General features: G+C 38.6%; 3 protein-coding genes across 5 annotated transcripts in view; 1 reads left to right on the top strand and 2 right to left on the bottom strand.

Annotated features, from left to right (window-relative positions):
* The window catches only part of LOC121509827 (aminopeptidase Ey-like), a 26,004-nt gene extending 16,561 nt beyond the window's left edge, over positions 1-9,443 (top strand). For all 3 annotated transcript variants that reach the window (XM_041787503.1, XM_041787513.1, XM_041787523.1), the window contains 13 exons: positions 193-258; positions 391-456; positions 3,795-3,967; positions 4,070-4,146; positions 4,231-4,364; positions 4,455-4,510; positions 4,581-4,728; positions 4,870-4,961; positions 6,606-6,716; positions 7,694-7,861; positions 7,940-8,080; positions 8,457-8,538; positions 9,158-9,443. In XM_041787503.1, coding sequence (XP_041643437.1) covers positions 193-258; positions 391-456; positions 3,795-3,967; positions 4,070-4,146; positions 4,231-4,364; positions 4,455-4,510; positions 4,581-4,728; positions 4,870-4,961; positions 6,606-6,716; positions 7,694-7,861; positions 7,940-8,080; positions 8,457-8,538; positions 9,158-9,316 — 1,473 coding nt within the window. In that variant the 3' untranslated portion in view covers positions 9,317-9,443. The remainder of the gene's footprint in view (positions 1-192; positions 259-390; positions 457-3,794; positions 3,968-4,069; positions 4,147-4,230; positions 4,365-4,454; positions 4,511-4,580; positions 4,729-4,869; positions 4,962-6,605; positions 6,717-7,693; positions 7,862-7,939; positions 8,081-8,456; positions 8,539-9,157) is intronic.
* A 3,765-nt stretch (positions 9,444-13,208) lies between these two features.
* LOC121511875 (mesoderm posterior protein 1-like) lies at positions 13,209-14,072 on the bottom strand. The gene is made up of 2 exons (XM_041790721.1): positions 13,407-14,072; positions 13,209-13,295 (listed from the first exon to the last, which is right to left on the bottom strand). The coding sequence occupies exons 1-2, from the start codon at positions 14,070-14,072 to the stop codon at positions 13,209-13,211; spliced, it is 753 nt and encodes a 250-aa protein (XP_041646655.1).
* A 28,120-nt stretch (positions 14,073-42,192) lies between these two features.
* On the bottom strand, positions 42,193-67,052 carry sv2ba (synaptic vesicle glycoprotein 2Ba). The gene is made up of 12 exons (XM_041791637.1): positions 66,575-67,052; positions 54,756-54,936; positions 50,127-50,278; positions 48,704-48,837; positions 48,097-48,186; positions 47,032-47,145; positions 46,813-46,901; positions 46,407-46,571; positions 46,176-46,309; positions 43,896-44,096; positions 43,652-43,811; positions 42,193-42,376 (listed from the first exon to the last, which is right to left on the bottom strand). The coding sequence occupies exons 1-12, from the start codon at positions 67,050-67,052 to the stop codon at positions 42,193-42,195; spliced, it is 2,082 nt and encodes a 693-aa protein (XP_041647571.1).
* Positions 67,053-72,089: the final 5,037 nt, after the last annotated feature.

Genomic DNA, 72,089 nt, shown 5'->3' with positions numbered 1-72,089 from the left:
CTAAAAAGAGTAAATTAAACTGTTCTCTTGTCCTCGTGTGACCCCAATCAAGGACTCATGAAACTCACTCTGGGAACCACAGAATTAAATTAGGCCACTAATGAATCACTGATCCTCATTAACAGATTGCTCTAATTATATCCCATCTGATATGCCACCCACTAACAGCGCTAATATCCTCCTCTATCACAGGGAGCTGCAGTCCTCAGGATGCTCTCAGAGTTTATCACTGAGGAGGTCTTCTCCAAAGGTCTTAATGTGAGTAATTAAACTGATGAGAAACCTATCTCTGTGTGTGCTGAAAGTTCTCTTCTTCTGTTTGTGTTGTCAACATTTTATGAACTCAAATCTGACTTTTGGACTTTTTATACTTGTTTTCTGTGTCTGCAGACGTACTTGGAGGAGTTCAAATATAGGAACACTGTCTATACAGATCTCTGGAAACACCTGCAAATGGTAAGATAGCATCATAATTAACACTGCAGTATCGCTAATGCCAATTTGTTCCAAATCTTTAATTTGTGCAAAGATAGATCTGGGTTTAGTTTCAGTTACCTGAGGAAATATACCTCAGAGGGAAAATATAGGAGTCAAAACACATAAAGAGTCTGGAATCAGATGAAACACAAAGGTTTTTTTTGTTTTTCTTTTTGCAAAACATCCTGACCTCTTCTTCACAAAAGATCCAGTGTTATAAGTCTACCACCCCTTTTTCATTGGAGACCCTAACCCTTATGTAGTTTATGATTGAAGGGACAATTTTGCACACAGAGCAAACTCTCTCTTCTCTGCCATGGGAGACAAGTTCAGTTGTCCAATGTCACTCCCATAATGCTGAACTCCATACCCACCGCTCCACCAGGTGGAGTAGAAAACAGATTGTAGCCCAGTTCATTGCCAGCTGTTTGCTCTGTGGGATTTCTTGCAGCATGAACCAGGAAGACCATTTTTAACAGCTTTTCGCCCTCATTATGTGAAATTTGTTTATGAAACCAAAACTACAGTTAATGAAGAAGTATACGGTATATGGTATAGAAGTATACCATATGGAGTGTGGCTTTATAGTGAACAGAGTCCTCAATTTAAAACAAGGAATAAGCAGCAGAGCTGAACAGCGCATCGCTATTTGACATTTTTTTGTTACTCCTCCCCTGACGGAATTAAATCTTGTGGGTTTAGGTCATCAGCCATTATAGAGTTGGTAAATTTACTCTTTGGTCCAGTATCAATCAACATTGAGAACAAAGTAAGATTGTAGGCTGTGCATCTAGCTGTTAACACATCCCCAAAGGTGGAAATCACTAATTATATTGACTCAAATTACTGTAATTGAGTAGGTTTTATTTGCTTTTTTTTTAGTACATTTTGGAATCAGTAATTTTATTTTTACTTAAGTAAGATGTAACCAGGGTAACCGTCCTTTACTTGACAACATACTCTTGTACTTTTTCCACCTCTGTTGACTACACAGTAGCACATAGGGAGAGAATGATTCCACATCACATCCAAAAACAGCTTTTGTATTTTACCTTATTAGAGAGGTATCTGAACAACCTAGGTGGAGATCCATATTTTTACATTGTTATTCCCAATAAGGAAAGTTCATATTGTACTGTACTACTCCACTGTGGCTACTAGAGCTGGGAAATAGATTGAAATTTATGTTAAATTGCAATAAGTCCTGCACAATTTTCAAATCCCAGAAGTTGCAATACGTCTTTGACCTGAAATGTGATTTAAATTTTTTTTATACATTTTCTTTGCAGCAGAGATGTTCTGCTCTACAATTCATGCAAACATTGAACCTCCTTTTTCTAGAATAGTTTGCAGAAATTTTTACTTTTTTATTTTAAATGTTTTTCTTATTTAAAATGAGAATTATTAAAAACTGCTCATACCCTTCTATACAGCAGTTCACACTGCAACTGCCATATGAGTCAAAATAATAATAGTTAGACATATTTTTTAAGAATATTCAGCCCTGGTTTTCATGATGATTGCAACAAGGCTGTAAGTTAAACAAATGAGTAGATTTACTGATGTGATCAAAGCAGATTAATAAAGATATGTAATTCATGCTGATTCATGTATCATATCATGTCATCCTAACATATTGCATAGGCCTGTCATACAGGAAAGACCAGTTTATATTTATATTATACTAAAAATAATTGCACGTCAAATTGTGAATTGAATATTTAAAAAAAAAAAACAAACAACAAAAACTAAAAAAAAAAAAAAAAAAAAAAAGCAATTAGATTATTTTCCCGTCATTCAATCCCAATGGCTACTCAGTTCTCACAGTAAACGTTTGATTAAAAAGGTTATACTTTTACTTAAGTATATTTTAACCACAGTAAATGTACCTTTACTGGAGTACAACAGTCTTGTTTTTAGACATTCCACTTCTGCCGTCTGTTTAAACATTGGCATTTAGATGACTGATACAAGTCTGATATTCACTATTTAAGTTGTATTTTTGATTTTCACTTCAATAAACAGCCCTTCAGAGGCCATAATTTGACCTAGGGGGCTGGTCTGAAATAGCATAGTCCAGTGGTTTTCAAAGTGTGAGGTGGGCCTCCCCTGGGGGGCTCCACAGGACTTTAGGAGAGGCGCGGACCCATAAACCAGAAAACGTGATTTGTTTTTTCTAACTTTGTTGTGTGTTGGGCAAAATGGACAGATTAATAGTCACTACAAAGACTACACAGGAGTCGACTATTAAAGTTAGGATTTTCCTGAGGTGGTCCCCATGACGCCCAACATTGATGCTGTTTGATTTGCAAAGATGTATGAGCTAATGACAGCATAAGGCTGTGTAAACCCTAGGGTCATATTGAGTCAAAGCACTAAGCCAGGAATTTCTTGATAAGAAGTAAAGCGGAATTTTGGTCACTGAAGGTAACAGACATTTAGCACCTTAAACACTAAAACAGCCTTTGCAGATGCAGATTTTTGGCACCAACAATGACCAAAAGTGAGTACCAGGTAGGACTGAAGGTGAAGGATGATCTGCTGTCATGCAAACTCATGGTTCCTTCTAGATTAGACTACAGAGCATAAAAATCAGGTGGTATTGGCAATAAGTTAATTACTGAAACCAAATACCTGATTGTCAGGGTAAGATGGAGTTTTATAGAAACATGCAAACCAAAGTATCAACAATATCAAAATGTTAAAAATAAAAATGTTTACAGATATGACAAATGTTTGAAATTATAGTTTTGCATTTTTTTATCCTATCTTTTTATGGGGGTAGGGGTCCACGGAATAAATCATGTTCTCCTAGGGGAGGCTCACCCCCCCCACACTTTGAAAACCGCTGGCATAGTCTGTTTCATTCCCAAGGGTGTAGCATGAACCCAGAATATACTGAATATAAAAATGCTTAGCCCATTTTAACCCTGAACTAACTCTGTATTTGGTTAATTTTTAACATGATAAACACATGAACCATATATATAAGAAAGGTTAACAAAATTACATTTTTGATCCAGTCCCACTCCTGGTTAAATTGGTTTCTCTTAAACACTTCCAGTATTGATCTATCTGCTAATCATTTTAAAACAATTAAAATTCCATCAGCAAGAATGGGTTGGTTTTGAGATCAGCTGAATATCTATTGGCAGAAACTTGAGATGCTGATCAAGTGTTTTATCAATTTAAAAGTTTACATAGCATTTTGATCACTGCTATTTTTCTCCTTTTTTTTGTGAATCAGTAAACTATGTCTTTGAGAGGCCAATGAATGTCATACATTAACTCTTTTGCATTTATTCCTGTGTTCCCAGGCTGTGGATGGAGCTGGCATAAAGCTGCCTCACTCTTTAGAGGAGATCATGAACCGCTGGATCCTGCAGATGGGATTCCCAGTTGTCACCATTGACACCAAGGCTGGAAAAATCAGCCAGAAGCACTTCCTGTTGGACCCAGACAGTCCAGTGGATAAACCTTCTCCATATAAGTAGGAACAATCCCAATATTTCATGTGAATTTGATGAATATATTGTAGGTTTAAATCCTGTTGTGAAGTGCTGGTAGATGCTGGATGTATTTTTCTCTGCAGCTATGAATGGTTTGTCCCTCTTACATGGATTAAAACTGGTGGAGAGGAACAGCAGTTCTGGCTTCTTCAGAAAGAAGGTAGGTTTGTTCCAGGTGCATGTTCAAAGCACTGCCAAAGATGACTGTTGCAATATAAAAGATGTTTTATTTCCATCCAAACAGATACAAACACAGAAATGACTCTCGGTCCAGATGACTGGTTGGTGGCCAACATCAACATGAAGGGTTTCTACAGAGTCAACTACGACTCTGAAAACTGGGAGCGTCTCCTCGCCAAGCTCAACACCAAACATGAGGTAAAACATCCACAGTGATGCTGCATCATTAGTGTAGTGTGTCTAAATTACCTTCTCAGCCCTTAAACTCAACATATCATCACATTTTAGGATATCCCAGTGATCAACCGAGCTCAGATAATTGATGATGCTTTTAACCTTGCAAGGTGAGGCCATGTTTGAACAAAGCACAGCTGTCGGGTGTCAAACAGTTTTTTAACACACATTTTGTTACAGGGCAAAGATAGTGAGCACAACCCTGGCTCTAGGAACCACCAAGTTCCTAGGTAAAGAAGTTGAATACATGCCATGGGAGACAGCCAGTCGCAGTCTGAACTACTTCTACCTCATGTTTGACCGCAGTGATGTGTACGGACCCATGCAGGTTTGTTATTAGACGTCCAGATTTGTTATACTTCTTGGATTCAGTTGAGCCTGTTAAATGGAGGAAACACATTTTGTTAAACCATCTTCTATTAGTGACAGATAAATATGAACATGAAACATATTCATCTTCATCCCTCAGGCTTACATCAAGAAACAAGTCACTCCTCTGTTTAATCACTTCAAAAATCTGACTGACGACTGGAAAGATATCCCAGAAAAACACACCGACCAGTAAGTTTTTAAAGACTTCTGTTTTTACAAGGGAAATTTCATTGCATTACCGTGTTCATGCAATGCATTAAGAAGGGTATATATCTGATTTGGGCATTTAGATGCCAAGTTGTAATACTTGAGGTTTTTGGCAGATGCATCTCAGTGCTGAAATGGTTTGATTTCTGATAGCTCAGACTACATATGTAAGTGGACTGGGATACCTTCATCTGGAGTAGCTTGGTTAAATAGGCGCTTTCCGTACGGGCACACATTAAAGACTGCCTTGTCAACTGGATTGACCTGCGTAGAGCATGGCTTTATTTGAGTCTGTCTAGCCTCTCTCAAGGTCCTTACACACCAGAGTCGATTTTTTCGTGCAAATCGAGCAAATATTTTTTTTCGACACTATAGATGGTCAGTGCAAGCTTTCACATCTGCAAAATTACGGCTACCTGATCGCTGTCGATTTTTCTTAAGTTTGGCCTCGAACAGGCTCAGCTGGTCTTTAGGTTCCTAAACAGCTCTTCATTTGTTGCTGATTTTCCTTTTTTGTATCGTTAAAATAGCCCCCCAAAAAAAGAGGGGGGAAGGGACCCGTCTCTCAAACAGGAGCTGGCTCCCATCACTCATATAGGGAGCCAAGTCTTGGAGCTGGCTTGTCCAGAAACACATCATGAATCCCCCATAACTTGTCATCTTGGATTGTATTCAGATTCAGAAAACTTCCTTGTCTGTTTAAAAAAAATAAAATAAAATGTCTTAGGCATGGCTAAACTAACGTTTGAGCCACATAAAATTGAACCATATCAAAGACACTCGTTGTTGTTGTTCAACCAGATTCACATAGGATTTATTAGCCAACAGTATACATAAGCTTGTTTATAGCAAAATGAGGAGGAAAATAGCTTTAAGAGGCTAACATTGCCTTTTAGCTAGTTCCAAGCCAAGATAAGAGAACCACAGAAATGATGTATGAGCTATTGTTTCAACAGCAGGTGGGCAGGCAGGTTCCAGTGTCAGGTTGTCACTGTTCACGTATTATTAATACATATTTACTCAGTATCAAAATGTCAGAAACAGATCATTCTTGACCTGTTATGAGTTGACTTTGGCCCTTGTCAGTTTGCTATTATGACTCAATAATAACTGAGTCATAATAGTGTATAATAATCCAAATAATGGTTCATCTCAAGGGGCTATTGAGAAAAAAAAATTTGTGGAAAATGCGAACACAGTATTTTTCCAGCAGATCAACATTGCCCCGGCAATGGGTGTAGCAGGTAGCTAACAGCTAGCCACATTTAGCTTGTTTCCTCTGAAGTCAAATTTTGCCATGCAAGATTTTGAATTTTGCACACCACACACTGTAAGAATGAAACTGTAAAATTTGTCATTATTTTATAGCCTATAATGACCAGAAACTCCTAATGAACATATTACTGCATCATCAGTGCTTTAACTGCCAATTTGTTACTTGAAAAAAATTATGGAAGTAGGATATTTTATTAAAAGAGGAAAAGAACAGTTTTTTTTTAATTTGGTTGAAAAAGAGTGGGAAGAAGGACACATGTAAGGACCCCTGGATTCAAGGACCTTGGTTTGACTCTTCTTGTAAATTTCTCTGATGCATCATCTCATACAGCTGTACCTGTCTCCTTGCAGGTATAACCAGGTGAATGCGATCTCCATGGCCTGCAGCACAGGAGTGAGCGGCTGTAAGGAGCTGACCACCGGATGGTTCAAAGAGTGGATGGAAAACCCAGGAACCAACAAGTATGTTCACTCTGCTTTTATTCTCTGCAAAATCTCATTCCTGCAGTTAGTATGCCAAACATTTTAGTGCTAACACTTACATATGAAAATAAAAACATGTATTAAACATTGTGGTTCCTTGAATGTCAACTTGAGGCTGCCTGCAAAAGCAGAGGAATGAATCCCTTTTGTCAACCATTACACCCATTTTACCGACAGTGACTTCACCATCAATGGAATACAACCTGACTATTATTTATCGGTTATTTTGGAAGAATTGTTCTGAATAAGGCGGTGTTTAATGTCCTGTTGTCATTTATTTGGGAAAGCTTGTTAGGCGGTCTGCCGAACCTCCCAGGCATGACGAACCTTCTTAGTGTCCTACAGACAGATGGAGAGGAGGAGGAAAGAAAGACAGAGGAAAAAAGCCATTTGGAAGGCAAAAGATGAGGAGAGGGTTAGATTAGAATTTATGGTACCATGGGAGGAGGCTTGGTTTAGATGGGGTCCTGCTCCTGAAAATTTTCTACACAACTTCACATTGAGAATTGACTTTATCTGCAGAAATACATATGTTTAAAGCCCTATGGAAAAAAAATGTTCATTTTTCATTAGGAACAACAACTGTTCCTGTGAAAGATCTTTAAAACTTATCTTCTAGCTTTTGTTAAGCCCATGACTTATGCATAAGTTTGCACAGTTAGGGGCCAAGGTGACTGACAGGTGGGATTGTGTTGAGTCTCTAGGCCTGCCTCCAGTCTAGAGCTGCTGTTTGCTAGACTGATTGAACATGGGGTTGAAAAAGCATTTCCATTGATGTGATGACTGTCGATGGGTTTTCTACCTGATAGCTTTTTAAAGTGATGTCACTGAGACTGCATGTATGTTTTGTACCATCACTGCATCCACCTCCTCAGACCTATTTAAACCATTACCCCACTTGACATCCACTGATATCGTTATCTCCAACTCTAACTCATCTTTATCTCTTTTTGCAGCATTAGTCCCAACCTGAAGTCCACAGTCTACTGCAGTGCGATCGCAGCTGGAGGAGTGGAGGAGTGGGACTTTGCCTGGTCCATGTACAAGGCGGCCACCATCGCCTCAGAGGCTGATAAACTCATGTACGCTCTGTCCTGCACCAAACAGCCCTGGCTGCTCAACAGGTCAGTAACAGTTACTGTGTCCACTAAACTGTAGGTTTGCTCACAGAGTTTTGTGTCCTCACTGTGAGTGTGTTTCAGATATCTGGAATATTGTCTGGATCCGGAGAAGATCCGGAAGCAGGATGCCACTTACACCATCAATTACATTGCTGGAAATGCCATCGGCCAGCCTCTGGCATGGGACTTTATCAGAGCCAACTGGAAACTTTTATACAATGAGTGAGTTATCTCTGATACTCATGTGAGGTATATCATTAAAACACAGCTACTCAGACATGCAGGATCAAGATTAAACATACTGCAGTGGTTGTAAATAAGGATTTTTGCAAGATTTATGATGATCTGGTGTTGTTTGTTCAAAACTTAAATCTAAACTGAAATATATCCTTCTGTATTTAATTGGTATCCTTAAAATGTAGTACAGTTAATAATGACTCTTGAAAGAAGAACATTGCTTATTTTAAAGATCATACCTGACTTCAGATGTCATTTACAATGAATGAAATCCACTGCAGCACTTTATTAATGTTAAAACACCATATGATAGTGTATAACCAAAATGATCTGAAATTGTCATGTTTTTCCTTTTTCTCAGTTATGGCGGTGGATCATTTTCTTTTGGAAGAATAATTGATGGAGTGACCAGACGATTCTCCTCTGAGTTTGAGTACAAACAGGTATATTTCCTCTAACACATGTAATAGTCAAGTGTTAATTTCAGTTCTTGAATTTTTGATTAGATTAATATTCATTAATCAATGATTGTAGTTAAGTTATTGAACATTAGGTAGAATACAAGCAGGTTAACCTGTCTCAAAGTCTCATAATCCAGGTCTGATGGTAAAGATAATGCTTATTTGCATCTAGCCTTTTCACGCCAGCAGAAAACTTCTGAAAGTTTCTCAACATTTTCAGGATGAATTACATGTTGAATACAAAAGTTATCTAGACCCCAGTAAGCACCCTCTAAAATTTCTAGGGATGTGAAAACACATCAGGAACATTTACAACAGGTGACTGGGCAGGGATGACAAAATCCTATTGGTTCTTATCATTTCTTGATACTGTGAATGTGTTCACTAAGAAGTTGCACTGATATAACAGCTAGAACTGTCTCAGACTCTATTTCATGTTTTGTTTCATCACCCATCTTGAAAATGACTTTACAGTCATTTTCACAGCATGGATTGGTTATTGTCATTTTGTGTTATTGTCATTTGTTATGTAGATGTATGAAAATAGCTTTCCTTTCTAGTGACGTAAAGAGTCTGAATTAACTCTCCTCTTCCTCTTCAGCTGCTGCAGTTTAAAGAAGACAACGCGGGTAACTTTGGCTCGGCCTCTGTGGCTCTTGAGCAGGCTCTGGAGAGGACCAAGGCCAACATAAAATGGGTAGAAATGAACAAGAAACCAGTGCTGGACTGGTTCACCAGTGAAACATCTTCTCCAGTTTAACTCTGCACTGCAAGGTTTTATGCTTCACTCCATCTGAGACTAAATTTATTATTATTATTATAAATTTTCTGAATGTAATAAAGCTTTTATAACATGTAAAGTTTTGATTAAGACTTTTTATGAATAAAGACTATTTAATATTAAATCTGGTCTCATCTATGGGATTTGTTTTAATGGTTTAAGCTCTGATAATTACTGGTTTTGGAAGTTTTGAATTTGTATGATGAGCTATTGTTTGTAGAGCTGCTGCAGGAGTCTAGAAAACATCACAGATCACAATGTTGACAGAACAAAAATCCACTAAGTGGGTCAGACATTTTTGAAGACAAAGATACACTCAAAAATTTAAGATCAGTTGAAAAATTGCAAGAATTTACATTTTGCACTGTTGGATCTTAAGAAGGTTCTATGTATAGCTTCAAAATGCAAAAAGAAGAAATGGGAGTGAGACAAAAAGAATTTGAGTAAGTCATTTATTGAAAACATTAATAAAACTGAAATAGGCTGTTTATCAGCTGATCAAAAGTTTAAGACCACAGCCTTTAAAAGCTAAAATCTGAGCAAAAATGTGGATTCAATGTCATTTTCTGTCAGGTATTCACACTGTCATGACCTCCTGACGGCAAAGGCAAAAAAGCTTTCTGTATTTGAATGTGGTGGGGTTGTTGAGCTGCATAAGCAAGGCCTCTGGCAATGCACCATCACTGCTGAGGTTGGACACAGTAAGACAGTCATTATGAAGTTTTTAAAAGATCCTGATGGTTATGGAACAAAAAAGTCAAGTGGTAGACCCAAAAAAATGTCGGAGGATCCAATTGGCTGTCCATCACGACACGGGACAATCCTAGACCCAAAATAAGGCCAAACGAATTTTATATAAGACTGTTAATTGCTTAGTAAATCCAGTCCCTCTCTGTGCACCATTCTATAGTAATGCAGACTGTAGCTATATACATGCAAACTCGTACTTTTCAGGATAATTTTTGTCCACTGCTTGCAATTATTAATCATGACTCCTTACTATGTCTAAAGCCACAGACAGAGGCTGAGGTACTCTATCACCTTATGTCCTCCATTGATGTTGTGTCATGGCAGTTTCTTGCGCTATGATGACCCCACCTACTGAAGGAGCATTGTCAAAGTTTATATTGTAATGGGCTGTATGACCTTAGTCGGTCTGGTAACACATAAGAAAATGCACTGTTGGCCCTTCCCCTAGACATGATGTGAAGAGTCCACGTGCACACTGAAAAAAATTACTGAACACACAAAAGCTTTCACGCAGTTACATCCACGCTCTACATGTATCACCAGTTGTTGTCAACATCTTCCACATCCAGCCCGTGGGGTGGAAAATCTAATACTTTTAAAAATAAGAATAAGATGCTTGTGGCCTAAAAGTAGAAATTAGCAAGATCAACAAATCACATCGCATGTAAGTTATTGAATGCATTGTTAAACAGCTTGACAGCTCTTATTTTTCAAAACAAAACTCTTCCAATGAATGTCCAAGACTAGATCAGCAAAGTGAAGCTGTACCCTTGTGTCCAAAGAGGACGCCAAATCAGTCCAAGTCAAGAGCTCCTCACAAAGGCTTTAAGTGGCAGTGAAATAAAGCACATTTCTGCTCTAATCCAGGACCGCCCTTTCATCAAGAGCTTTTCTTGGTCTCACTAACCAGCCGTGTTTACACAGGAGAGAAGAGGTGCCAATTAACAGGTCCTGGTTCAGCTGTCACCTCTCTCAGCGGGGGTCTTTCCTTAAAGACTTTAGAGAGGATGTGCTCCCTGTTTAGCACCTCATCGTCCTGCTGACAGCTGCAACGTTAGAGTGAGGAAGTGAAGGCCAAGCACCAACTCTGATTAACTATACAGCTCCAGAAAAACTGGGACACCACTGCAAAGATAAGCTTTTCTCTGGTTCTAATACGCATATGCACTTAAATAAAGTAAGTAATTCTAAATTTGTAGTGTAAACTGCTTCTTCCAACTTCGCTGTAAATATTCTTGTTTGGGTCTTTTATTTGTGGAAAAAACATCAACATAGTATAACAGTAGCAAGAGCTCAGAAATGAGCTTTATTGTACTTTATGAGGTACTGGTTTGGTGATTTCTCGACAGGACATGGAATAAAATTGGGCTGTTTGGTGCTTTGTGGCACTACAAGCAGCATAACTTCTCCCAAAAGCAATGTGGAAGTCTGGTGGAGAGCATGCAGGATGCATGTAATCTTTGATTACACAGCAGATTATCCCAGGAAGTATTGATTCTGACCTCTGCCTAGCATAAAACTTTAATTCTGTTTTTTAACATGTTTTTGAGCTTGTTTTGGTTGCATATTTTCTGTCAGATGGATACTGTATCTGTGTCTTTAGCTAACCAGTTAGCATGTTATGGTCTGGTAAACTATCCTTCAATCCCTCGGCAATAACCACCTCAAACAACATAAAACAGACACTACACAACACTTGTTTTTATCAGTTGTTGCTTTGAAAATGTCTTCCCTTTATTTACCTGTATTTTATGTTTTAAAAGTTTATTAATGCATTTTTTTTTTATTGTTTGAACTTTGTCAAAGGACAACATCTGTCACTTATGGGAAAGAACAAATATAATCTATCCCATTTATACAAAAGACCAAAATGAAAGGTTTTTAATTTGGTAGTTGAGATTATTTTCTTCTTTTTTTATTTTAACAAAATATAACAAAGAAAATAACCTGTGAAAAATATTGCTTCTACACGTTTTTTACATTTAAACATACATAGCATTGAGAAAGTGTTCAGACCCCCTCTTTTTAATTTTTTTTTATGCTGCAGCCTGATGCTACAGTCTAAAAGCCGTATATTCTCATTAATCTTACTCAGTACCCCAACACGACAAAGTTTTTTTTTTTAGAAATGTTTGCAAATTTATAAAAAATACAAAACTAATACATCACATTGACTTACATTTCCAGACCCTTTGCAAAAACAGTTGATATTAAGCTGGAGTTCCTCCCATTTATCTGGCTCTTTGCTGAGATGTCATCTCTCTTACTAGGGCCCTTGTCCTCCTATTGCTCAGTGTGGTTGGGTGACCCAATTTGAAAGAGTTCTGGTTGTTCCAAACGTCTTCCATTTGAGAATTATGGAGGCCACTGTGGGAACATTGGTGCAACAGCATTTTTTTGTTTTGCTTCGTAGTTTTTTTTAGATCTGTGCCTGTCAACAATCCTGTCTCTGTGCTCTGCTGGCAGTTCCTTTGACCTCATAGCTTGGTTTTTGCTCTGATGTGGACTGTCAGGTGTGAGGCCTTCTATAGAGAGGAGTTTACCCTTTCAAATCATGTCCAATCAATTTATTTTACCACAGGTTGACTCTAGTCAAGGAGTAGAAACCTCTCAGCAAAGATTGAGAGAGATGGGAGGAACCTGAGTGAAATTTCAACTGCTTTTGCAATGTGATATTTCAGGGGTTTTTTTTTTCTGTTAGTTTTTTTTTTTTCAATCATGTTTTCTTTTTGTCATGATGGGGTCCTGAGTGTATATTAAAAGAAAAAAGATGTTTTTTTTTTTTTTCAACTGTAGCATCAAGCTGCAACATAAAACTGAAAAAAGTGAGGGGGGTCTGAATACTTTCTGAATGCACTCTTGCTGTTTGTGTTATATTTCTAAAAATGTGCCCAAAAAAAATCATTATAACGACAAAAACGAACAAACTCAAGCATTTTTCTCTCATAAATAATGTTTATTCTTTTCACATTGTGAAAATAAATAAATATAAAGTTCTATGTACAAAATTACGAGCAAAAGTCAGACGTTTTGCTCAAAATCCCAAAGAAGTTTAGTCCATTGATGTTTTTAGGGGTCATTGTTGCAATGAAATATCAGATCAGGTAGATCAGTGAGTCTCTCAGCAGTGTCCAGAGAAGGGGACGTTTTGATGTTGCTGCATCCAGTACTGCTCAGGTGAAAAACAAACTCCAGAAAGTCCAGGAACCTGGTGACAGAAAAGAGATTTTGCTTAGGAAAACATTCAAACTAGAAGCAATTAAGATGAAAAAAAGCACACACAGAAGCTATTGTCAGACATTCAGTGACATGAACACACCTGATATGACGGCTGCAGACTTGACATCTGTGCTGAGCTCGTGCTGTTACATTCTCCAAGGCTGGATGTCGGCTGACCCAGGTACTGGTTGAGGGTCTGTGGCTGCTCCAGCGAGCCTGAGGTCTTCCTCTGCTCCAGCACCTCCTCGCTGAGGCCCAGCTGAGCCGACAGGTAGGAGATGTAGCGGATGGTGAGGCGCAGGGTCTCGATCTTTGTCAGGGTCTGTCCGACTGGAGCCACTGAAGCAGGCAGGTAGGTCCTGAGGTGATGCATGGCTTTGGTCAGATCTCTCATCCTCAGCTTCTCCCTCTCACTGGCCGTCTGACGCTTCTTCCCCGGGTACCTTGACCTGGATTTCTTGGTGGTGGAGGTGGTTGTGGAGGATCTGGAGCAAGACTGTGTCTCACTGGAAGAATGAGGCACTACCGGGCTTTTGAAGATGAAACAGTCTAAAGCATCTTGTTCGTTTCCCTGGAGAGAGGATGGGGAGAAACAGAAGGAGTCCACAGAGGAGGTGGGAGACAGGCTGCTACCAGCGCTGAAGTAACCCGGATCAGTGGCTGGATCGAAGGCCAGAGGATCGTAGCACTTGTCCAGGAGAGACTCGCAGTCAAAGAGGAAGGCGTTGTCCTGGAGCTGCAGAGGAGAGCAGTGAGAAACATCCATGGCTGTGGCTGTAGATGAAGCAGTCAGCTGTCAGTGTGTCTCTGGTGAAGCAGGCAGAGCGGAGTGAGGAGGGCCAGACAGGCTGCTGCCTATATGTGCTGGGAGGTGCGAGGTTGCACCTCCGGCAGCCACCTCTGGTCCTGAGAAGCTCTGGGAGCAGGGCTGACACCTCGGACGGGGGGTCTCATGGGAAACAGGCCAGCTCCAAGGACAAGGTGTGACTGAGAAGCTCGCATGGCAATCATAAAGTGAAATGAATTCACACGATGCACCTCTGTAGCCTGGGAACACGACCCCGGACATGATGAACCCGGGTCACAAGCCTGTCTCTGAACTTGAGGAATTTTATTATCAGAAATCTGAAGTGTTGAGGCTGGGACCAGAATCCATTTAATCTGATACAAAAAATAGCCCAAATAATCCCTAATAATCTTTGTATGAATTACTGAATACATGATGAGGTCTCAGATTCAGTCAAACAGATGTAAATACTTCTACTCCATATGTCATACATAAATAGATAAACTTGATTAGTGTGACTTTATCTCCTTCTCTTTCTGTCCTGGTATCTTCTGCAAGTTCAGGCAGAAGTGTGCCGGCTCAGGGCAGCTGTGAGGTGTGAGGACTTTACACCTCATCCTGTTTAGACAGCAGTGGGCCTCACATGCCTGGGAATCCTGCTCCATAGAAAAATACCATAAGCTGCATAATGATGACAATAGTTAAATGAAAATATTTCATTTTTTGGGTCAAATTCATTATTAGCTTTTCTTTTATCAACTTCTATTGGTCACCTAATTAAAAAGAAACAAATGAGGTTACTGGGTGCCATCAAAATCAAAATTACATACTTTATTTGGAGCAGCCTGACTTTTAACTCAGCAAGCAGTCTGACTGCAGACCGTATATTTCTGACCGTTATTCTGAGACAACATATATTTTCGAATGGAAATAAAACTTACAATAAAATTGGATTGATCTTCAGTTTAGGGTTAGGGGAATGGTTAAGGTAATGGTTAGGATACAGAAAAACTTAAAAGTCAAAACTTGGCAAAACCTACTGATAAATGTTTAATTGAGCTTAGTAAAAAGTCTGCTTGAAGTAAAAAACACCTCATCCTCCATGAAAACATTCCAACACAGCCAGTGTAGCTTACATACTGCTACTCCAGTAGCTGTGTACACTATGTAGATAACAGAGTTACGCAGATAATGGAGCTACACAGCTAAAGCTAAGCTCACAAAGCAGCTACATAAGCTATGTATCTATGTTATCTGCGTAAAGCTCACAATGCTAAAGCTAATTTAGCTATAGGTCACATAGCTACATAGCTAAAGCAGCTAAAGCCCAGCACACAAGTCAGCTACATGTCTATGTTATTTGCATAGCTACATGAGCTTTAGCTATGTTTGCTGAAGCCCACCATGCTAAAGTTAACTAAGCTATAGATTACATAGCTATGAAGCTGAAGTAGCTATGTAGCTAAAGCTAAGGCCACAAGAAGCTTTGAAAGCTAATATATCTACATTATATACATAGCTAAAGTAGCTGCATTTGCTTAAGCTCACATTGCTAAAAGCTATAGATAACCGAGCCATGTATATAACAAGGCTATGTAGATGATGGAGCTATGTAGCTAATGGAGCTACGTAGCAAAAGTTAAGCTCACAAAGAAGCTATGTAAACTATGAAATGTTTCTTAGTCTGTAATATTTGCATTGTGGTTATGTTTAATGAACTGCCAAACTTGGTTTATCAATAAAACTGAATCAGAACAAAAATCTTAAACTGGAAGTCTGGAGTACCAGCAAATATGGCACTTCCTTTCTGAGATAGATGGTGTCTCAGCTGGACAGTCTGTCAGAGATACACGGTCTGCAGCCAGACAGCCAGACCCCACTCACTCAGGTTTCTGACCTCAATGAAAATTCAGTGCTGGGATAAAAGTTAAACAAAGACTCTAATGACACATATACATAAACTTTTATTCATTGCAATGCAGAACATCATTAATAATATTAATAATCAGAGTTGTCAGATCAGGAGTCACATTATTGTGATATTTCCAATCTATTCAACAGCATTTTTCTTCAGATAATAACAAGTCTTTATTTCTTTGTGTCTTTCTTTGTCTGTGGTTATGTTGTATTTTGGAGGATGAATGTTGCATTTATATGTTGATATTTGAAAATGTTTAAAAAATTAAATGTTAAAATTATCAGTTTGAATGTAGAACCATTCAGAAAGAATAAAGTGTTAAAAGTGAGTACTGACAGGGGTGTAAATGTGAGCGATATGTCACAATGAGATGACTTTTAAAGGGCCAAACTTTTTTTTTTTATTTTAAGCCACTAATTTACTCAAATCCATCAAATAAAGATTTTTTTTTAATGGATCAACAGGTTAGTGGATATTTCTGTGTATATAATGGTCAGGTGTTGACTGTGGATCCAATTCCCACTCAGAATTCCCACAATCCTCCGCGTCACATTTGACTCCTGATTTCAGTGGAGGTGTGAACCACCCTCACAGCTCTCCTCCACCTCTCCTCTAACTCACTTTATAACAGACTGAATCGAGAAATAAACATCCAAAGAGAGGACGGGAATCTCCTCGCTGTGAAGGACTTTAATTCTCATTTCACTGAAGCTGGGACTGTGTTTTGTGTTTTTCTTGATTTGTGCTAAGAAGTAAAGTGTGTGAGGTGACACCAGAGCTGACGGCTGACCAGAGGAAAAGTTCCTCTGGTGACCTTTTACCACCCACATCACATCACATCACATCACATCACATCACATCACATGCCACAACATACAACACCATCATACAAGTCTATGAGACTGATAGACTTTTAAACATTTCTCTGATTTTATATTTCCCCCTTTTATCTTGTGTTCTTATTATCTTACTGTTTTTAATAGTTAATTTTAGTGATATTTCTTCTTTTTTGATATTGCATTTCAAGTTTGTGCAGCACTTTGGTCAACTGCAGTTATTGTAATGTGATTTACAGTTAAACTTTATCTTGACTTGGCTCATAGTGCTCTATGTGCAAGATTCATGGGTTGATTTAGGAGAACTGTTTACTTGAGCTTTGATAATGCAGCTCCGGAAACGTGACACAAATGGAGAAGGATATTTCGTCTTCTTTCAGGTTCTAATATTTTAAAATATGTATTTTATAGGTGTGTGCTTTGCACAAGGAGCATTTCTTTATTCCTTTATAAACATTTTTTCCAACTTTAGTCAGATATTCTTATTGAGCTCATATATAATACAGGGATCATGTCTGGGCCCTGTCGTATTTACAGTTCAATCAATTATACTGTTACCCTATAAATGCCTGTCATATCCATCTGTGTGCAGGTGATATGATTTTGTATTGTTATGAGTGATGACAACTCCAACTAAATGCCAACGCATCACAGGCCACAATGTAAGCTGGTATGCAGGAAATAAACATCATCAGTGTGTGTCATCCATCCATTGACTTTCACTTTACCACAGTTAAGACAATAAAAATATGCAGACTTACCTTTCTGGCTGTGTAACGTTGAGGTTGCAGTTTTAAAGCAAGCATTCATGTCAAGAAACTTTATTATGATTTGGATTAAAATAAATTCAAACTCAATCAAATACAGCACATCTAATACCACTCTTAATAATGCTTTCATCCTCTTGTTACCTATTTCAGCTCTTACCTGAGTCATCCTTGTCAATTTAACACTCATCAAAAATTATTATTTCCATATATTTTTTTTTATTTCTTGTACTATTTCTCTTTAATTTGGTCAACTGATCTTTCTATACTCTGTAAGTTCCTATTTTTTGATTGTTATTTCAGGCCTTTGCTTCATTTCCCAGCTGTCAAACCTTCTTCCTCCCCTCTAAGGCTGATGATGGAGAGGATCTGTCCTTTCCTAATCCACATAAACTCTGCCTGTGTTTACTCACATGTAATGAGAGAATGATCAGCACAGCGGTGTTAACCCTTTCATCTAAATCCCTCTCAGCTCTAACGGTTTATTAGCTCTTCTGTGATGAAAGGCCTCAGTGAGTGTATTAGGCTTTCCGCTGCTGCATATCAAATGAGCTGCATGTATGTGACAAACTAAACACTGAGGCCTAATGCTGCAGCCTCCTCTCTGCTCTATGAATACTAAAGCCCCCTCTGTGGGCTCAGCCAGGTAATTAGGCCTGTAGGTGAGGGGGGTCTTATATCTTAGTCTAGACTTAGCGGTGCCAAAGACCTTGGTGTGTTTGCAGAGCCTCATTAACAAAGATACACTAAATAAGCCAGATAACCTGTGGCTGAGGTTGATCTCTGCTCTGCTCAGGAATAAAACCGGGGTTTCTCACAGGCCTGAGAAAAAAACAGGACATTACTGTGATGTTTCTGCAGTGTCTCCGTGACTCCTCACAGCAAAAACTCACATCTGAACAAATGCACATACACTGACCAAGTCCAGATAAACAGCATGTTTCAAGATACAAAAAAAAAAAAAATAATAAAAACAGACTAGAATAACTTGTAATAACTAAAACTCTCTGCCAATGCCAATAGTCTTGAAATAAGGATACCAGAATTGGTTATCAGTGCCAATGCTAAGCTGCAGCACTTGTACCTGTACTTTGCCTAACTGCTGCATTTTAAAAGTTGAAATAACATGTTAATGATTATTTTGTAAGTACATGTGTTGTATTTTGAGTTTGATGAGATAATTAGGAATAAAAATTATACCAATAAACTTGCTAATATTTGAATTAGCAGTGTGGTGTCAGTGTTTGTTAGAGATGCAAAGATTGATCCTTTTGGTCTCTATTTAATCGTGTGTTACTTCTTTTGATTTGAACTTGAGTTCAGTTTTCTGAATAAAATGGCTCCAAGTGACTACATCACTGCTCATTCATTCACACACTGTTGAAGGAAAACACTTTCTAACTTAGAGATTATTGTTTTTGATTTTTTTTAATTGCTAAATCAACTCAATTTTGGCCTGCATTTTCTGTCAAAATATTGAATACTAAAACCTCAACTCACTCTGAACAAAAATAATATCAGATATGAACATGACAACATGCATAGTTAATCTTTTACCTCTGTTGTTAGTAGATAAAGACACTCTGTTATTAGGGGATAACTTTTACTGTTATGAAAGTCGTTGGCATTCATCAAAGTCTGATAAAGTGTAGCTTGTATCCATGGAGCCCCTCCTGCTCTTAACAGTGAGAATCAACACAACCTCCTAAGGGTTAAACTCATTCTTTCCCCTGTGCAGCCAATGCGTTTTAAACTCATTTTTGATGTTCAAATACCTATCACAGAATTTTCAGTAACAGCATAGTCTCACCAAGTCTCAACCAAAGCATGAAGTACAAAAAAATAAAAACTGTAAATTAGCCATATTCTTCAGTATCTCCATCTACAACCACGCCTAGGTAAAAGGATTTACACTGTAAAACCAAACAAGTTGAAACTGCTAAAAATGTTTGTTGAAACTGATAACATTGAAGTTTTTTGAGTGTAAGTGAACCCCCAGCTCAGAGCTAACTCCGCCCACTTCGGGGAAGGAGGGGAAAAAGACGGGGTTTTCCAGATGAGGCAGGAGTGACAGTGACATCTCCTTGCCAGAAAGTGACACATAGCCCCGCAGCACTGCAGCCTCAGAGCGATCTTTTGATGAGGAGGATTTTTCCCCTCCAGAGTCCCCCCTGAAGCAGGCTATAGTGTACTGGTGGACCCTGGTGGCCCTGAACACTACCTGTGTGGGCCATTGGCTCCAGCACCGGCGTTACTCAGAGCCAAAGCAGTGGAAGGAGAGGATGGGAGTGGTTTCTGAATGGTAAAGTTGTTTAGAGGCGGTAATGTTCTACCTTTTATTATAAAGTTTGCAGTGTTTGAATTATGTAATTAATTTCATATTTTAGTGTCGCCAAGTCCTAAAATGTCAGGTGGAGCGACCGTCTGAGTAATGAACAGATTGAATTTTATGATTGAAATCTTAGAAATAAAAAATGTTATTAATATGTATCATTTTAGAGTTAGTAAGATCATCAAAAAACTTTTGTCCTGTAAGTTACAAGTTCAAGCACTCACACGATCCACTCCACTGATTGGTTAGTACTTAAAGTTCCTCGAGCTTGCATTGAATTGGCAAAACTGCATTTTCCTTTGATGCCCCAAGCTCATGGACCACCCTCCAACAAACTCTAGAGATTGAAGTCCTTCCCTCTCCTGCAGACTTTAGGACCTTGGTTTCTAGTCACTTTGTTTCCAATTGCTATTGTTTTAATTAATTTCTGCTGGTTTTGACTGATTGTATTTGTTCTTTTTTTCTTGCTTGTTCTAATGTGCTTGTAATCTTGGTGACATTGGAAAAGAGGAAGCCTCAGTGTCCTCTCCAGAATAAATAAAGGTATGGATGAATGAATGAATGAATGAATGAATGAATGAAAGTCCAGAAATGTCAGGGTGGTGCAACCGTAGAATTTTTTTTTTAAAGAAGCAATAAAAACAGATTGTTGAATATTTGATCATTTATTTACCTTGAGCCTACACTCAAAGCAGGGGGTACACCCAATGTAAAACTGCTAAATATTTATTTTACCGTTAAACTCTTAATTCTATTTTCAAAATACATGTGAAATTTTAAAATTAGTTGCACGTCAGGTGGCTCAACCAGTATGCCATGTGATGAAACTGCAAAAGTGTCAGTATACGTAATAAAAAATAATTTTATTTAAAGCTCTAAAATATACACTTCTTTTTAGGTAAATGAGGTATCACACAATGTTATCATTATTTATTTATTTTTTATTAATTACTGTTTTGCTTTGGTGATTTCCACACTTTCCAGGTGGTACAGCCACGGTAGAACAGCTAAATTGTAGTTTGCCATAAAATTCTTCATTTTATTTTTAAAATACATGGTTCCATTTTCTAACAAGAATAAAAGTAACAACAACGTGTGAAAGTTATTTTCTGTTTAATATTAAATAAGTTGCAAATGTCAGGTGGTGTGACGACACTGAATGAAGCCTGATATGTCACTGACCTGCTGATTAATCCACTCTGAACCACTGTAGTAGCTTTGTATCCTCACCTGGAACGTGTAAAAAATCTTTGTGCTCTTAATTTTTATAACTTTATGGATGAAATCCATTCTCCACAGATTAACAGCACCTTAGTGGACACTCTACCCTTGGTCTTCTGTTTCAAAAGCTAGTAGGAAGTATGATACCATTCAGAAACATGTACTTCCTGACAGTTTTGTTACTTTTATCTTTAAATCTATCAGTAATGCAGTCCCTCTCAAATTATTGATGGGATTAAGCAATTGCAAAGCCTATAATTAACTAGATTAATTATTTGGATAGACCGACAGCACTTTTCTGTATTTTAGAGTGGCAGCAATACATTTCTGAAAAATGGAAAAACTTACTTGGAGAGTATTTGGCTCTAATAATCAACATGTATTAAAATATCTTGCAAAAATCTCATAATGCATTCTTTGAATTGGAGAAAATAATGTAATATGAAGAACTTTTTAAAGTTGTCACAGACCTTTTATATGTCTGATTGGCCAGCAGAGGGTGCTGTGAACTCTTCACATCATACTGAATTTCTACTTTTAGGTGTGCTGAAACAGTACAGAGCGCTTACTGGTACATCCAGTGTTCTTAAGCATATAGAATACATTTAAGGATATATTTTTTTACTTTAAAACCCCAGTGTCTGAACCTCAACATATATTAGCAAATGAAAGAAACTGCACTGCATCATGGGTACAAATGAGTGAATAAAAGTGAAGCAGTTTTAAGTATTTTATTATAAATAGTGGTATAAAGACATATAAAAATAGTTGTTAGACATATTCGTATTTACACGGGACATTTCACGGGACAAAATAAATAAAATAGAAAAAGTATATATATATTAAAATAAATTATAGTTTCACAGTGAGGCAGTAGAGACAGAGAGTAGTCTGTGTCGTTGTTGGATATTCAGCGTTGGAGAGTCTAACCCCAGTACTCTCTGGGAACCAGTGGGAGGCAGAAGTCTTTGCCACACATCTGCAATAAAATAACAACAAGAAAATTCATTAGTATTTCGTACTTTTACTGACAAATGACTCATAATGAGTGGGTTTTTTTGATTAATTGAAATGAGTGAATGCTCTCATACCTGACAGCAGGGCTGTGTTTGTGGAGGCGTCTGCAGGAATGAATCCATGTCCCTCTGAGGAGCATCAAAGTAATGATCCACTCCAAAACTACAACTCCCAGAGTGCAGCAGGGCACTCTGGCTGTGGCACTGTTGTGGATAGAAGCCCTGGCTCAGGCTCTGGTTCTGCAGGTTCAGACTCTGGGTCTCCTGTCCATCCATGGAGCCTCCATGGTGCTGGAGGTATCTGAGGATGTCCGGTGAGGAGGCGTCACTGGCTGAAGTGTCTCCTTGCTCCCTCCTCTGAAACAGCACCTCCTCGCTGAGCCCCAGCTGGGCCGACAGGTAGGAGATATACCTGATAGTAAGGCGGAGAGTCTCGATCTTGGTCAGGGTCTGTCCTGCGGGGGCCACAGATGGCGGTAGGTAGGACCTGAGGTGATGCAGAGCTTTGGTCAGATCCCTCATCCTCAGCTTCTCCTTCTCACTGGCGCTCTCTCTCTGCTTGCTCCTGATCCGGGGGACTCGACCCGACTTGCGGCCTCTTCCTGATAGTGAGCATGGCGAGGATTTTAGGGTCTGGGGGTATCCTTTCTTGGTCGCCTTTGGAGTGGACTGAGGCAGCTGCTGGTAGGAAGGAGACAGGCTGGAGTCCATAGAGGGGACTGGGGAGAGGGTTTCAGGAGAGGAGATGCTGGAGAGGTCCGAGTCAGAGCACCACTGGTACTGCAGGCTGTAGTCCAGGACTGAGGAGGTATCCATGTTGTGAGTAAGTAAGGGTCTCAGTGGTCTGACTATAAGGACTGAAAGGCTGTGAGTGCTGCTCTGCTCTGGTCTGCTCTGCTTTATATGTCCAGGGCAGGCCGCAGAGGTGCGAAGTGACACCTCTGCAGATTCTCACAAACCATCACTGTCTACAGCAGAGGCCCCTGAACACACAGGCTCCCTCACTGGGATCCTGTCTCTGGACTTCTCCCTCTCCTCTCTGTCTGGGAAAGTTCAGCTACAAGAGTGGAAGTGTGAATTTTGACTCCTGCTCAAAACAATAAACTGTTTTTGCTTGTTTTCCAGCAGAAACTTAGATGTATTCTGCACATGTTTCAGAGATGAGGCTTGTGTTTTTTTCTCCCGCATTCACTTTTTCACACTAAAGCCAAAGATGCAGGTCAGAGAAATGGACTCTGTTATAGGAAAGCATGCACTCTAAACCAGTGTAATACACTTAAATAGAAGAACGTAGATACAGTCATTATCTTTATGAACCACATGAGAGTGTTTCTGTTTAGTTTCTTACTTCTGAGCAAATTAAAACTCTCCTTGATTGTGCACAAATGTGTCTCAGACCATAATTATAGACAATATTTAGAAAAAGCATTTAAAACGAGTGGAAAGTCTTTAAAGAGTAAGAAAAGGAAAAAAAAAAAGATCTGCAATTGGTTTGAATGCATTCAATTTGAAATGTACTCTATTTGATTAGCATCTCAGAACTAAACATCCAACACAAAACGTGAAACTGTTGTTAGAGAGCTAAATCCATTGCTAAATTTGCATTTTTTTTGTGGTCCCTGTTTAGGGCTTTGACTGTAGTGTATAACATTTCCAACTGGTAACATAAAATCACACAACCATAAAATAAAAACACTACAATATAAAACACATAAATTCTTAATTTAAAAATATAACACAAAGGGCAGGCTAATCATGATTAACTACGGGAATTCTGAAATTAATAGCAAATACATTTTTAAACATTTGATAACCTAAGCACAAACCAGCATAGGTAAAAATACAAAAATCACAACTGTACACTTCAACTTTCAGTCATGTGACTAGCACTGGGGCCTGGAGGGCAAAAAGAGCTTCCTAACTGAACAAGCATCAGTGACAAAATCATCTTAATTATATTGATTTCTGTTGTAATGTCCTGAAAGCCTGTGAATAATGAGACATAAGACCTTGTGATGTGGAGACTCGTTTCTAGCCCATCATCCCGTTCCTGTTTTCTTCTGTCACTTGTCATGAATGAGGAACAAGGAAAGAGGGAGATGACATAAGATGGTATAAGGGTTGTAAGAAAAGTTTTTTTTTTTTCATTTTCCTGACTCAAAAGAACATTTAAGCTTATTTTATGATATAGAGAAAGTTGTGCATTATTGGCATTCATATCTAATTAAAATGCTGTATTCCAGCAGAGTTAACAGATGAAGTGTAGACAAATGCATAATGCAGTACAATATCTGACATTTACTCATCCTAACAGCATGCAACTGTCAGATATTGTGCTGCATAATATCTGACAGTTGCATGCTGTTAGGATGAGTAAGTAGTGGCCACCTTTAGATAATCTATGGAGCTGCAGCACCAAGTCTTCTATGCTGTCACTTTATAATTGCAGTATATTTAGAGGAGGCTTCTTTCCCTTACAATGCCGCCACAATTAAAGGTCTACAATAGTACAGACAGATTCATGACTTTTTTCAATGATGCTGTGAAGTTTGGTAGGGAATGTCAGGATCAGGAGAAGTCTGTTTCTTCATTCAGTAAGAGTTCACAAATCTGAGGTAATCTGTACCACGCCCAAGCACATTTGACCCCCAAAGTCCAGTTTGTTCAACAAGTGTCATCTTACTAATCTCTGCTCATTAAAGGGATATTTTGGGATTTTGAAGTTGGGTTGTATAAGTTACTGGACTATAGTAGTGGCATTAGCCTCCAGTGATTTCTGTGAAAGTTGCTCTGGTGGTTATTATGAGCTCAGAGAGATCCAGGGCATAGTGGCTATTAATGGGGACGTTTTATCCACGTAGTTTAACAAGTTTTACATAAAAATGGGCCAAAAAACTATGGTGGCTTGCTGTATGCTGTGCCGAAAACATACAAAACAATTAATCTTTCCCAAAAAAAGACCTTCTGTGTCAGTCACTAGTTTACAATGCAGCTTTCAGCACTTTGTCTCCTTCCGTCATGCACTGTTATCCTCTCATCAGCTGTGTGGGTCTGCAGGCTTCTACAGGAATTAAAACACCACACCAAGCTAAAAAAAAGATAATATGAGCAATTTCAACTCAAGTGGTGATGATGTGCCATTTACTGTGGATACGAGAAGATATTTGTATGAACCGAATTACACCGAAGAAGAACTTATACAGATGGAGAGTCAGCGGGCTGAGAGAGAGTGCAGAGAAACTTCATTTGAACGCTTTGAGATCCTGAGCATGGGTTCGCATTTTCCACACCTAAAACTTGAAGTTTCTCTGCTCTTCCTCCACCCCAGCCTCCTCCTTTATAGCATAAAGCATGTTGCAACCTCATATTGAGATTCATGCCACTATTTATTAATTATTTTTTAAACAAATTTTATTGCATTCAACACGCAGTGTCATTATTGTATGTATTATGGGGCTTTCTAACTTTGCACTACCTGGAAAGTCAAAGCATGCTGCTTGACTAACCCAGGGAGCATCTTTTGAGCAGAGCCTTCTCTGCCAAGTTAAACTGTATATGCATTTTGCAATAAAACGGTAAAATGTATGACAAGAGTGCTACTGACAGAGCCCTTCAAAGGGCTCAGTGGTCCAGTGGCAGAGGTAGAGTGATCATTTGAAATTGTAATAGACACAAATACATTCCAAGTCAGCTGGAAAAAACCCACAAGATCTCAGAGGTCTTAGGGGAAATATCCCATTTTTCTCAGTGTACATACAAGAGGTACTGTAACTGTGCTCAGGCCCAGTGGACCTAGAGCAATGAGTGAAGGTCAGCAGAGGACTGGAGAGGAGGGACAATTATGCTTTGATATTTTACAGGGTAATTGTAGCAGACTGCACCCTAAAGAGACTGCAGAGCATCATGATAGCATTCATCTTGAAATCTCCTCCTCTCAGGGTTTTCGTTCTTGGATCGGATTCTATAGAGTTCAAATCCAAACTTTTGTTCAGTTAGTGCATCCAACTCTTTAAAAAAATAAAATGATATTTGTATAAAACACATACAGAATGTGGCATTTGGGACCTGTAAGATCTCTGTATTCTAAACCCGTAAAAAGCTTTTCTCAACTACCAGGTGAACATTTCCTTATATGATTGACACCACTTAATTTCTACAAATACCTATCAATTGTGAAATATTCTCTATCCAGTAAAATTTATTTCAGCTGATTATATGTTACACATTTTTCAGCCCTCAAGGAAGGATTTGTTTTGTCTAAATGTAGATCTACAATGTTGTAGCCAAATGGCAGCACTTTATTTAAGTGGCCCTAATTACTTCAGAACTTCATAGCAATAAGTGAATTTATTTAGTAATTTCTCAAGAATAATGTGTAAGTAACAAGTTAGCTTTTTACCAAGTCATTACTTGGTAGTATTAAGGAAGGACTTACTAAGTAATAATGTACTGATTATCAAGTAAATAATATTGTGGAAATTCTCTGGTCACATGGTGATATTTTACCTGGTAATTTCTAAGATATAAGATGAGAATTTTCTATGTAAGTAATTACCAGGTAATTTCTTTATTTTGGTCCACTAAATTAAAGCGAGCCCATGAATAATTTTCAAGTAATTTTAAGGTGTTATGGGGTAAAACACCACCTAATTACCACAGAATTGGCACAACATTATAAGGAATTACTTTCTTTAAAAAAATTATCACTAAAAATGCCAATTTATAACAAGGTAATTCTAATTCTTAGAAAGATAATTACACTTATTACACTAAAATTACTAGGTAATCAGGGCCAACTAAATCAAAGTGTTACCCTCTGTATAAATATGAAAGCAAAAAGAAATGCATACAAATCCAAGATTATTCAAAGTGTACTGAATAAGTGGATGAATAATATTTTTCCTATTTTTATGTGCTGTAATATGAGCATTAACTGACTCATTTGTTACCTACCCTGTGCTAGCAGTGCCAACCACATAAAAATAACATTTTAGAAAAATTCCGTCATCCACCTGATGGTCTGATTTGCTTTATTTAGGTCAAAAAGAGCACTGAAAGTAATTTACGCTTGTTTCATAAGCAGTTAAAAATTCTTCATGGGGGCTTTATCCTCATATATTTTGGTTATTGTTTGTAGCTGGTAAAGCTGTTAGTTAGTAGAGATATGCACAGGCTGACTGAGTTTATTTACATGTGAATGTGGACTGTCTGGATTTAGTATGAGTATGTTTAATGATATGATTCTGGTTCTGGTTCAGAGCACTTTCAACCAAACAAAAAGGCTAACACGTTGTGTGCACTGTGTGTAAGAAAAACAGACTGATTTCCTCAGATTCTCATATATTAGGAGTATTTGCTTGGTTGGTTTTGAGATGATTTAATTCCTTTGGAACTTGTTTCCTGCCTTGTAAATGTCCAATTATTGCAGAACTGTCTTCTTTCTTGATACATTGTGTTTTGTATGCATTGTATTGTCTTGTTTCTGAGCTGTTTCACATTTTTCCCACTAACAAAGGAGCAGAGAAAGGCCCTGCAACAGTAAAGTGTCTCATCATGTTGATGTGTTAGATGTCAGCAGATTTGTCATCATTATTGCAGCTGAGATGATCCCGTCCTCCTCATTGTGAATTATTTCTCTAGCTTTTCTCCTGTCACTTCACTTCAGCCTTGAACCTGACATGTGTGTGTTCTCCTGCTCACCTCTGCTTTATATCCCCCCACCTCTCACCATCCCAATCATTTTATAGCTACAGAGTCGTGAGCTGTGACTTTTTCACCCTTCAGTTTCTTGATCTTGATCCTGGAGATATTTGAACCAAAGCTCCTCCTTCTGCAGGAATCTCTTCTCCTACTAAGCTAAGATGTAAATAGGTGAAGCCAGAGTAAATAGTTTTAATGAAGCATAATGAGCTGTATTATCCAGTTAAAGCCGAGGTGTGATGGTTTCACACTGATGAGAACTGATGAGTCTGGAGGCGTCACTTCACACCTCGGCTGTGAGAACCAGGGATACCTGCTAATGCTGAACTCCCTGTCCTCATCCCACCGTGTGTTTCCTTGCTTTGACTCAAACATCTCTCTCTTTGTATCTGGAGCAGTAGAAAAAAGTTTTTGAGAACAGGATCTATGTAAAAAGTAGGCATATTATGCCAAATGTCCACTTTAATTTTTAAGATTAGATTTTAAGATTTTTATTTTCTAGTTGCACTGAAATCCTACAGTGCAAAGACAAAAAGGGCAACCATGTGAGAAAAAATAAAAACTTCCTTATACAAAAGAAAAGAAGGCTTTCCACAATGAATCAAAAACTTGAAGTATTCTTTTTTCTATTGAACTCAAAGATTTTTTTCACTTATGATTTCCCAGTCCTCTTCTTGTAATATCTTGAAATAACAAGATACCTGCTTGGTGAATTATGCATATTAAGAGTAATGGCATAATTTTGAGATGAAATAAGCCTAAATATAATTGATGAGGTTTGATTTTGGAAGGAACGTTTAGGGAGGCCCAAGATAAAAATAGAAGATGCATGATACACTATATGGACTAAAGTTTTCGGCCACCCGACCATTACCCCAAAAGGGACTGTAATTAATTAAATTCAACTGCATGGACTTTAATACAGTCACCCCCTTTTGCATCTGTAACAGCCTCTGCTCTTGTTTGAAGGCTTTCCACAAGATTTTGAGTGTTCTGTGGGAATTTGTGCCCATTCATTCTGTAGAGCATTTACAAAAACAGACACAATTGTTAGTACCCTTCTGATAAAGACCCACAATGGTCACTGAAATAACCTCAAACTGGCATAAGTAATAATGAATAAAAATGTACAAATAGTTAACTAATGAAAATCAGATATTGCTTTTGAATTGTGGTTCAGAAGAATCATTTAAAAAAAAAAAAAAATGAAACAGGCCTGGATATCTTGTTGCACAACCTTTTGAGGCAATCACTCCAATCAAGCAATTTCTGTAACTCTCAGTGAGACTTCTGCACTTGTCCAGAGGATATTTTGGCCTACTTGTGATCAAACTGCTTCAGCTGGTTTAAAGGAAGTCTTCTCCAGACTGCGTTTTTGGGTCCTACCACAGATGTTCAATAGGATTCAAATCAGGGCTCATAGAAGGCTACTTGTTCTTAGCCATTCTTGGCTGTTTATCACTGTGTTTTGGGTCACTATCCTCTTTGAGGACCCATGACCTGCAACTGGGACCAAGCTTCCTGACACTGGGCAGCACATTTCACTCCAGAATGCCATGATAGTCTTGAGATTTCATTGTGCCATGCACAGATTCAAGACACTGTGCCAGATGCAGCAAAGCAGCCATAGAACATAACTGAGCCTCCTCCATGTTTCACATTAGGTACAGTGGTCTTTTCTTGGCATGTATCATCTTTGGATCTGTGAACAATGAGCTGATATGACTGTCCAAAAAGCTCCAGTTTTGCCTCATCTGTCCAAAGGAAATTCTCCCAGAAGCTTCGTGGCTTGTTAATATGCATTTTGGCAAATTCCAGTCTGGCTTTTTTATGAGGTGCTTTCAACAGTGGAGTCTTCCTCGGCCGTCTTTCATTCAGCCCAGCAATGGTGCGTTCTGACACTGCAAACCTTGACCTTGGAGTTCACCTCTAATCTCTTTGGAAGTTGTTCTGGGCTCTTTGGTTACCAATCATTAGGGCTGGGCAATTAATCGAAATTTAGATTAAATCGCAATATGTCCTACTGCAATTTTCAAATTGCAAAAGGTGAAATGAAAAATAATAATTTAAATACCAATTTAATTTTTAAAAAAGTATGCAGCAGAAATATGTTCCACCCATCCTGCAAATATCTAAGTGTAACATTTTTTAGAATAGTTTGCAAAAATCATATTTTCATTATTTTTTAAAAGGTTTTCCTAAATCAAAATGAGAATGACATGAAAATAATCATTCTTATAATACAACAATTCATACTGAATTTGCAATAATTGAGTCAAAATAATTGCAATCAAAGATTGTTAAACTATAAACTATAGCAGGATTTACAACTCGTATTTGTTGAAAACACATAAGATGTGGAACTTAAAAAATAATCGCACATTAAATCGCCATCGCAATATTGGAAAAAACACTTGCTGTTAGATTACTTTCCCAAATCATTTAGCCCTACCATTCATAATACCCATCTCTTCAATTTGTGAGTAATTTTTTTCTTGTGGTCACATCCAGGGCGGTTGGCTACAGTCCTTTGGACCCTAAACTTCTGAATAGTATATTCACAAACACTGGAGCCTCAGCTATTTCTGTGTACTTACACCACACCACTCTGGATGAAAGATTTTGTGTGGCCCATCATTTATACTACAGTTTTAGTTGTTTTGCATGGCTTACCTGACATGCCTGATTGACTGTTTCACATGTCTGTGGCATGTATGTTTCATTAGATGTAGGTTCTGTCAGTCGCTTTCATTACAAACCAAGAGAATGTTTGACATGGGCAAATAAACTATGTACGAAACACCAGCTTGAAGGACAAGTGTTATCAGTGTTTGCCACCAGTAAAACAAGTCAGTATATCAAACCCTTGCTGAAGACAGTCAGGGGGAAGGTGAAGACATAAAAAAAGCATAAAAACATCTGCAGTTATACTAAAACAGCTGCTATAGTCACAATTTTCACCAGCCACCATGCTACAGTACAGCTATTCCATACAAGTAGCTACAGTTTTGTTCTCCTTAAGTGTTGTGCTGATTGGTCCTGTTATTCTCTGACCAGAAACATGAATTTTAGATTGGAGCTGAATTGTTACTGAAAGTTACTTCTTTAAAAACTGATATATTTCAGATTTATGTTTTCATAGTATGACTACATGTAGTTCTATAGAGCATTAGTCTATTCTGTCATTTATCATCTTTTATTCGTATTGTTAATTACTCTGAGCCTCTATGATAAAAGGCTCTGATGCCATTACTGCTGTGTTAGGCTGAGAGCAGGGTGAACCGGGGTTGAACCCTCGCCATGACCCCGTCCGTCCCCCTGAATAAAGTGAGGCTGTGGGAGCCTGGCTGAGACTTTGGCACCTCTGGGTGGACACACACCCACAGCAGGCTCTGAGGCTGGGCTGGCTGCCACCTGTCTGAGCCTCCAGAGTCCATCAACCCCTCCATGACCTCCACTGAGCTCACTGGAAAAAAATCAAACCAGACACTAACTCAACGGTGACTGCAGGAAAATGGTGACACGGCAGAGGGAAAAAGATCAGAGGACAGAATCTGAAAGCTCAGACACGTGTAGAAAAACAGCATACAAGAGTAATAATTTAATGATTTCTTTTATTTGTGCCTTTTTCTATCTTCCATTGGGAACCCATTACAGCAGAAACAGTGAAAAACAAGCCTTTGTTAGAGCCTCAGTGTTAAAAGTGTTATGACTGGTTTAGGAGTTTATTAAGGAAGTCGAAGAAGAAAGTTTAGTTTTCTCCAGGGAAGCTTTGCCGTTATTTTTGTACATTCAGGGTAAAAAAGTTAAGGCTTATACTAAAGTCAGAAATAGTTTCAGCATTTCTGAGTGGGCTTTTACAAGTGAAAAGAAAAATAATGACAATAACAATGATTTTTGACCTGAAAGAAAGTAAAGAAGTCTTTATGGTAACTTTTCTGAACTGGGGTGTTTTCTCATGAGTAAGCCACAGAGGAATAATCCCTCTGAGTTTGCTGCTTACTTTAATATGTTTATGACTCCAGTTTATATCACAGTGGTTGAAAAAGATGGAATACGTTTTATATAAATGGAGGCAGTCATGAGTACTGAACTACCCTGACTTGTAAGCATTTGCTTGGTGACTGTGATGCATTGCTCTGAACCTTATTCAGTCATTTTAGCTGCAGTGTATGACTCTAAAATTTGCTGCAATATTCCTGAATGAGCGATCAGAAGGACATTTCCTTGCTAAATATGTTCCATATAAAGGTGTTGAATTAATTTTTTTTTAATTAACTGAAAGCACTAGAAACATCAAATCCTTTCTAGAAAACATTTTACCTCTGATCTACTCACCAATGATAGATGCAAAAAAACATGGAATAATGTTTGAAGACAAAGTAAGCTGTTGTTTAACATCGTCCCACATGAGCTAATACTTTTCCACGATCTTAAGATTGACATGCAAACCCTTACCTGCTGCACATTGTTTCAGGAGCACATCCATTGGCTAGGGTGTGCACCGTCAGCTGGAGAAAAACGTGCAACTGTAACACAGCAGAGCAGAGTAGAGTATGTGGAATTTCAAGGTAGTGTTCTCTCCTGATAAGAACATAACACTGAAACAGTCCTGCTCCACTGGAAATGGTCCTCATGATCCAAAACCAGTAAAGGTTTAACCACAATACAATGCACTAAAGGTGATCCACAGACTGCTTCAAATTGACAAATAAAGGATAGTTTTTAAATTGATATACATATATGACCTGTCTACACTCTAGCGGTGCTCTACAAGTATGCTACTTTACGTAGCTCAAGCAGCATCTCACAATGAAAGCACTTGGAGCAGAGACAGACAAATTAGCACAATTTTAAATAGAGCTCAACAATTTGCTTCCGGAAGTAAAAATCCCGTTCATATTTTTTCCAAAGGGGATTCAACTATTAGCAATATTATCCTAAATATCAAAGTCAAACTCACCATGAGCTGTGTGAGAGTAAAACAATCATCTATGCTTCTGTAGAAGACAAAGGTTTTTAAGATACTAACCTCTGTTTAATGAAGCCATAGTTTATTGTTGATCTCTGCCAAGAATACTACAATACCCACAGTCCTGGAGCGTGACAGCGATGTCTCTGATTGTTGGAGTCTCCAGTAACCATGGAAACGTGTACCGCATCCGTGAAAGATGATTGTTGGCTGGTGTCTAATGTTATATATAGAATAAAGTGATAAATACTCAAACGATGACATATTAAGAAAGTATCATGTACAAAAGGCACAGACATGGTTTTAAAGCTTGAAAAACTGTCCTGAACAACGGACAAAATGAATTGCAATGGATTGTGGGACACCTAGCTCCTAGCTTTGTAGATAAATATGAATGTCAGTACCTCCAATCGCTCCCTCTCTATCCTATCAGAGCATTTCCACAGCCGGCGCTCTAGATCGACAGCAGCACGGACCTGGACTCCCGCTTCGCTTGGTTCGAGAGAAGCTGCAGGTCTACTTTCAGCGCCGGCCGCTGCCAAACCGTGACAATACCTATCAATCAGAAAGCACCAAAAAAGGAAGTCACAAGCCTAGAATATCCGGTTCTTTCATAATACAACACAATGCACCAACTTCCGGTTGCAAATCATCGCTTTATCAAAATTATGTCTCATCTTGTGGCGAGAGCAAATGGTCATCGAAAGGTCAGTGGGTCACAGAGGTACAACAGCACCATTGACATTGACATTCACTTTTGAGGACATTTAGCCAAATAATTATACATAAAACCACAGATCCTTTAAGCAAACATTAACCTTTTAACTTCCTAATGTACTCACCCAGTGGCAGAAGCAATAACATCATGGACTTATACCAGAAAGGATGATAAATTAACCCCATATGGTAAAATAGTCCATTGTTGACACACTATTCCTGCATGAACTCACAGTTCTCCTGTGATCTCTGCCTGCTGATCAGGGCTGCGCCCTGCGGCACAGCGCTCTAGACTCACTTCCAGCGTGCGAGGTCGTACTCCTTCAGTCAGAGCAAACCCGCGGTGCTTTGGTGCGCGGCGCAGTCGTCCTATGTGGAAATTGCGGGTTATACCTTTGCCTTTGTCTAGGCAAAATGATACCTACTGTGCCATAGTGATCAAATGACATTATTAGAAACTGATTTTTATTGAAGTTACAGGTTATGACAACCTTTTTTCAAATAAAAGTCCATTTTACAAACTATTTCAAACTCTCCTGGCAATTAATGATTAACGGCTTTGTTTCCAGCTCTGAAAATGTAATTTTTGAACCAGTTTTAAATGTATTTTAAATGGTGGCCACTGTTGCCTTTAAATGTCTTTCCCTGAGTGCAGTTATATTAAGCACAGATAAAAAAAGATGTGCAAACTGCAACTGCAAAACTTGATCGTTACATAATTTAACAGTTGATGAACTAATAAAGATTTAAACAATGCTGCAATTGAGGAACTACTGCTAAAGCTGAACAGTTATAGAATGCAATTAAAGATATTAATGCAACATCTCTTTATTATGAATCAAGATTTGTTTATTTTAAACAGCTGAAAACTTAAAAAGGGGTGTGTGTGTGTTTGTGTGTGTAAGAGACTAACAGAGAGAGAGAAAGAGAGAGGTGGTAAGTGAGGAGACAAATTCTGCACCTCTGGTGTGAAACATAGCTGTAACCGAAGGGTCAGCCAGAGGTGGACAGTAAATTTCCTCTAACTGCAGGAGAATGACACTCTCAGTTACTTTAAACACAACAATTTAACAGAAAGAACTGAATCCTGGTTAGGTATTCATAAAGGGTAAAAATGTGACAAGAATCAACTGATTATTTGGTACAAAAATGTGATTATCTAATGTTTATGATCTGCTACAGTGGGAATAAACACATACATTATCTAGCTTTATCAATGTGCCAAATCCTCCTCAAGTCAAACTGGGTTCAATTAAAGCATCAGTGTTATCATTAGAGTAATTTCATGTCTTGTGTTTGGCTGCCCTGTAGTCTGACATCCTGGTAAACCTGGTGGACAGATGAGCAGAGAGTCTTTCACACCTCAGCCAGAGTAAACACATCCTCCTACTACCAGCACTTGCTCACACTTGTGTGCTGCCGTGTTTTTACAAGCCTGTCCCCCCTACACAGCTGCTTCTGACATGGGAACAGTTATACTCAGCTCCCACTCATGGCTAAATATATAACATGTTTCTAGAAAGCAATATGAGGGTTTTATTTTTTCAGAGCAGGTGTTTTATTCAGTCACTGTGAGGCTTTTTACTCTTAACCATCTGTCTTTGTGTGTTAAATAATCTTAATTGGATTTTACCTAAAAGCAATTATATCTACTGGGTTTCTTTGAATCAGTCGGTATTTTAACATGCACATTTAAGTTGAGGTTTGTTTGTATTGTTTTATTTCTATAAAGACATTTAACTGGCTAACTGTCTTTGTCCCAGATTATAGTCACCAGGAGAGTCGATTCGCTGACAGAAGCATGCCCAAATCTGCTCCAGTAGGTGGCAGTATTAACCCTTTTGGCTTTATTGACTTAGTTGTTTTTTAGAAGTTCCAAGGTCCTAAAACTGAGCTAGCAAGTGGGCGTTCAGGAACACGCTGCATTGGTTTTTTTTTTGCCTCATCTGAATCTGTGTATATGTAGATGTTTGGAGAGCAAAAATGGGAAAAAAACAGCTTTAAACCAGGTCAACAGGCAAATTTATAACTGATGTGTTATTAATGTGTGTGATTAGACCTGGTGGTATACAACAATGCAAGCTTAACATACTCAGGCCTTCTTTGGTTATGCTTTAAGCCCCACTTAGACGTATCCCGTAGATCGACTGTAGATGTAAACTTTCTAATAATTTAGGCCTCTGCTCGAAGTTTGCACCCTCTCCCATAACTTTTGGTGTTAAGCGTGTCATGTGACAATTCTTCCACAAAAAGAGGAAGAATCACTGCTGTTTGAATCAGTCAGGTTAAAATTATTATGGATATGTAAAAATTTTACAGTTAAAAAATAAATAAAATAATGGATAAGTGCTGCAGCACTTAAGACAAGTTGTCTCAAGACAAATCATCTGACAAACTGTGCTGTATTTTATTTCTTATATAAAAAGATGCTCAATATAATCGGCATGAAATTGGAATCTGCAGATATTAGCTTAGAAAATTAATTATTGGCATCTGCAGATTTGAAAATGTCTGACAATATTTAAAATGAATAAATCCTCAGTATTTATGAAAACATTTGTGGAGTTTTACAGCAGACCAACAGACAAGCTGATGTCTTTTACTTTAAAGTGTGTTTGAAGGAATTTAATTTTAGGTCCTTTATCCATAATTGAATATCATTACTACTAAATTCCACATTACTACTAATTTTGTTTAAGGACCTCTTGTGTAAAAACACACCAGAAGTATTATCTGCTGTAAGGTTTATATATTGACGCTGGCTTGACAGATTTAGTATGGCTGCAGTTCCTGGCTTTGGCCACAGGAGGGCAGCAGAGAGTCATGCTTACCGTTAATCAGAGCAACTTGCAATTCAAGCACCAAACAGTGTGTAAACCCCTCAGCTTTAACAAGACAGAAGAAAGATTTAATGTTTTAAATTTAGCCTTAGCTATACGTAGAGTCTAAGCAGTAAAACTCTATTATTTTCACAAATGTACAGTTGAGGTTGGTTTTGTCATATTAAGGCTAATGACTGACCACTGCCCTCCTGTGGCCATATAGAGGAACTGCAAGTTGGCGTTAATCTAACGGCAAGAACTCCAATGATATCTGTAAAATTATTCCAAATCATTTTGGCCAAAATAAACTTAATTAAAACACATTATCTGTAAAAATTTTGGAAGGTTTTGACTAATAAAGATATGTTAGAAGCCAGCATGGAGCTTCTAATGTCCATGTGCTTATGATTATATAGTTCTTTCTCAGGATTTTGACTTATTAACTTATTATTTTGATTAATATGATAACAATAAATTAATAATAATAATAAAAATAAATTATCCTTATTATCATTATTGTTATAATTATTTTCATATAAATAATAATAATTATTATTATTATTATTATTATCATTGTTATTATTATTATTACCTCTGCCAAGGAGGTTATGTGATCGGCAGAGTTTGTTGGTTTGTTAGTAACATAACTCAAAAAGTTCTGGATGGATTTTGATAAAATTTTCAGGAAATGTCAGAAATGGCATAAGGAAGAACTTATTAGATTTTGGAGTGATCTGGATCACCGTCTGGATCCAGGAATTTTTTAAAGGATTTGTTACTATTGGGAGATAGGGCTAATGGCGGAGCTCTGCGCTCTATTAGTGCTTTTCTAGATTTGTCATGTATTGAGTTGATAATGTGTGATAAGTTAAAAATTTGAGTTGACCGTGATAAGAGTTAGCTACTTAAGGCTGCTGATGACCCTTATTATAGCCATCCACTGCTATCCATGGTGCTGTCACAGTCAGCAGACAACAGCAGAAGGCACTAAAATGCCAGCAGCAGTAATGTCATAAAGAGGACGCCCCCCACCCCAATTTGGCTGTTGCATTAGTCTATACTAACAGGAATACTGAGCATGACAAGCATTTTTCCTTACCATGCTGGAAAATTTACACAATCTTGTGAACATCGGATGATTTCAGCTTTCATACAGCTTCATGTCTGCACTAAAGCACATTTTTTCTTTCCAAACCTGACCCAAGACTGAAAAAGTGAGATCCGAGCAGTAAACCTGAGTTTTTGTTATCCAGTTATTCCATCCTGCTTGGCTATACATATTACCTATGAGCGAATCTTGAAATTACTGCAGAAAGACATTCTCTCCTTGCACACATGCAGTCAGTTACACCATATATGCCTACGTTTAATACATAAACAGCAACAGCACTTGGGTTCACATTAGCACCATTAGCTCTAAGTTAGCACGTCAGCACATTAGCTGCTATGCTAACTTAGCAGTTTACAGTGAAATACCATCCTCCACTGGGAAGATCAACAAATCTTCCCAACAAATAACCAACCAGTGCTTCATTAACCAGACAACACCTTAAACCTCTACATTTCAAATGAAAATTGAGTCTTACTGTCCATAGTCAAACATTCAAAAACTGATGATCTTAACTGTAACCTCTGCTAAAACAATAAAATCCAACCATTGTGGTAATAAATTTTGACACATTGCTGATAAGCCAGGATGTCCCGAGCATGAACATTCAGCTACGGGGAAGAGAGATGGTGCTCTTACAATCAGCCCCAAGCTCCATGATTTCTGCTGGTCATGATTCTGTGTTGAATATAGTTCCACTTCATCTGAGAATTGGTCGTACTCATTCATCGAAGTCCACAACAACTCTGCTCCGCCCAGGCTGTCCTGAACCCAGCCGCTGCATTTGTGTTTATGTCGCTATCTGTAGTTCCCTTTGCTTCGGCTTCTTCTTCTCATGCAGCGGTGAAAAATCCTTCCGCACAGCTGGTTTACCTGCATAGTTTTTGGTAGCTCTAAAGTCCCCAGGTTTGTTTAATGTCATCCACATTGATCATGTGACTCTTCACCGCCTAAATTAGCCATTTCCTGTCTTACGTAGCTTACATAAACAAATCCCAGAACTGCACGTGAAGAAGGTTGTAGTAAATTTTGTTTCTGTGACTTTGAGTTTACATTTACATATTTTCTAGTTAACAAAATATGTTATAATTCACTATTTACTTATTTGGTTATTGGCATATTTTTCGGCCAGACATTTCGCTGTTAATATTTTTATCTGTAAGATGTCTACCTGCCATTTCACTGCTAAAGACCGGTGAATTTCAGCTGATGGAAACTGCTAAGGTCCCAGCCACAGATTTGAGAGTGATTTGAACCATCTCATTAAACTGATGTTAATATATCTTGTTTAAGTCTGAATGTTAAATTTAATTAGCCAATATACTTCTGTTTTTATGTTCAGTCCATCATTAAACAAGGAAACTGGATCATAAGTCGTCAGCTTTATTCAAGTCATGATGGAGCTACTATTTTACAGCTAATTTACACAGGTCTACAGTATGTACAACAACAAGTAATGGTGGTCAGACTATTGTGTTCAGTAAATTCACATCCACGTAGGTAACAATCACGCTCACACCCATGCACACACGTACACTCACAACTCAGTCGTACGAAAAGTAACATGCTCCTCAAAAATCTTGACACACGTCAGAAATGCAGCAGGTTCTGTAAAACATCAGAACTTCAACAAGTGAGCATTTTATCAAAACAGCTAATCTCACAGTTTAAAGTCATTCTCCTTTAAAAAAAAAACAACAAAACTGAAATTAATAAACACAACAGTTCCTTACACTTTGTCATGGCAAGATGTGACTGATTCTACACCTACAGAACACAGCGCTACAGATAAGAACAGACATGACACCTCATTTAAAGACAAAAAGACAAAGAGGAGGAGAATCGGTCGGCTTTTCAGATTTGATCAGAACTGAACAGCAGTGGGGAAAAATGTGTGAACTAAATCCACTTTATACATAAACCACAGGACAGCGCAGAGTAAAGATGAAGTCTGAGGCTGTGTCCAAAACCACATACTGAAACACTACTCATACTTGATTCGACGTATGTTGAGTGTGCAGTAGGAACCAAACCAAAGCATGCAACGTATGCATGTGAGAGGTCTCTGGGTGTATACTAGATCGCCAGAATGTTAAAGCATGAAACGAGCATCGTGGTCATGCTTAACCACCCCAACAAGAACTGGAGCTCTGAGACTGTCCATTAGTGGAGCTTGTTAGCTAGGAAATACGTGGCATAAAAATGAAAGCAGTCACATTTTAATATGTTTATATGTTGTTGAATAGCACTCAAATGATCGTGTAGCTTTACTGATAATAAACAAATTTATAGTTGTTAAATTCTATGTTTGGACAGATAGTCTGTTCTGTTGTCAGCTCATGTATGCTCCTTTCACGTACAAAAATAGATCAGTGCATTTTAAACAGGGAAACATGATATTATCAGCAGGAAAATGAATTCGCCAGATATAAGCTTATAAAGTTAAATACCTGTAGCTGCAGATATTAAAATTTCTGCTGATACTACCAGCCAATATATCACCCATGCATATCTGCAGTATAAATCATAGAAATATGGACAAAATGTTCAGCATGTCAGTTATCGTGCATCCCTAGTTTCAAACCCTACAACTGTCACTCCCCACATTAGGGCGGACGTTAAAAAAATTAATTCACCAAACACTGCTGTTTCACGCATACCTCCTGGTAATATTCAGCAATATTTCCTCCTGAATTTACTGTAATATTAACTGCCTTTTTCCAAATTATTTTTCTAGGTTGTCTTTTGCTACTCTGGCTTAGGCTACAACAATCAACACTTTCACAACAATTACCAAAATAATGCAAAGTTTGGTCTGTATTTGTAAGCTTCGAAAGAATATATAGAAATATGGTAGAAATTAATGCAGAATAAGGACAGAAAGCTTTTTGTGTATCTGTATGCATTTTGAACAAAAAGCCTAAATGAGCCTCTAGCCAACAAATCATAATTTCTACATATAACAGTTGCGCCACACTCCACAACGCTGCAGTTTTACTACGACCAAAGGCAAGGGACTTCACAAACTGGAAGTATGTTGAGAGCACAGCACAGCCTTGATCAGCTTGAAACAAGAGGGCAGACATCCCAGGGAAACTGCCAATTCAAACAGGAATAGTATGTCATCTTGGGCCCATCATTTTGACATGATTTCATGATTTTATTGCTTCCACCATGGATGAGTATATTAGGAAGTTAAAGGATTAATGTTTGCTACGAAGGAGCGTTGGTTTTCTGTAAAATTCTGTGGTTTTTAACCTGAAAAGTTTACTTCCTTGTCAATGACGCCATTGCTAGTCTGTGACCCACTGAGCTCCTAAGCTAACCTTTTGCTGGTAGTGCAGGATGAGACATAATGCTGATATAGTGATGGTTTATCATTGGGAGTCTGTGCATTGTGTTGTGTTTTGAAGTTTACCAGAGCATTTTCTTGGCTTTTTAGATTGATCTGCTCTATGTAGATTGGCGCGGTTTGGCAGCAGCCAGCACAGGAAATACTCTGCAGTGTATTTCCCACAAAGCAGAGCGGAGTGGCGCTTCAGATACTCACTGGCAGTGGAACTGCTCTGATTGACTAGAGAGGGAGCGATTTGCTCTGCAAGCATATTGCGATGCAACCATTGAATATTGAAATTGGAGGAATTCAAATAAAGGCAAAAAAGCCTGAAAAAAAAGTATTTTTTTCTGAAAACAAAACTAAGATAAAGTCATGTGATATGGAGAAGATGGGCTTTAAAGCATGCTGGAACAGCATTCAGTTAGCTTAGTATGTAGTATATAAGTGGTTTCCAACCCTTTTTTCCTTGGAGACCTTCTACTTAAATTAAGGAAAAGCTTAGTATCCCAAGACCCACATCCACAGGGTTTCACACTTTTTTTTACCAAAAGATTTCTCTGTAGAATATTTCACAAGTGTTTTTTTTTTTTTTTCTTATTTTAGTTAATATATGCAACTCCAATTTCGACATATTCAGAGCAGACAACCCAGAGATTTTTGGTACCCCTTCGCAGGGGTCCCAGACCCCAGGCTGGGAACCAGCGCAGAATGCAGTATATATCTGAGTAAGTGACAGCAGTAGTATGTGTTATTTATGGGTGGTTTTGGACACAGCCTGGATGAAGTAAAGAGTTGTTTTTCTGAATAATAACTCCAGTAATATAGCCGCTGATTCCTGGCAGTGCATACAGGATTAAAATAAAATCCAAGTAATTACTTTAAAGTCCTCTCTTTTTCCTTTATTTTCCAACAGGGAATGAACTCAGAGCACAACATGGTCACAGGAACTACAACACCTTCACATACAGACACATTTCATCTCATAATAATCTTTCTTTTACACAAACCTCAAACAAAACATAGGTTTCTATGCTGTGTGTGTATGTATGTATGAAACAGAAGGATGGGCAAAGAAAAAGACAAACACAGGTTTCATATAATGTGACAGAAACACTGGGCAGCCTGAGGAGCTTACAGAGGGAACAGAAAGCAACCACAGGTTCACATAGGCAACCAGACAGGTTTTCAACATTTTAATCATAGAACCATGGCAGTCTCATACACACAGCTAGCACAGCACGGCCTTCATTCGTTACTTGTCTTTCCATTTCAGTTCTAGCTGATTCTTTCCCCAATAGGTTTCCCCGTAGCTGTACTGTGTTCGGGACCTGGAGGCTGCACGAGTTTGGCTTTTCAAGAGAGGATTTTCTCCCGGGTTTCAGGCAGCTTCAGAGCCACCAGACCCCCACAGACGAGGGCGGCGAAGGCCAGGAAGATGGGGATGATCTTAGTGACGCCAATAAAGGCTGCGAAGATGAAGCTGGCAATGATGGCGGCGAACTTGCAGATCCCATTTAGGATACCGAACGCTGTCCCTCTGCAGAGGCAGGAAGACAAAAAAGATGAGATGCATAACTTCATACGGCTGACCGGTGAATTGAATATATTTTGACTCACTGTGGGGAGATTGGATTGCTGTTGGAAAAAAGCAATAAAAATATAAAACAAATGAAAGTTTGCTGGAAAAAAAGGAGAGGAGTCATCATATCAGATTGTGTGACCCTGTTAAGCTGAATGAAATTTCCTTTGATATCCTTAGCACAGGGGCAGAATTGTTATAGCTTTTGCAGGGTGAACACTGAAGCTGTAAGCCACGATAACTATCAGGCAAATATGAACTTTAGAGAGGTAAAAAGAGGCTTTGATAACAAGGACAAAAATGATCATTCTAGTGTATTATAATTTTGCATTTATTCGACTGTTGACTCTAACAGAGTTAAACTCCCTCCTTTAAACCTCAGGTAGAAACACATACGCACTGTAACAGATAAGATTCATTATAGCTCATTTATGCATCATTTCTGCTTCAACATGAATTATTGTTTTGTTTTGTTACTCTCTGAGGACAAACACCACACTTGTTAACTCAGTGGTTTTTAAGCTGGGATGTAAACATTTCCAAAAATAGTGCAAAGAAGATAAGTGCAAAAAACTCTTATCCTCATAGCTTGTTGCCAATTCCTCCATATTCATTTGTATTGCCAGTGGCTTCATTAAACCTGTAGTGCCTATAAAAAATATTCACCCCATTAGATGTTTTACCCTTTTATGGATTTTATAGATCAATCATGGTCAATATAACAGAAAAAACCTTTTTACCATCCAAGTGAAAATAGATTTCTACAAAGTAATGTTAATTACATAAAATATGAGATGTTAAATAATTCATTGCATAAATATTCACCCCCTTTAAAGTGACTGACATAATTCAACAGAAGTATTCCTTGCTACCATTACAGCATGAAGACAAAAGAACACTCCCAGCAACTCAGAGAAAAGGTTATTAAGAAGTGTAATTCAGGGGATGTATACCAAAAAAATCCAAGGCACTCAACATCCCCCAGAGTTCAGTTAAATCCATCATCTAGAAATGGAAGGAATATTGTGCACGTGTAAATCTGCCTTGATCAGGCCATCCTCACAAACTGAGTCTGGGTGCATCTAACTAACTCTGCTCCTAACTTTGTACCTTTTGTGTTGCTTGAACCCCCCACTCTCTGGTCAGGAAAGTGACTGGTAATTAAATATAGGGAACTAAAACCACCAACAGAGAAGTGGGGGAGATAAAATGTGGGATTAACTTTCATTATACCTTTTGGCAGAGGGATAGAGTTCAACAGATATGACCTCTAGTCCGTTCCAGGCCGCCACGCTGGCACCATAGAAGAGACACTGCCAACATATAACAGCGCCTTGACTGAAGCTCAGCAGTAACAGAAAAGTACAGGCTGAGGACGCCAACATGGAGCCACCTGCAGAGATAGATAATGACTCAATGAACTGAAGAAATACCAATGAAGAAAAAAAGGACTTTATACCTCTCCTGCTGATCTCACCTATAATTCTGATTCGTCCTATCTTGTCCATGAACAGTGCTGAGATGATGTTGCCAGGCAACACAGCCAAACTTCCCAGGAAGCTGACCATGTAGATGACGATGTCGTTCTCCTCTTGGAAGTTCAGATGGCAGCCTTTCTTTGGGTGGAGGAAGGTGGTGTTTTCCATTCGACAGTCTTTGAACTTTTCCTGCCAGAGGTCTGGAGAACACAAAGGGACATTTGAGAGGGAAATACTAACAGACTAAAGTTAATAATGACATTATTATCAAGGGTGGGAATCTCTCTCATACGATACATAAGGATATCATATGCCATGTGATAAGATATAGCAAGTTAAGATATGATAGAAGAAGACATGTGGCCCACAACGATGATATAGTCACACAATATACCAGTTCTCTGTTAAGTGGTATCATTTAGTGATACATCACAATCTCAGTATGTGGGGTAATTTTGTTTATTATATTGTCATGTGTTGTGTCTAGAGTTCCTTCCTTCCATTGTTCTTTTTCCCGCCTTTTTCTGTAATCAGTTTGACCTGCATACCCTAGTTCTCTTGCACAAGTGTTGCTGTTGCCCTAAATGCACAGTGTGCAAAATTCCACCACCAGGGGGCCCTCAACTAAAACAACACAATGTGATCAGTACAGACCAGTGCTGCCCTTCTCTGCCCATCTCCACTGTTTACATCTGGTTTTGAATTGAGGACTCTGTTCAATAAAGACAGCACATCATAAGGAGTATTTACTAAAAACAAAACCAATTTGTTTCATTCATAAATTTCTCATAATGAGGGATAAATATACTTAAAAATGTCACTTCCTGGTTGTGCTGGAAGCGGACCTAGAATGTGCATGTCTGCCGACACCCACGCTAGAGCACATTAGCATCCTGATATTGCTTTCAGCATGTTTCTCATAATGCCAAATTTATTTATTAAACAAAACTTTGGTTCGCTGTTCAGTAATACACCTTAAGAGGTGTTGTTTTGTTGAACAGAGTCCTCAATTCAGAACAAGTATGTATATGTATATGAGAGATGCAAATATCTATCCAACCTGATGAACTTGTCTGATCATGCAGGGTTCCTTTTAAGGAAATATTTGTGATACTGCAAGACCTCAAATAAATTTTTGTCCTGTTTTGTTCCATGACACCAGTACAACAGTCACAAACATAAAGGGAGAAAGAGAGAAATGTCGATGTGAAACAGCAACTGGTGAGTCACTGCTGTTGGCATGGCATTAAAGGTGCAGTATATAGTATTTACCCTAGCAATTTTTAGCTGAATTAACATGGTAAAGATGACACATAATACATAAAAGTAAACCTATCTAAATCACCTGAGTATGTAAAATTGTTTTGTATTTATTAATTTAGAATAAGCCTTCCATTTATACATAGGGAGGATCCCCTTCATGGACTCTGCCATCTTGGATTTTTGCATCTTGCATGTTCATACAGTACCACAAAAGGGATCAAGTAAGAGACCCTTTTTAAACTGGTTGCCACAGTTACCAACAGAAGTGAGAACTGCAATCAAGAATCTGACTGTTAAATGTTAATATTCTCAAATTGTATACACTGCACATTTAAGTTAGTGTTTCATTATTTACCAAACAGTACAGCAGTTTTCTTAAAGTGCAGGATTGTGACTTAATGAGGAAGAAAAGCTGTTAAAATGGCATCACAGGTCTGGTTTGCATTACTATGTATCCCAGCATTGAAATCCTCAATAATAAACAGATGTGAGTTTTCATTTGTGTCAGATTGTGCTCATTGGGTTAGACTCCACATTTCATACTGGTGTATGGTTGCACCAGTGCATTGGATGCTGCACACTTTTAGATTAAATAAAGGGTCGTAAAGGGCATCTTTTACATGGAATTTTATAGTATTTACTCAGCACACCTGTTATCACTCTTTATTTCTTAACTTCTTATCATTGCTGGTGGACATTATCCTGCCATCTTCTTCTTCCATCTCAATCTTAACATATTTTGTTGACACTGCTGTTCATGTCATGAGCATCCATGTGAGATATCATGAAGTGGTAAATCAAATTGGCGGTAAAATGTATTTACAGTTTTATTTCTTGCAGATATTGTGTTTATATGTGTTTGTATTTCTCACCAGTTATTTGATCATTGTATCACACATGCCCAGAAATGATTAACTGTTGTAATGATATTTTGACCCAGCCCTTGTAATACTGATGTCTGATATGAAGGTGTCAACAGATAATTTATAACAGTTATCTCTTAGTTTGTAAAGTACCTGTGTTGTAGAAGACGGTGTTCTTGATGGTGCAGTTCTCAAAAAAGGTGTTGGTAGACTTAATATCCTCAAAGTAGCAGTTTTCAAACAGTGAGTCTTCAAACTTCACAGATTTAATCTCGATATTTGCAAACCTGAATAAATGGGAAAAAATGAAGGTGTTGACTTTACAGGGCATGACTCCAGGTTGATTAAATATATTTAACACTGGATGGTGTTAAGGAGACATACTTGTCATGGATGTACTCCCCCTCACGGTGGACCTGATTCACCAGAGAGAAGTTAAAGTGGAAACGTTCGACCCGTTCTCGGTGAAACACTCGGACCTTGGACTCGTACTCCTCGTACTGCATGTATTTGATCATATCAGGAAACCAGACTCCCAGCCCGTGGTAGCTGAAACACATAAAAACACAAGCTCTTTAGAGCAACATGGTCTGCATTACAACACATCTGAATGATTCTGACCTTTAGCTTTACCACTGACTTTTCTTCTTATCAGATTAGACTAAAATATTCCAAAACTGGATGATTTGAATACAAATGCTCAAAGAAAGTCTTTAGTATTTTGAACAAGGAGATTTGTTTTTCTAAAAATCTGGTTGTGGGCTGGCAAGCTAAACATCCTTCCCTGTACCTGAAAGCCATGCAGAACCAGATGATGACCAGGAAGAGGCCTTGGAGTCTGAGTTCTGGAGCCGACAGTGACATGATGTTAGCCATCACCTGGAGAGGGAACAAGCAAAGAGGCACACACTTGATATATAAATAGGTCTGCAAGAAAAAGGGATTAATAATTTGTTTAAGACTATTTTAAATAAGTTTAATGGGTGTTGTGCAGAAGGGATGTGCAGACCTGTTGCAGCATGGTCATGTGCCTGACGGTCCAGCGCTGGAATGCAGTTCCAGTGTCGCTCTGGATCTCTATGAACTCGTCCTCCTGAGTTTGTGGAGTCTTGATGTTGGTCACCTTAAAGAAGAGAAACAGATTTGGGCATAAGAAAAGGTCAACATTATAGATCTTCAACAAAAATTCTAAACAGATTTTAAGGGAAGCGTGAAACATTAGGTCTTGGAAACTGACAACCTTAAAGACCCTGTAAAGTGATTTCCAAAGTTTTTGTCTTAACACACTAGATATGTTGGAATATGGTTGCTGTAAACATGTGAAAAGACTGAGATCTACATGTGACTGAATTCTAGATTTAGACTGTTAGAAAGTTTTTCATCTCTTTTCTGGCTTGGTTTAATTTGGGCCGGGCCAATATGTGGGCTCATGATGTCACACGCCCACAGCAGGGAATAACCCCGCCCTCTAACCCTACAATAAAATCACATTACAGTCTGTTATTAGCTGATGTCACTGCCTTTATTGAAAGAAAATGGTCAGTTAAATGCTGTTTTATGTTCATGGTGAGGTAAATTTACCAAATCTATCAGCCACAGTGGTCTATGGATCATTTACAGCATCATAACAGAGATTTGAGCCAGAAAACTGACTTTGTCTCTTCTTTTGAGGTCAACAAAAGGTCAAGAGACAGGATAATGGTGTGACCGCTTTCCTCAATTCAGATCGTAGCATTTTTAAAACATGAGTGGGTGTGGCTTCATCTCATTCAACAGACACACCCATACCATCCTGGAGCAGATTACTGCATGATTTTGAAGCTTAATTTGATAAAGTTAGAGAAGTTTTATTTGACTGAAATTTGACCTAGGGGCTCATAACACAATGACCTGTCATACAACAAACCTAAATACAGATTTATTTTCACTTTACGGGGTCTTTAATTGTAATAACATCACAGAAAATGTGTTTCTTTTCTAGCCTCATGTCACTAAAGTGAGTACATGTTCTGTAAACCAAATCAGACAATTGTTTATTTAAAGAAAATGCTAGAAACAGCATTTAACTGCTTACAGTGAAAACTCTCTCCGGCTCTCCTTTGGCCTTCCAGTTAGTGTCATGAACTTGTCTCAGCACCATCCACGCCTCGTCATGTCTTGCATTCTGAAAAAGAAAAAAAACCACAAACATCTCTTTCTGTGTGAAACGTCTCATTGTTAGCAGCACGCTGATTTTCACATAAGCTGCAGCCAGACACAGTTGAGTAAGAGCGTTCCCATGAGGTCGCCTGCCTCTTATCAGACTGGGAGATGTGTGATAATTTGGGAGAGAGTGATAAGAACACGGCGGAGCAGCACGGCTCTAACACATAAATACAACACCACATGTGGTCAGGGTCTGACAATGTCCTGGAGGAGAAACAGGGTGGGTGCTAGTCTGGTGGCGTCTTAGCAGCCTTTTGTTACCTTTACACTGCAGTGGGATGTTACTGTAGTGGCTAATGACTCAACAGTTTTGACCAATCACAGCTCAGTGTTTAATCCTGAACACATCACAATATAATGGTTGTTATTCTTCATCTGCCTGAGTTAGCAGTTCCCATCAGTGTGACTTTAAACTGCAGTAGAAACAACCTGTTTTACAAACATGAGTAGTTTATTCTTAGGTCACTGGATCTTACCTCCAGGAGGAATCGTGGGCTCTCCGGCATGAAGACGATTCCAATCAGTGCAGCCAGCGCAGGGAAAAGACACACGAAGATGAACAATCTCCAACTGTGGACCTGAAACTCTGTTCCGATGGCAAAACCCCAACCTGGAGGATCAACCAGAAGAAAGACTGTTAATATTTGAAGAACCCAGATCACTTTAATTATCTTTGGAAATAAGTAATGAGCAAATTACAAATATGTTAAGTCTGAAGCATCCAAACTTCAGTTAAGTGTTTGGATATTTAAGACAGCAGGCTGTTTATATTAGATGCTATTACTGCTTTCCATATTGCTCTTATATTTTCTCATTGTGCTTGCATTTTCATACATCTTCAGTCCTCTTTGTCTCTTTGTCATTAATGTTGTTGGGCTCCTGTTTTCCTTCTATTCAAATAAAGCTGAGCTGCTTAACCGGGACCCACAGGGAAAAGAAAAGTCATACATTGCTGTCAAAAACTGACATAAAATCAAATTTTTATTATTGTTATTTTAATTTCTGGGCTTTAATGCTTTTATTTTGATAGGTTGGTGGAACAGGGAAAATGAATGTGAAATGACGTGCAGAAAGGAGTCACAGGCCAGATTTAAACTCAGGTTGTCTGCTCCAGGGACAACTGTCTTTCTGGTCAGACTGGATGTGGTCATTCGCTCTAGCGTTGCTTCAAGTGCACATGTGCAATTTGGGACCACTTTCAGTGCATTTCTCCCTCATTATGAGAAATTCATCAGCAAAAACAAAACATCTGTTTTCTGTCTAAGTAGTTAAGGGAGGGGCCGTAGATGGGCGCCACTGAGCAGTGCACGTCTTAACCTGCAGAGGTGAGTTTGGGCATTTGATCTGGCACCCTCCATAAAAAGACACGTCCTGTTACAATTACAAAAATTAAGAATTTATCAGTCACTTTTTAAATTCATACAGATATTTCAGTGCAGAAATTCTACATACTGTACCTTTAATGCTCTCTTTGTTTAAGTCTCTGAGTATGAATGATACTCAATAAACTTGCCTTATCTACATTTAAAACACACAATACCCCATCTTAATTTCCATCTATTCAATGTCTAAAACATTACAAAGAACCTACCTGAATATCTCTACAAAAGTTTGAATTTCTGACTGCAAAATTTAAAAGAAAAAAGAAAGAAATATACTGTTGGTTGTTTAGTTCTTAAAAACACACCTGCAGATAAATAAAATTAACTGCAACATATTTGATGGGATATCTTTCCCCTGAGTCCATGTTAAATATACCCCCTCCTAAGAGCAACTTCATCTCAATTTTTGAGATTCAGAGCACCTTTCAGACCCTTTTTCTTTTTGCAGTAGATGTACGGTTTGTTTTTGCGTGCAGCTAAATACGGTACATGCGTCACATGTGATTGTGTTTGTTACCATAGTGAGGGATGATTCCCCAGGCGGTGAAGGAGGCGTACAGGCCTCCCAGCATCCAGAACATGCAGAGCCAGCTCAGATGTTCTCCACGTTTATCCATCTGCAGGAACTCAGTGAAGTAGGTGTACACTATGGGGATGGCACCGCCGATCCTGCAGGAGGAAACAAGAGCAAAAACCAGTCTATTACAGCAAAAATTCACTCTTCATATCGCCAGTCCTCTAGTTTATCATCTCCTAAGGGTTAAGATGTTTAGGGGTGCAGGATTGTGAGCTTTTTATTCTGTCGTCCTTCGAGGTTTGGTATTTGAAAAGGCAGATTCAACCAAATTACAGTGTTGCACTAATATTTATCTAAGCAGATATTTCTGGTTTAATTTGTCAACATTTTGACTTAAATCTCTGCTGTCAGCTGAACACACTGGCTGTATTAGACTCTAATCTGCTGTGTGCAAAACATTAAATCTGACTTTTAAAAGATCAGACATCTCTGTAGAGGCAATCTCTTCAGTTTTGATTGGCACTGGAAGCTGTTGGCTTTTTAGTGATTTGGGTAAATTTACTCCTTTTAGAGAGAGGAAAAACATTCATTAAGGCTTGTCTCTAGTTATTTGGATTTCATGGAAACAGATTTAGACGTTTGAATAGCATTTCCACACTATTTTTCTTTGAATACTATAAAGATAAAATAGAAAACTGGTGTGTGCACATATCCAGGTAAAATGTTAACAGGTGCAGGATGCGAAAATCATCAGTTGTTGAAAAAGGAGTTAAAAGGTTTGCAGACTGATCAGCTGCCAGTGAGAAACTTTATTTTACAAAAGGCCTGAAGAAGATCTGCTTCTTTTAAATGAGCCCAACTGTTGCATAACTATATATCATTCATTGTTTATATGTTTTATGGCATCCTTGGCTCTCCTGAGCACTGCTATATTTTCATATGTAGGCTTTTTAGGATGGAATAATATGAAAGTTTGAATTCTTGATATTGAGAGCAAATTAAAACAAATTTCTTGAATCAGCACAAAATCAGTAGTCATAAAAGCTGATTTTGCTTGTAGATATGAGAATTTAAAGTAACATTTCATGAAATCATTGACCTCTAGTTTTCTTAAATTGCACTAGAGCCAAAACTTCCTCCATCTCAGACATGGTGGTGAAAGATGAACAGGCGACATTGATTTGGTACCTTCAATTTCAATTTTTTAAAAATATAATGTGTATCTTACAGTTTGTGCGTGATGCCAAGACCAACCAGACCAGAAAAGCTAAGGATGTGATAAATCCAAAGAAGTCACAGGAAAGCCAGTCAAATGTTTTATGACTGGGCTGTTGGATAGGGCGGTGTTTCTCAACCAGTCACAGCGCTCTTTTTAGTGGGTTGGGAATATGCCTGTTAAAAAGATTGAGTCAATAAGTCAGTGACGCACTATTGGTTGAGCTTTTTTTAAAGGCATTTAGGACATGAATTTCTTCAAAGTGGGTGGTCGTTGGTCCTGAGGCTGAATACCACTGGGTTGGAGTATACAAAGAAATCCCTCTGTCCTTTAGTACAGTTATTGATTTAACATCATATTTACACCTTGACAACCACTGAAGAAGAATATAAACAAACAAGCACCTTTCCTTACTATCATGATTTATGAAGAACTCCATGACTAGAGTGCAGTGTTAATCTCGTCGACTAAGACAATGACTAAAAATTTTCAACTCCCTTTTTTCCATGAGAAGGACTAAAGCTTGGTATACACTGTGCAGTTCTGGGCTGTCCCAGATAAAAGATGAGCAATCTTGGTGATATCTTTGGTCATGGTTGTAAAACGGTCGTCCTGCGTTGCACTGTGAGACAGGCTGGCAGCCGTTATGGTCCTGCTACCAAGGATAGCCTGGGATAAATGTCTGAAGCCTCCTACAAACTGTGCATTTTTAACAGTCCCATACATATCTGCTTATATATGCTTCACTGTGCAACAAAAATCTCAAATGAGAGCTTGATGTGTGCAGACTGTATGATGACAACTCCCACTAAACGCTGCTGAATCGCAGGTTACGACGTACGCCAGTATGCCAAAAATAAATGTCTTCAGTGTGCGTTTTCAATCTACATCTCCAGTATGAAGCAAAGCAACTGTTGTAATTGTAGCATTCATATGCTGAGAAAAACACCTGAGATCAAGATTTAACCCTTGTTGAAATCCTAAAGACTTCCACATTTTGGAATATTCTCCATTCTAATACTAACTTGTTTGTTTGTTAGCACCAGTGACGTGTTTATCGTTATGTCATTTCTTGCTGCATTCTTATTGGTTTGTTAGTTGATGTACTGCAGGTCATAGCAGCAGTCACATAACCTGTCAACCTGTCTCACAGTGCGACATAGGACCAACAATTCTGAGCCACGATCAAAGATATCACCACGATTGGAACTGGCTGCGTAGATGGATGACACACACTATATTTCCTGCATACTGGCGTACGTCTTAGCCTGCGATTGAGGAATGTTTGGTGGGAGTTGTCATCGTTCAGTCTGGACACATCAAACTTGATGTCATATGAAATTCATGTCGCACAGTGAAGCACGCCAGAAACTTATCAGATTGCTAAAAATGCACAGTCTGGAGGAGGCTTCATAAATTAGTTCAAAGAAAATGATTGCTTTGAAAAGTAAAGACTGAAATGGAAGGACTTTTTATTTACTAAAACTGCATTAAAATGTTCATGAGTTTTTTGTGGAGTAAAACTACCGAGGTTAAAATTACTCAAACGTGACTTAAACTAAAAACAACGTTTTAATCTAAGAAGTAAGAAAAAGCTGACAAAATAAGACTGCTGGAATGAAAATCTGGGATATTCACCACAAAAATCTGGAGGTCTACAACCTCTACATATTTAACTTTCACATCTGCTGTTATTTTACTCCTGCATACTTTATAACTCACCAACATTCATTTGTCAGATGGCAATGCTTGAGTGCATAGACTCACTTTTTTTCTTTTAAACTGGTCAATGTCTTGTATCAAGATGTTTCCATGCATTTTCGCACATTCCGCAGCCTATAAGCAGTCATCGTGTATCATGATTCATCTGATACACAGTGTATGCCTCTGGGTATGGACATGAAAAGACAACATTTAGAGTTAAACACGTTCACACAAGACTTCACTTTCATGCAGCGTTGATGTATGCAATGGAAAAGCTGTTGTTTCTTGGTTAAAAAAATCCCAGCGTAGCACAGCAGAGTGTCAGCAGATCAGTCATACAACCACATTACTCTGTCTAACCTCAGCAGTGCCAGCCTGCAAATTAACTCAGTTTGATTGTCATTGAATTTTGATTTTCTTGTGATTTATTTGTACTTAATTGGTCTTAGATTTACAGAAATAATAACAGCATGATGCAGATTTGTAAGCAGTAGAAAGTCAAGCTTCATTAGGTGCGTCCTCAAGAGGGAATGGAAACAGCTAAAAATGCATATTTGCATTTATGAATTTTTGAATTTGAATCTAAAATGTGACTGGTTTTCGTCACACAGGATTTGTAAATTTGCTGCTCAAGTTAAAATGTTTGATATCTACTGGATCTGTAGTTGTAATTTTTATATTATAACTAGTTATATTGGTTTATATTAAAAAAATTATTGGAGATAACCACTGATAAGAGCTAATGTGTTGTTAGCATTGTGAGCACTCCACCTGTTTTTCTGTTTTTGTCCACACGAACAGATTGTCCTACGCAAACCAAAGCCTAATGATACAGATTGGTCCATAAAGCTAGAACTAAAAATACTCAACAAATGCAAACCAGGGCACATCCCATGGTGAAAATGATCACCCCTGTGTACGTAGACAACATTTCTATGTAGGATCTGTAAATAGAGATCAAATAGACAATAGAAAAAGGAGATTATCAACATTTTTTTTAGACTCATTCTTCTCCTAAACACTGTCCAGTGAAAGAGATGTGCAAAGTATTTTTCTGTTAACATTAAAAAGTGAAAATTTTCCATCTTTTATGTAATGTCAATAAGAATCCAGGGGTGTTGTGCATTTTTGTTTTGTTTTGTTTTGTAAAGTGTGCACAGTTCCTCTGCAGACATGTCAGTGATTTGATCTGGCCTCATTATCACTGTGAATCAGCTACAGTTGATTGTTTTATTCTGCTCTCCTTCTTGTTCTTAAACATTAATATGTATGCTCTACATCCAAACTGCATTCATTATTAAGAGAAATGTGTGTTTTAAAGCAGAAAAATCAATCCCGGCTCAGCTCAGAGGTGCTGACGACAGCAGGAAGACAGCCATAAAACTCATATTAAAATCAGGAAAACGCTTCATTGGCTTGTTTTAATGAGAGGGTAAATGTGCTTTTTATTGAGGAATATTAACTTAAAATCAAGTCAACTCTGGTGTTTGACTTATGTTGACTTATGAGGTGCTGCCCTTCAATGATCCCACTTAAATGTTTATGTTTTTATTTGGAGGAAATGTCTTTAAAAGTTAAAACAAATATGTGCTTTCTTTTTATAATTATTTATACATGAGGCCAGTCTTCATAAAAAGCCGGTGAGGTTGTCAATCCCTTGAGTGAAGCCTAAAATTATTGAAGTAATATTGAACAGAAATGTGTCTCACCCAAAGCCGGAACAGAACCTGAAGAAGAGAAAGAAGCCGTAACCCTGGGCGAAGCACGACAGGAAGGAGAAGACCAGGTCGATGGTCAGGACGTAGATCAGACACTTCCGCCTCCCCATCTTGTCACACAGACCCCCCCACACCAATGCCCCCACCATCATGGCTACATAGACCAGCAAACCTGCAAATACAAACAAAGAGCAAACTCATTAGGATGCAGGTCCCCCAATACATTTTAAATCAAACTAGATCTCATTAAAACAGACTTTAAATTTGCATGTTGGGTAACAATTATATATCCATAATTGATAATCAGTAATAATCACTGTGTACATAGCTGCACCTGTTTTTGATTTTTGAATGTTTAGGAATTGCATTGATTTCAAATTTTCAGCAAATATTTTTCTGTTTATAAATTGTTCCATTTTCAATATGCAACATGTACAATAACCAGCTCTGTAAGGCAAACATAGAAACACAAAAGTTTACTACAGTTCACTTCCATCCACCTCCCAAGTAAGTCAATCACTACAATTGTCAATATAAAATTAAAAAATAAAAATAACTGTATCTGCACTTGTATAAATCTGCATACACTCAGATTTTATTTAAAACTAAACATGAAAAAATTAAAAGAGAAAAATGCAGTATGGTTCAAATTTATTGCAGTGATTCCCAGTCTTTTTTCCCTTGGAAACCCGGCTACCTTCAAGGGAAACATGGCTCCCAAAGACCCAGATGAAAAAAAGTGATACAGCTCTGTCAACAATGAGCACCAATTTTTTATTTTTTATGGATATAACCCTAATAAAATCAAGACAGTCTGTCTGACTGCAGACTGTACATCTCTGATGACCACCGTTCATGTGAGACGCTGTCTCTGTCACAACAGACGTGCTGTAATTTGACGCTACAAAGAATTTCCAGTTTAGATTTTTCTTTAGAAATTTAACTTTATTCATAAACAAGGTGTGGCAGTTACATTCAGGACCACGTTGCACACATTACAGACTAATTATCTTTTCATATAGGAAACTGAGAAAAAAGTCAGAGGTCTAGCTTAGAGGTCTGGGATCAAACCATGGGCACATATTATATATATATATATATATATATATATATATATATATATATATATATATATATACAGTGCTTAACAACAATTTATTAGACCACCTGTCATATTTGTCTCAGAGACCATCCAGCATCATGAAGTGCTTTAATGCGGACTCTTTCATTTTCAATGAGCTCTCGACATTTTAACATTTTGAACAGGAATGAGGAATTTCAAACTGAATTCACCTTTTTAAACCCAAATTTGAGCCGCCTTACTGGGCTTCTCTAGGAAGTCAGAAATGAATCAAGCATAACATTCAACCACTAAAACCCCTTTTTTTTTGTTCAGGAATGCAAGTAAATAACTATAATTTGACATATTAATCAAGAAATAATAATGTGCTTTTTTTTTTTCTGGGTTTTTTTTTTTTTGTAAATTATTAAATTTGAAAATTCATAGATAACAATAATAATTATATTATTGCATTCATAATATTCAGTTAAAGAGCTTCTACATATTGATGTTTTAACCATTGCAGAAACAAAAAAAATGATTTTGGTAATTACCAGTGCTGTTAATTTAGGGCAGCTGTGGCATAAACCTTACTTTGGGTGGTGGTCTAATAAATTTGTTAAGCACTGTATGTATGTGTGTGTATATATATATATATATATATATATATATATATATACATATATATATATACAGAACAGGTGGACACCAATAAATCATTGACAAAAGTGAATGTGGTCTGAATACTTTCTAAATGCAATGTAAATGCTAAGTGTATGCTTAATAAAGTATATAAAATGTTACACTGTTTTCAGCATTCAACAGTTAACATAAAGGTTACTAAAGCCCAAGTCTGGCCTGCAGCCCCTGTCCTGCATGTCATTCCTCGCGCTTTCTCCATAGTTTGACACCATTTGGCAAATTAAATAAACATTTTTAAAAATCACTTATGTAGTTATAATGTCATTTTTTTTATCATATTATCATCCATCATAAAATATGTAGTTCACAAAATTAAGATTTTATGTGACACAAACTTAACAAATAATAATAATATCTGCATTGTTGAAATTATTGCACATTAGTTATCCTCTTTTAATTGTTTTTACTCGTAAAATAATCATTAATTAACTCATTTAATCATCATTTCCTGTTTATTAGTTATGGTAATTTGGGTTTCAATAATTTCACTCAAGCTTCACTGAAAATCTCCACAAGGGGGCTCCCTCTACCCTTGTATGGACACAGGAGAAGAGAAGTCTTCATATTTTATTCTGTAATTCAGCTTGATGCTTCTTTCTTGATCAATTTTTCTGAGTTCTTGTAATAATGGAGCAAGGAAAATACACCTCGACTGATAATAGCATTCCCAGAAACCTGAAGGTCGAAGCGATTTTGAGGCACTGAAGTGTGCTTTACTTTCATAAAAATCCCCTTCCATATTCGTCAGTCTGCCTCAGGCTTTGTTCAAATGTAATAAGTGTTGCTAAAGTTATCTTTGCTGTCATCATAAGTGTCACATCTGACATTTCTTTGTTTTTACATGGCATTTCCTTCCAATTCAGTGATCATTTGTCACATTTTTCTTGCAGATATCCGCTCAGAACCACAGCGGCTGGAGCTTTTCCCACTTGGAAGGAGGTCTACTCTGCAATTTCTTTATGTTTTCGGGCAACAATTGTGACCAGCTGTGCTCCATCGAGAAGATTATAATGATTATGTTCTCTGAAAAGGGGTAATACTGTCTTTTTTCACAGTCAGGACTCAAACCTACAACCTCTGCGTCGTGTGTTTTAAACCTTCAGAACCATACCTCCTGCCTGCTCCGTGTTTTTACTACACACAGCCCTAATTACAGCACGACTAAGCAGCTTAATGGCACGTGGAGCCATAGTGTGCACCTTCCCTGTGGATTACTAGGCTCTCCAAATGCTCTGACGCTCCACACGCCAAGCTGCACATCTCATTCAACAAGACAGTGCTCAGGGCAGCAGGAGACAAAGAGCCAAGGCTAACATGTCACTTATATCTCGGCCTAGTTGTTGCTTAAGGCCATGTGTATGTCTTGGATATGACTATGGACAGGCTAACAGGACGGCTTTGTGATTAGGAGGGCTGGCTCCAAGGTGGAGGCCTGGGATCAAGCCCTGCAGCAACATGATTCAATCTGCCTGTTTAAGTGTTTGAGGGAAGGACTGAATCCTTGGAGGGGAAAGAATTATCTTACTTCTTCTGGCAGTATTTGAAGAGAAGATGTTCTCAGCACAATTAACACCATGATAAAAAAGAGTAGTCTTTGGAGGGCTTGGACTCCAGACATACATTATGAATAGACCCACCTGTAGAATGCTTTGTAAATGAATGAACAGCTCCCCAAAAGTGAAGCCAAAATATTTGGAACTCTTACTGACCGGCTGTAATATAAACCAAAAGCTCCACCTCCTCTATGTTAACAGATGGGATACAGATAAACTATAAAATCAAAATATGTGTCAAATACATTTTAATTTAAATCTGGTTTCTGCCATTTTTGTCCATTCTTGTTGTGGTTATTTATGTGCAGATGCTCTTTTTCCAACAAATTTAGTTTTTTCACTTATAAGGTGGCATAAATTGTTGTAGAACAGCATGATTGACTACGCTATTAACAAATTTGTCGGGCTCTTGCAGCACTGTATGCTCCAGATTTTTTTCAGCAGAGTAGCAAAGAATCAGCAAAAGAAAACTGTACACTGTGTATAAATGTGGACGTAGTCTCAGTGGCGTCACTCACTGGTTACTGTAAGGGACATGGGTCATAGATATACTGCTTTCACCTCGCGTTCATGTTTGTGTCAGGCTGTGTCATTAGCTTTCCTGTAAATACTCTCATCTATACGCAACACATTTCTGGAAGCACCAAAGGGCACATGAAAGAGCTCATAATACCTGATGTGTTAGATGTAAACTAAAAACATAGAGTCACTTGAGGAGGTTATTTCAGTCATAATTCTGAGATCTGATGAAGGAGGAGAGGATCGTGTGACAGGAGAGGAACAGCATGCTTGGTGCTCTCGCACCATTAGAACTTTAATAATGTAAATATTCCCTCATCTGATACAAACAGCTGCTTTAAGCATCACAAGCAATACTTAAATGTTTTGGCAAGTGATGTATTTGTGAGGATGTCTGGCTAAACAATTTGTCAACACAAAGAAAGAGAAACACGGGCCACACAACAAACAAATCATCAGATCATGCGGGATGAAGAACATCTTACCTGGGCGCAACAACTTTTGTCTTAAGTTAACAGTGTTAAAGACTCATATGACTCAACTGAGAACCTGAAAAATTCACAAATCTGTGAATTAGAAGATCAGTAATTTACTGAAGACGTGGACTATTTAGAAACTAAAATGGCACTTTTGGAGTCACAAATCTGAGATCATAACTAATAAAGTATTAACATCTATAATCAATAACATCAGGCCAGCTAGGGCTGATGATTTGTGGTTTCAACACACTGTCTGGACCTTGTTTCCATGACATCCTTCTGGTGTATTGGTTTGTTTAGTAACCGTGTTAACTGGTGAATGAGGGCTGTTCACAGCAGTACATGCAGTTGCAGTATGAAGAAAGAAATACGCACACTGCAGCATATAACATTATTTTTTCAAGTGTGAACATTACAATGAAGAAAAGCATAGAAATAAGGTACATATATGGCTTAAGCTCTCATTAACAGTGAATGCATAGTTCCTTAATCTTCATAAAGACATATATGTACACAGTCTCGTACCTTTGCCTTTTTCTTGTTTTTTAACTGTCTTTGCACTAAATGAAATGTTTTACATACACGCAGGTAACTAGATAGCTTGGTCCATATGACAAAAGGGTTGTAATAAGGATTTTGTGAAATGTCTATGGGGAATTTGAATGCCGAATTTCAGTTACAGAGCCAGGGCTGCCAAAAAAATGGTGGCGACTGCTGAGCTCTATTAGTTATCCCTACATACTAATGATACCTGTCACCCTGAAAGATAAAATAGTTCAAATAATTTTTAGCAAGTACAGCTACTAAGCGTAAAGTATTAGTTCAGGCAGACCATAATTGAGATCAGCTGATTTCACACAAGCCATTATCAGCTGACGACCAGCTGATCTGCTCTAAGCACACTATTGGCTAATTGCTATCATGCTGCCTTATTTAAACTGCTCTGAACTGGCTATGCTCTGCCACTCTCTCTGCAAGCTCCTCTTGCAACCCTCCTCCACCCCAGCTCATCCTTCATTCTGCTTCTGGCTCCATCAGTGTCATTCTGTTGTCATTGATGCCTGCTCTGCTCTAGGGTTATGTAACTGCTAATTACTGCTGCTAAAGAAATTTGTATAGCCACAAATCATGTGTGTTTGTTGACAAAGTGGTCCTGACTGAAATTACTTTTTATGTCATCTACTGCATCATAGATAAAGGAAATAAAGCTCACATATAAATCAATGATAGAAACTAACTTGAGTATATAGGAAGCCTTGTTATTTTATACATGCTTTACTGGGCAGACATAAATCAAGCTAAAATACTGAGTTTTGTAACTGTTAAGATCTACAGCCATTCATGGCTTTAGTGTAGCTAACTGAACCAACTGGAAAAACTAACATTATATTGCCTATATGCTTTGATTTAAGTGCATCTGAACGAATGTTTGCCTTAGGAATTTATGTCACATTTCAGTCCGACAACTTTAAATGTTAAAGTAGCAGCAACATATGATTGTTTGGGTTTGGCATTCCGGCTACAACCTCATCACTAGTTGTGCATTCATTTTTCTTGTAAAAAATATGTGGAGTGATGAGAGAATTAACTTGTAACCCCTTAGTCCATCTACAGGTGGATCCTGAGGAGGTGGTGGGGCTGAAAGCAAGAGTGCAGCACCGGTGCAAGGCAGAGCTAAATAAAGAGAGGGGCGATCTTACACCACCATTGGGAGGATGTGTCATGTGATTGTGGAGAAAGATTCATATCAGTGTGAGATCAGTGCAGCTCCATTTAACACACATTAGGAAAGATTTTCAAAACACAATTTGTGAACCAATAATGCATTGCTTTGACTGGTAATATTTGCACATAGTGAGCTATTGTGTAGCCTTTTTTACTCCCTCTCATCAAGGGCTCCTTGTTACTCACAAAGTCTGTTGAATCATTTATAAGTTTTATTTTTCTAGCTGAAGTATTTCCTTGGTTGCAAAGATGCGACCCAGTACTCTGATTTGGTAAATCACCCATTTCAAATTAGCAAGTGGGGTGTTAAGAAGAACTCTGGATGTACTTTAATCATGAAGACAACAGCATACAAAGTGCTGAATTTTATACGCCAGTGAATAAAGATAGCTGTTGGTGTGGTGTCAAGAAAGAGCTGCAGTCAAGCATTCAAGCTGCAAGTACAAAACAAACAAAAAGAAAGTCTGCAGAAAGTTTTAAGGAGTCAGAGCTAGTCAAACAGAGAAACACAAAGGAAATGTACAGAAGCCCTAAGAGGACATGCATCCATACTTTATACATACATATTTTACTCTGTCCATCTGTTTAACCTGACCTTTCAGTGTGGCTCTTTTTTCCTGTTTTAATAAATAAATATGGCCCAGTTCAGATAAAACTGCCACTATGCTATAGCTACATTTGAGCTAAATGCTACATGGGCAGCAGCCATTGTTATCAGCTTCTATTACAGCTAAACTCCACCCATAGCTTCCACCTCCTTCCCCTTAAATGATGCTGATTGGTCAGGTCTCTTTTTCAGGTTTGCAGGATGGTTTTGGCTGGTGACAGACATGAAATCTGGCCAATCCCTCTGCTCAAGGTTAACAAATGTTTCCTCATGAAGAAAACAACTTCAACTATGCTAAAACCTCAAGAAAACAACCAAAATCTACTTGTTACCCTCGAGCAAAAAGAGTGAAATTAAAAGCACAGATGCATAACCTCTTTGGGCTTCCATATAACTGGATATAAGTCTTGATTAATGTGCTTCTTGGAGTACACAGTACAAAACATAACTGTAATGAATGCTAGGAAGCACCAAAAAAAAGTGCTTTATTCCTTAAACATCAGCAGAGAAGCTTCATTAAGCAGCCTTATAATTTATGCATGACCTTTTAAATTGCAATCCCAGGTTTATTTCAGGAGTAAATTCACTGCAAGCTGGTACTTTCTTGAGAATGTCAGTTAAATCTCTGCAACCAAACAAAGCCTGTTCAGCAAAGCCTCCCACATTTTCACTCTATCACTCAGTAAAAGCACTGCTAAAGGTGAAAGCTCCAACCCTCCTCTTTTTTTGACTGAAGGTTTGGGAGTCCATAAGTGATCCAGGACTGAGGTTAGGATTAAACACATTTCTGCTTCTGTGAGTTCAGCGAACAGGGCATGAGTGTAAATCACACCTGATCATTCTACAGATCCACTTCATATTCTCAGCCTATGATCAGCCCTCCCCTTCTGTACTGCACAGACGCTGGGATTTCATTTTCACCAGTTCTTCCTCCTGCTTCCACGGCCTGTCAGAGGCCTGAAGCGTATCTGACAGCTCTGCACTGGGCGCTGCAGGCCGCCAGGCTCTCTGACTGCTGCAACATGCTCCATATTAGCCTGAGAACACACTCTGAATACAATCACCACTGGGTTCCTCATCAATCTCTTGCACCGCCTTATCCCAGGAGCCTGTTGTTAAGATGAGATGAGCGATGAGCAATCTGCCACATCGCCCGGCTACACACGAAGCCGAGGAAATAAGGTGAGGGGCTTTAATTTGCAGTTGAGTTGCCAGCTTAGAAAGTGAAGAACAGATGCTTTCAAGCTACATTTGCCAATAAGTTTGGTCTAAGATGCAAACAGAGTAATTTTGGCATGTTTACAACTGTGATAGAACTGAGCCAGCAGGCTCCTGAATACTGCTCTAAATAATCCACGTTATACTCTAAATGTTAAACATATTAAAAGCATGCCCTTTTCCCTGTCAGGTTTCAAATATATTTCAACAATTAGCAAGTTCTGGCATCCTTGCCAAGTCTCACTTTCAATGACTCACTGTGGCTCAATGGACCTGCGCTCTAATAGGACACACAATGTTGGTTTCCATCATAATTTGCATTAGCCTACAAAGATCCGAGCCTCCTAATGTCTCCCACTGCAGGGAGATGTCTCTGTCTGACGCATCGGTCTGCAACCATGTGCCACCCAGAGCCAGACATATGCAGGATTTTGCTTCAGCCAAGCACAACAGCAGATCATTTCACTGATGACTTCCTCCACTCTGGGAAAAGATAAGAACTCTTCAACAGATGATTGTAATTAGCTCGGCTCGTAGGTTTCCAGAAGGCTGTATATCTGTTTTGGAAGGATGTGTTGGCTAAATCTGTTCTCAGCCATGCTAGCTGCTAGCTCCAGGGATTGCAATAGCAGACTGTCTTCTGTTTGTTCACCAGATTACACTAAAATATCTCAGCAATGCTTAAATGGATTGTTGGGAAATTTTGTAGACATTCACTGTACACAGAGATGTGTTCCTATTGACTATAAAGATCCTTTTAGCTTTCCCATGGCTTTCAAAAAAGTGACTTATAGGCGCTGATGCAGTTAGGTGAGGCCCCATGTAGGCCTGTAGAGACTACAGTCCTCCTAGGTAGCCTGGGTCCAAGCTGAACGGGTCCTTTTCCAAACATCATTCTCCAATATCCTATTCAATCCAGAAAAATCTGGCTTATTGTTGATCATCTCGCCAACTTTCTTAAAATTCAGTGCAGATGTTAATATTCTCTGGGTGGATTTCATTCACTCAAAATACATAAAGTAAACTGGCAAACTTGTTATTTGTTCACCAATTATCTGTGCCACTTGTCCCCTTCAGTGCCACTGGGTTTCTGGATATGATTTCAGCTGTCACGGGGGGGGTACAGTCAAAAGGCTGACATACAAATATCCACACCCACAATTACATCTCCAGGCATTTTAAAACCACCTGGAAAGGAAGAAGTAACCCCAGAGAACCCACATATGCACAGGGAGAACATGCAAACTCCACAGAAAAAGCTCTGTCTGATTAAGGATCCTCCTTGCATTGAGTTGAAACCATGCAGAACCATGCAGCCCCTGCAGTTACTCGAAATCTGCATGCTAGGGGTCTAATATGATAACCACCATTATTCAGCTTTATAATGCATCTTCAGGAATCAGTGGGTGGCACTGCCAAAACTATATTCATGAGTTATACCAGTGATACTCAACCTGTGGCTCTTGAGCCGTTTGTGGCTCTTTTGTGGCTATTTGTGACTCTTTCAGCCCAACTTGAAGAAGAAGAAATCCCATCAAAATATTTCAAAAGGAAGAATTACCAGCAGAAATTACTTTTGTCTTGACTAGCCACCACAATCTATCCCAGATTCAATGCTGTTTGCTAACCAGCATTTTTCAAAACCTAAAACTCTGGTGCAGAGACATCACTTCTTGTGAGGGGGAACCTATCCTTCAAGTCCAGCAGCCTTGGAGGTTAGGTGAAGTAAATATCATGGACTGCCAAGGCCATGAGCTTTGGCAGTCCATGGAAGCATTTGGAATCAACTTAAACTGCCTTGAAAAGCCTTCTGACTGTTAAAAAATCTTTGTCAACTCTGCTGCTGCTGTGGGACAGTTTATCCTTCTCCTCTCTAAGCATGTGTAGTAGGGGGTCCCCAAACTGGCTACTGGTTCTGTTAGAAAACGGAACTACCACTGTAACACCTAACACCTAACTCTTCTCCGTATTTTAAAAAATGTAATATCGTCTCATATTTCCAACAAATTATTGTCTGACATACATTTTATGGTAGTAGTACTAATGACTTGGATCATTAGGGGTACAGATAAAGGTATCATTATCAATAAAAAATAATAATCCCAATCCCAAATTGCACCATACATCATATTTTTTCATTCTATGTTAAACTATAATTAGAACCACATCTCTCTAATGTTAACTGTTTTCAGGAAAGAAGAGGCCCTTAGGTATTATGGCTCCTGCAAAAATATTTTTGTCAACATGGCTCCTGGTTAGGGCTAGGTTGAGCACCACTGTTCTATACCATCTAACTGAACAGAATAAAAATGGGAACAGATCATGTCAATGTTACCTCAGGATGAATGGATTACTCATCAATTGACTCTACGGATTGACACACTATTCCCTCTGCTGATTTTACCAAGCTAAATATTTGCTCTCAAGATTAACCGCATCAACCACAATTAACTAACATCCACAATAAGTACATTTTTTTTAAAATCACAATTAATCTGATGCTTTATTTTTTTTTCAGTACAAATTGATTAATCCACTGCAGCATCTCCCTGCAAACTCTCAGACAGCTCAGTGGACAACTCATCTGAACCTTCTGTTATCAAACATTTACTTCTTTACCGTTCCCTTTTTTCCTTTTCAATCCATAACAAGTTCCTTTTTCTGTGTCAAACTTTATGTCTTCAATCTTCAATCCACTTTAACAAGCAGGTATCCAAACAGGAAGTCAATTACCCTTGATTAAAAACAACCCAAACAGACACAAGAACAGTTTTTAAAGTAAAATAAGGGGATTCTAAAATGTGATCTAAAGGATGTGATTAATTGTGATCAACTGCAGAAAACTCTTAAATCTTTTGACAGCCCCAGTTAAAACCTTATTCTCTGGTGTATAATTAGATGACTCCATAAGTGAAAACTTTTCCATCACTTCCAGCCATATTTTCAATTTTTCAATTTAACAGATTTTAGCATACTGTTAGGGTTAATTCAGATGTTGATTGTACTCTTGTTCATTGCATCTTTTAACCTCAGCATGTAAAAAAATCAAAGAAACAAAGGGATCAAAATTTAGCATGTCACATAAAATTTACGACAGACAGGGCACAGGAGGCCTAGTGGTTTAAGGCCCGTCCTATGTATATACTTGGCCCAGGTTAGAAACTGGCCTGTGGCACTTTCCCCCAGCTCTCTCTTCTCTGCTTTCAATTCTGTCCACTGTCTTCCTCTATCAATAAAGGCATAAAAAGTCCAAAACTAAATAAAAAAAAATAATAATTTAAGACGAACGAACCTGCTCCAATTGTTATAGATTGAAGTGACTTTGTTGACCCCAACTTTTCAGCAAGCATTATAATCAAGTCAGCACTAACTTTTTTTAGTATTATTTCTCCTAGGTGAATGTCCTTTGTATGTTGGTTGGATAAAAATAGAAATATAAAGTGTAAGCACATATGTCTATTTGACTTTGTTTATATTTCTAAAGAAAAAATATTTTAAAAAAGTCATATTCAAAACTCTGGAAACTTTTAAAAGGTCTGTCATCTTTAAGATGCATTACTCTTTTTTAATCTAGAAATATTTGTTTCTCCATCTTAACGCTGTTATCTTGTTGAATGTTTTCTTGTCTTGCACTGACAATAAGACTGGAATCATAAATGCCATCTTAGTAGGTGAAAAACAGTGCTGAAAACGGCACATCGTATCTGCAGAGCAGCTGCATGTTAATCTATTTAGGATGTTAGCATTTCTACTTTAGCATTTAGCTCAAAGCACTATTCTACCTGTGACTGCTATAAACAATTAAAAAGCTATAAAAAGTTTTCTGGCTTATCCGCCTTCCAAAAGACTTAAAATCAGTTACCATTTTCATTTGTATTAGTTTCAAAAAGTTGTTTCATACTCAAATGACCTCATCCAACCTCTTTTCCCCCTCCACTGTCACTTACCCAGAAGGCCTTTGTCAGAGTTGGATATGCACATGTCCTTCTCAGCACTGGGCATGACGAATCCCACCACGAAGCCGTCCACACCATCAGCCATCAGCGCCAGTCCCAGCACGAAGAACAAGGTCCACTGGAAGCGTCCATGGCCGCAGTCCTCCATGATGGTCTCATACTGCTCCGGCAGGTTCTCCTCCTCCTCCTCCTGCTCTTTAGCCATACGGGCTTTCCTCCTGGCCTCCATCCGAGCCGCCCGCCTCGCCTCCTTGATCTCATCTGGATGAGGGATGCCCTGGTACTCCCCCTCATACATCTGCTCATCATCGTCTGCGCCCTCTGTGGCATCACTAGCAGCATCCTCCTCCTGTGGAGGGTAGTCTGTCTGGTAAGGGTAGCCGTCCTGACCCCCTCCATCCTGGGTGTAGGTGTACTCTCCACCCTCTGTCATCTGCTGGTTCACATTGTTTTGATAGGGGTCATCCATGGTTCCTGCTGGGTGAGAGCGGAGCAGGACTGACTTTGCCTTGTAGCCGTCGTACTCGTAGGAAGCTCAAGTTGTCAGCTATAATGACATAATCCTCTCGAGTAGCCGTGAGTTGCTGTCAGTGTTGCCACAGTCTCCTGGGCTCCCAGTGTCCAACAGAGACTGCAGGTACAATGTGGTTTAATCTTATGAGGGGTCTATGGCTGAAATTTAAGGCCTCAAAGGTTGAGTCGGAGCACTTTTAACTTAAAATCTGCATGCTGGACCTAAAATGCAATACAGACGACACAAATGGATGGTTAGGATAACAACATTTGTACAGCAAAGACATCACAATGTTGCACTTTTTCACAGACTTTGACCTGCCAGCATCACAGCATCCATAGTCTAAAAATACTGAGGGAGCATCATGACCTTGAACTGAGGGCAAAGTAGGAGAGGGCACAGAGAAAGCCTAGAATAATGAGATTTACCTATTGCATCATTGAATTACAGCAAAGGGAGCCATTTCTGCATAATTTTGTTATGCTGTTGATTCTGACAGTTTCTAATCAATTTTATTTCTCATGTCTCAAAAATTGTCTTTTTACTTTCCCTGTCAATTCTGTAACTTTAACATGACATATTTGATTGCGTTAACTGATTATTTGCTTGCTTTTTTGCCTTTAATGCTAAGCATATAACTTAAACTGCTGATTGCGGTTATGGAGAGTAGTTAAAAGTATCAAAAAGCAGCAGAGAGCAGCTCAGGACTCCCAGTGTCTGTCCCAGCTTGCGTGTCCTTCCACACAACCAGATAATCTCTTCGTCTGCCTGCTCAAATGCTCTGACGCCATTTTGATCCATCACACAGCACTGCTGCAACAATGACACATTCAGATTTGTCTTGATTGTTGCAGAGCCCAGAGGCACCAACAGGAAAACAATAACATAAATTATATTGTATTTTAGGAATTTAGCTCGCTGTCACATTCATTAATGGCATCATTTAAAGTTTTGTTCAGTGACGGCTGGCAGACATTCATACAAAATTAAGGAAGTGTTTGCCCAAGGCTGTATCCTCTGTTATTTGGAGATAACAAATGATGCATTGTAAAAATGTTTTGTGACAGAGTAGCATCACTGAATGCAAAGTAGCTTTCACTTTAGCTGACTGATGCCAGAGTCTACTGTCTAAATATAAATCAACATAATCTACTATTTTATCTCCATATGCCTGATCTGGTCCTGCTGTGTTTTCAGAGATGAGTTACTCTGCTGATTCTGCTTCACATTCACACTGAAGGATCACAGAACTGCTACAGTCCACAGCATGTTAGCTCAAGGGCAAGCTGACAGCCTTACCTTTGAAGCTAACCATGTAACTTTAGCATTAATGATCACTGAATGAATATGATAGCTGAACGTGCTAATAGAAGTGAATGCTAAAAAATAAAGTTGAATAGTAGTACAAGAAGACTCATATAATTAGTCTCCTTACCCTGCAGTGTCATGCTCAGGGATCAAAACATTCAGTAAAATATACAGCCACCAAGGCCACCCATCAGGGGGATAAAGGGGAGAGCTTCCTGGGGCCCAGCTAAATGGGGGCCCATGGTGGTCAGAAAAATCCTGGTCCATTGTAAAGTTAATCTATGACAACCATGTATTATATTAACCTGACAAAGGTAAAGCTTCAATAGGAAACATTTGAGAAAAGGCAGAGGCTTTGAAAAAAACTCGGAGTTTGATTGGGTGAACGTTCTGTCTGTCACATCTCTACGGGCCAGTCAGAGCACAAAACACGTGACATAGCTGGTATCGAGCTGCGTGTGACCAGCTACTGAGGAATAACGCAAACATGGCATCTATAGACATGTAAATACTTGACTTTTGTCGTTTTTGAAAGAAAACAACTCACTGCTGTTCTTTGTTCTTCTTTTAACAAAGAATTGTCGTCAAGTTCTGATAAAACTGGCGCTTTAGCAGCATCCACTCTAATCTCTTCCTCCATAACTGCACCAGCTCTTGCTGCTGCTTGTTACGTCACGACTCTGCTGCGCCTGAAAGTACTGCCCCTCGTCGCTGATTGGTCCAGTCACTTTCTAACCGGGTCCAAACGGTTCAGATGGGAGCTTAACAAGATGGATTCGCCAGTGAAAAACAAGGAAACGGGCACATCCATCTGCTTTGCAAGGTTAATGTTATATTTAACTGGAATTATACTACTTATAAAAGAAACTTTGATAAGAGTGGTTGTTTCATTTATCTATGGTGTAGCACAATACAGCATTTTTCAAATTTAATTCCCTTTTTCTGTGAACAGAAATACCTTTTTGCAGGCATATGGACTAAACCATTGGAAAGTAATGTCAGACTTCATAGCTAAGCCATGATCTGTGCCAAGGTTAGAATGCCAGAGAATATAGTAGGAGAAGCTGAAATAGCTTTAAGGGAAAAAATATGAAATAATTGCAAAAAGAAAAAAAGGCAAAAAGTGGAAAACTGGGTTACAAGTGGAAAAAAAATGTCAGGAAAAATGGTTACAGAGTGGCAAAAATGGGTTAAAAGTAGTAAAAATGGGGGGGGGGGGGTCATAAATAGGGTGTAAGCTTCAAAAAAATGGGTTAAGAAAGGTGAAAGGGGGCAAAATGGACAGGAAATGGTGAAAAGCGATTAAAATGTTGTTAAAAAATGGTTAAAGAGATAACGGGTCTATGAAAAAATCTGTAAAAATGGGTTGCATCAGTGATGAGACAGTGACATGGATAAGTCATTTGAACATCATAACCCAATAATAGCATGACACACTTTGCAGCTCTTAAATGAAGTAACTGTTAGCCAGGGCACTTGCACCAAGGCTGTATCATCAGTAAACCACCACTTGGGAGGGCCCATTCACTGGGTTTTTCAGAGGCCCAGCCAATTCAGTGGGCAGGCTTGATAGCTACTATTAACATCTGGACATTGATTAAAAAGTTTTTGCAACAAATCCTCAAAATGTACTTTAGTTCACATTTTTATAGGAATCCAAGCTTCATTTGCCAGGAAAAAACATATATTTCTATTCTACCAAAGGTTCAAGGACATGAATTATAACAGCAAAAGTAACTTTTCCATCCATCCATTTTCCTCTGTTTATCTGGGGCCAGTTTGTGAAGGCCAAGCAAGTCAACCCAGATGTCCCTGTCCCTAGCAACATTTTCCAGCTCTTTCTAGGGGATTCTGAGGCATTCCTAGGTTAGATGGGATATATTATCCCTACAGCAAGTTCTTGGTCCTCCCCAAGTTTTCCTACCTGTTGGACATACCCAGAAGACAACCAAAGGGAGATGATCAGGAGTCACCCTGATCAGATACCCAAATCATCTAAATTGACTCTTGTTGAGGCAGAGGGGCAGCAGCTTTACTCTGAAATGTGTTAGCTCCTCACACTATCTACGTATAAGGCCAAGCCCAAACACCCTCCTAAGGAATGTTATTTGACCACTTGTAGATTTCATTAATTTGGCCACTACCCAAAGCTCATGCACACAGGTACATTGAAAGTTTTGCCTTCCTTCTTCAATTTCTGCAGTGTTGTTCAACTTCTGGTTTTGTGACCTCAGAATTTCATCTCTACTTTTTGCAGATGATGTGGTTCTGTTGGTTTCCCCATCTGAGGACATCCAGCAGACACTGGGGCTGTTTGCAGGTCACTGCAAAGCAGCTGGGACGAGGGTCAGCACCAACAAGCCTGAGGCTATATGGTATTCTACTGGAAAACTATGGATTGCTCTCTCCAAGTGGGGTGTTCAAGTATATGGGGTCTGGTTCATGAGAGAGGGTAGCATGGACCATGAGACTGACAGGCTGTTTGGGGCAACATTGGCTGACTTGCAGATGTTGTACCATGACGCAGACAAAAGCTGAACCAGAAGGCAAAACTTTTGTTTTACTGGTTGATCTTAGTTCTTACCCTCACGTACGGTCATGAGTTTTGGGTAGTGAACAAAAGAATGAGATTGCGGGTACAAGCGGTTAAAATGAGATTCTTTACTCAGGTAGCTGGGCTCAGCCTTGGAGATAGGGTGATAGACTGGGGGATCTTAAAGTAGAGCCTCTGCTCCTTCGCCTTATAAGGGGCCAGTTGAGGAGGTTTGAGCATTTGATCAGGATATCCCCTGATTGCCTTCCTGTGGAGGTCTTACAGGCACAGACAGACCCTTAACATGTTGGAGGGATTATAGTCAGTCTGGTCCCATAATGCTCTGGGTTGACTTGTTTAACCTGCTGCCACTGCAACTCAGCCCCAGAGAAGCAGAAGAAAATGGATAAATGAATGGACAGATGGATGGATGGATGGATGGATGGATGGATGGATGGTTCAATGGATGGATGGATGGATGGATGGTTCAATGGATGGATGGATGGATGGTTCAATGGATGGATGGATGGATGGATGGATGGATAGATGAATAGATGAATGGATGGATGGTTCAATGGATGGACAGATGGATGGATGGATGGATGAATGGTTCAATGGATAGTCTGATGGATGGATGGATGGATGCATGGTTCAATGGATGGACTGATGGATGGACTGATGGATGGATGGATGGATGGATGTGGATGATAGATGTGGATGGATGGACAGACAGACGGATGGATTGGATGGATGGATGTTAATGGATGGATGGATGTGGATGGATAGACAGATTGGATGGATGGATGTATGTGGATGGATGTGGATGGATGGACAGATTGGTGGATGGATGGATCGACGGATGTACGGATGGGCAATTGGCATAACATGTTTTTTTTTTTACCAGGGCATGACAAAAGTAATGATTTTGGCTTGAAATTCTTCAAAAAAATACAAATTTTGATTTTAAGAAACAATATTTCTTTCCTTAGGAAAATGAAAAAAGAAAAAACCCTGACATCAGTCTCTATACATTACAAATAATACAATAATACAAATTATTGGAACATGTGTGGGAATTGTAGTTTAAGTCAGCAGACTAAATTCTGATAGTATTGAAATCAATAACGTGATTTTGTTTTACTTTTTACATT

Source organism: Cheilinus undulatus, linkage group 1 (genome assembly GCF_018320785.1).
Source record: "Cheilinus undulatus linkage group 1, ASM1832078v1, whole genome shotgun sequence".
NCBI classification, from domain to species: Eukaryota; Metazoa; Chordata; class Actinopteri; order Labriformes; family Labridae; genus Cheilinus; species Cheilinus undulatus.
The sequence above is the reverse complement of the archived record's forward strand: the minus strand, read 5'-3'. Positions and strand labels throughout refer to the sequence as shown.

Bases quoted from the DNA above. Each gene is read 5' to 3' on its own strand.
- sv2ba (XM_041791637.1), bottom strand. From the start codon at position 67,052: ATGGATGACCCCTATCAAAACAATGTGAACCAGCAGATGACAGAGGGT. The intron at 48,838-50,126 runs GTAACAAACACA...TTGATCCTCCAG, and splicing joins GGGAATCATCCCTCACTATG to GTTGGGGTTTTGCCATCGGA. The intron at 44,097-46,175 runs GTACTTTACAAA...TGTGTTCTCCAG, and splicing joins CACCGTCTTCTACAACACAG to ACCTCTGGCAGGAAAAGTTC.
- LOC121511875 (XM_041790721.1), bottom strand. From the start codon at position 14,072: ATGGATGTTTCTCACTGCTCTCCTCTGCAGCTCCAGGACAACGCCTTC. The intron at 13,296-13,406 runs GTGTGTTCATGT...TTCTGTCACCAG, and splicing joins GTCTGCAGCCGTCATATCAG to GTTCCTGGACTTTCTGGAGT.